General features: G+C 44.3%; 1 protein-coding gene across 1 annotated transcript; it reads right to left on the bottom strand.

The window, feature by feature from the left end:
* Positions 1–29,698: 29,698 nt before the first annotated feature.
* Positions 29,699–66,132, bottom strand: LOC115322454. The gene is made up of 9 exons (XM_029982808.3): positions 66,090–66,132; positions 63,744–63,811; positions 61,982–62,056; positions 59,802–59,921; positions 59,042–59,122; positions 58,355–58,442; positions 48,568–48,650; positions 32,879–32,956; positions 29,699–29,821 (listed from the first exon to the last, which is right to left on the bottom strand). Exons 1-9 carry the CDS (start codon positions 66,130–66,132, stop codon positions 29,699–29,701), a joined length of 759 nt encoding a protein of 252 aa, XP_029838668.3.
* Between the last annotated feature and the right edge of the window lie 5,957 nt (positions 66,133–72,089).

Below are 72,089 nucleotides of genomic sequence, written 5' to 3'. Positions count from 1 at the left end.
ACATAAGCGAGCCGTTGTAAAAACTTTAATTAGCCGATCAGAACATTTGCCTTCAAATTCAGATTTACGAGCATCGGAAGTTCAGACTGTTATCGGATCCCTTTTGAGGCGCGGGTATTCACAAGGTTTTAATGAAAACACACGTAAACAGATGCAGCAGGGAAGAACAAAAGCGACTAATAATTACAAAGCAGGCGTGGTGACTATCCCTTATATAAAAGGCGTCTCAGAATCTATTCGCCGGTCCCTCCTGCTACTAGGTATACGAACAACTTTCAAACCCCATATAAAATTACGTGACCTCATTTCGGAACCAAAAGACCCAACCCCTCCTGAATATCAAAGTGGTGTTGTATACAAAGTGAACTGTCAGGACTGGGACAAGTGCTACATCGGAGACACTGGCCGCAAACGGAGTACCCGCCTCAAAGAGCACAAAAGAGACGTGGAGAAGGCAACACATGCCACAAGATCAAAAACTGAACTGGTGGACCATTGTTGGACGACTGGTCACACTTTTGACCTTGCAAATGCTGCGACCCTGGCACGCGAACAACGGTGGGGCCCCAGAAGATTTCTGGAATCATGGTGTATTCGCAGTGACCCAATCTGCCTGCAATTCTAACCGCGGCCCCCTCCCCGACGTGTACACCGACATCCTGAAATAACTTGTCATTTAACTTCCCATCCAGGACGGCCGTAAAAAGAAGTTGAAGCGAGTGCAGACGATGATAATGTCTCCCGTATGCCATGGACGAAGAAGTCGGCAGAACCAGCGCTACGGATGAAGAGAAGGAAGAAGGGTTGGATTTCTGGTAGCTAGTGGGGTGTGCCCAGGCCGCACTGATGATGTCTCCCGTATAGGAGACGAAACGTCTGATAAATGTTGGTATTGTTATGCAAGTCGGAGCTATTTGTTTTAGAGCGCAGCTCTTAGGGGCCCGTTCCCGGCTTGAGCGGCGTCGGCGTCGGCGTCGCCGTCGGCGTCGGCGTAACCAAGGTCATCCCAAGGTCAAGTGACCCCAAGGTCACGTGACCCCTCCCAAGGTCATCTCAAGGTCACGTGACCCCACGTGACCCCCTTAAGGTCACGTGACCCCTAAGGTCACGTGACCTTGGGGGTCACGTGGGGTCATCTTGGGATCACGTGACCCCTCGAGGTCACGTGACCCCTTCCAAGGTCATCTCGAGGTCACGTGACCACAAGATGACCCCACGTGACCCTTTGAAGGTCACGTGACCCCCGAGGTCACGTGGTCTCCTCCCCAAGGTCACGTGACCCCGAAGGTCACGTGACTCCTTCCAAGGTCATCTCAAGGTCACGTGACCCCAAGGTGACCCCCACGTGACCCCCCAGGTCACGTGACCCCTCTGAGGTCCCGTGACCCCTCTGAGGTCACGTGACCCCTCCAGGTCACGTGACCCCCAAGGTCACGTGGTGGTCACCTTGGGGGTCACGTGACCTTGAGGTGACCCCCAGGTCACGCCTCCCCGAGGTCACGTGACCCCCTCCCCGAAGTCACGTGACACCCCCCCCCCCCCCCCGAGGTCACGTGACCCCCCCCCCCCGGAGCATATTAAAGAATGAGGGGAGGAGGAGGAGAAGGGGGAGGGGTCTACCCTCCCCTCAGTACCCTTCACTCCTCCTCAAGAGCTGCGCTCCAATTCGGCGTTACAGGGATTTGTAAACGGCTTTCACTTTTTTTTAAATTACGATACCTGTTGCACTAACAACATGTTAACAGCAGTCCCCGCGTAATTTTTTTAAAGAAATAAACACAACTCTAAACGAAAGGTCAATAGATCGAGGCAAACGGTGGGTTACCTGCGTTTTTTTTTTTACTTAAACATTGGAATTTTAAAGATGCATGGAATTCTATTTAGTATCAATAAAATTTGAAATACCTTTTATTGACTGCAAAAATAAGTTCATACTTTAGCATGTAATTAAACAAAGAATTCAATCGGCCTTTTGCATAAGCCAATTTTATATCTTTTCCACATATCGGCCTTCGTTTAGGACAACACAGCTTTTGGAGTGAGCTATAACAGTGTGAAAGATGACAGTATCTCTTTCAAGAGGGGCTTATGAAAGAAAATAGACAATGCGAAACCCTGGGTACGGTACTAATCGACGACGTGCTTTTCTGCTATAGTCTCACTTCTTTTGTGTTTTCTTTTTATTCCAATAAAAAGTTAAACATATTATGAAATGCAGCATTTTTAATATACTGGTAAAAAATCAGCGTCCGAAATTACTGCCATTATATCGTTGAAAATCAAGTAATCAACGTTACAAAAGATACTTAAGTAAAAGCTCATCCCTTCCCCTCGACAGGTTAATCCACGTTATGCCGAAGCAAACAAAAAGGTGGTCACTTGCGTTGCGTACAATTCCATTTCTTTCCTCCGACTTAACACTTAAGGTATTTGCCTATCTTGTTGTGCAAGTTGGGATATATTCATCAAATTAACAAATATGCACCATGTGCCACCGAGGTATTGCACCTCTTAATTTTCATTTAACTAACCTACTGCAAAAAAACATCTGTTGTGATAAATATCGCGACCACTTGTTTGTAGGTCTACGACAAAGTAAAAATAAAGCGCCCGCCTTAGAAACTGGTAGTTTGCCAGACCTAATACTAATTTAACTTCATTTCTCGTAGGTGACCGCACCCACGTATTTCCAGGAGATGAATGAAATGTGGGCTGTGTCGTTCGTCTAACCTTGGCGCTGTTTCGAGATGACCAATGTGTACTTGAGCGATGCGTCACAACCAATGAAACGAGGTTTTGGTTTCTTACGAGTATTTCAATAAACGATGGAAATCGTGTCACCTTTTTGAATAATGAAAACAAAACAATTTAAAATCAGCCTTTACAAGCGCGCTCAGCACAGACAATTCTACAGAGCAATAACTTGCTTCCCAAGGCGAGAGAATCGACTAATTTCAAAAGTCCGCGCAAACGCCTGGTCGCTATTGCTTGACCACATACATACTCTGAGCACGTATTGGACACGAGGGCTGCGTCAACGTTCGGCGTGAACTCAGGTCTAATCACGCGCTACCTGTCCAAGCCATGGCGATCACCAATGTTATTCGATGAACTTTTGAAAAAATGCCGATTGAAAACAGAAAGTTCTGAGAGATAGATAAGGTGTTTTATTTAACACACGTCGCACTATTGTTTATTTGAGCAGTGAAAGCTACACTAAAGCTGTCTGTCCTGGTGGGTTATGTCGCCATGGGCATATAGTGTACAGAAATATTCGAAACAATCAAACAAATAAATAAACAAAAATTGAAAAGTGTTCATTATTTCTTTTTTCAATTCTTCCAAGGTGTATCATTTGTTCCAAAAAATTTATGTTTAAGCAACCAATTTAAACTCTTTTTGAAGTGCCAACGTGCTTCAACATATTCATTGATCAGTTTTCGCAATTTTGTAAACTGGTTTCAAAACTGCACAAGAACGCGCGACTAAAGTCCCGCTTACAGTGCGGCTTCAAAGAGTGACGTAATCGTTTCAGTCCCGTCGTAACTGTCTGGGCACGGCGTCCTTGGTAGATCCGACTAATGGAAGCGGCGGAGATAACTACGAGTTCCAAACACAAGTCGGTTTTTCTGGTCGTAGGACGAAGAATTCTATACTACCATAAGCCTGAGTGCTACGTTGAACAAGACTTTTTTACTTTTATCTATCTTCAGCTGGCCTCCCGAACTCTCTTGGAAATCAACGCCTTGGTGCACGCACTAAGTGTAGAAATTCAACTGAACAACAACAAACATCACCTTGTACCCCGGGAATATTTTAGATGACAATCATAAAATATCAATAATCACTTAATTAAGTTATAGACGCCCATAGTTTCAAAGAGTGAAACGCTGTGTAACGTTACCCCAAATGCCAAAATTTTGTCCGCCCGTTCGTCCGTGCTTGGGCTCTAAATTTAGCTGGAAAAACCATATTGCTAGATCTTGACACGAATTCAGTTCCTCATTTAAATTTACCGACAATATTTATGCCACGTGACCTCATGTCACGGGATATACAGACCAATTCAGTTTACCCGCTAAATTTAGCGGAAACATTGATGTCGCGTAAACTATACACCAACTTAGTTTCCCCGCCAAATTTGGCGAGAAGGTGTCGTCACTGGACGTGACCTCACGTCACGTGACCTATATTCCCTTGGAAGATTGACGGCGCGTGCCCTAAACGCCAACTGATTTTCCCCGCTAAATTTAGAGGAAAATACACGTAAAACATCAAATCAGTTTCCCTGCTAAATATAATGGCAAATTGACGTCACTTGAGTTATACACCAAGTGAGTTACCCGCTATATTTAGCGGGAAAATTCACGTTTTTTGACCGACAGACCAATCCAGTTTCCCCACTAAATATAGCGAAGGAAATCGACGTCACATTACCTTTCGTCACATGACCTACACAACCATTCAGTTTCCCAGATAAATTTAGCGAGAAAATATACTACACGTGTGATACCAATTCTCCCACCATTTCCCTATAATGCATTTCATGCATTATAGGATTTAGAAGGTAAAGGTCGCGGCTAAGTTTTTAATCCACTGCTCTACACGTTTTATTATTTTTTTTTTGCATTTAAATTTATGGGTTACATTGACAAAATTTTGGATTTATGATTTTCTTGACAAAATATCGTCATGTTCCAATGGACAGTAATTGCCTGTGTATCATGGAAAGCACATCACTTGGAATTTTGATATTTCGTTTAATACTTTTATCCACGAATTGTCCCAGAAAGTAGAGTAACCTCCGGCCGGTGGCAGGATGTTCCTCTTCATATTTCTGACATTCATGAAGAGTACCATCGAGATTACCGCAAGCAGCGGTCACCCTCACTGTGCCCATGAGCAGCATTTTGGCAGCGTTCTGATGGAGAGTTTGTCGATGAGTTTGGATGTGTGAAAGGAACAAGATGGGGTCTTCTGTTTTAGACAGGGATGTTTTATTATCTCTAACTTGCCCTCCTATGTTTGGGCTTTGTTTGCTTTACCAGAATATAATTGGCTTTTGTTTATCTTTCGTTGGCTGCGCTTTGATTTGCGATATTGTTCCTCGCAAAAAAGGAGAAAAAAAACTGCGTGTTTTACGCGGTACTTAGGCCTACGGTAGTGTCTCTTTCTTCCTCCACCGATCAGAACTTCGTGTCAAAGGTGGAATCGATGCCGAAATCAACAACCGCTGACTGAATTGAAGGCTCATGAGAGGGCCGGAAAACTGAGACATTTAACATAGCCTTGAACACTGCAGGATATCCTCTGTTGCTACCCACCTCGGAAAACGACACAGCGTACTCCTCCAAAACCCGTAGATGATTTAACAACTGCGGAAGTTCGAACATTTAGGATCACCAGGTTAGCCACGCATTTGGCCCTTCCAATAAACAAGCCAATGACTTACGCGCTTTAAGCCATACACAGCCATATCTCCCCTCAAGAAAGTCGACATTTGTCGTTCATCGCCGAGTTTACCAGTGGCATCCGCCACGTCAAGGGCACCAACAACTCTACTGATGATGCTTTGTCTAGGGCACCGTGCTGCAACAGCATTCCCAACGCTGTGCATTTCGCCGCTCTAGCCACAACTCAACGAAGCGACCTTTGTCGCTGTTGACTGAGACTGAGATACGCATCTAGCAAACTTGATGTGAGCGAAGTGCCACTGCCATGTTGCGATGCAACCCTTATCTGTGAGATGTTCACTGGCTTACCCAGACCGGTGATACCTCCTACATTCCGGCGGCCGATTCCCAACTCACGTCACAGCCTTTCGCATTCCAGCATCCGAGCGACCGAGCACCTCATCGCTCAACGCTTTGTTTGGCAAGGGATGAACAAAGATGTGGGCGAGTGGGCCCGTTCGTGCCTTCATGCAGTGTTAGCGATCTAAAGTCCAACGACACTCCTTTGCATTTTTCTCTACAATGTACACCACCACCACTTGTTTTTTACAATATTCACGTGGATATTGTAGGCCCTGTAGTAACACCTCACTGAGCCATATATGTGCTTACGTACACTGAACGGTTCACGAATTGGCCTGACGCCTGAACTATCTCAGATATCAGCGCGACGACCATTGCGAAGACCCTCACCGACGGCTGGATATCGCGCTTCGGTGTCCCATCATTCATTTCTACCGACCGAGATGCACACATCGAGTCGAAGTCATTTAAAGAACTCGCGACACTCGACGGTACATCTCGCATTCCTACCACAACGTACCATCCCGCTTCCAACGGCGTGGAGGAAAGGTTCCATCGAAGATTGAAGGTAGCGCTAAAATCGCGGGACTCTAACAGGTGTAGCACACTACTTATCATCGTGCTACTACGCCGGTGCCGACGCAGCGCTCGTCTCCTCACTAATTGAACACAAACGCCAACCAAGTGCTGACGCAGAGGAGTTCTTCTCATTGAATGGACATGAGCGCAAGCCAAACGCTGAGGCAGAGGTAGTCTCCTTAATTATTGAACAGGAGGACCTGCTAAATGCTAACCCGGAATTCTCCTCACTTATTGTACACGACCGCCAGCCGAACGCTGACGCAGAGTTTTTCTACTCTCTGGCTACACAAGTGCCAGCTGAAGTGTGACGGGAGCAAGTGTTCTCACTTATTGGAGACGAGTTTCAATCAACCGCCTGACACTGAACTAGTCTCCTCACTCACTAAACACAGTTGCCATCCAAATGCAGACGCAGATTTCTTCTCCTCGCTGACTGGACACGAGTTCCAGCCAAACGCTGACGCTGAGCTATTCTCTTCACTTATTAGATACGCGTTCTAACCAAACGGCCTTGGAGGATTACGGAATATCAATGACATGGTGCACTTGGCCTCAAAACTGGAGGATACTTAATTTCCTCTTCAGAAAAAAACTCCATCACACTAATATACGGTAGAAAAAAATGCTTGGTTGCGTTCCATAGTCTTTTTCGTCAAAATCCTAAGTATTTACATTTAACTAAGGAATCTCATAAAGCTAACCCATACTGTTTGCGTACTCGGGTTGTGTAGAATACACCGAAAGTCGGAGCAACTCCTGTACTGAAAGAAATTCATACTTGCTGCCTGTTAGAATAAAGTTTGCATATACTGTACAAACGTCGATGCAAAAAAAAAATATATATATATATATTTATATATATATATATAGGGTGCTTTTTTTTTTAGCTGCACCAAATTTTCAAAGAAAAGGGAACGTGAGATAAAGTAATTTTGAGCCCTGGGGAAGTGTTAGTGGCCATGGCGGCCCCTAGAAAAAAAGGTGAAATTAGGTAATTAGTTAGCTAATTAACTAAAACGTTTTAATTAACTTTTTAAGTTTTCACTTGAGGGCACATAATGTATTTAGAGGATTGAAGATCCGACACAGTATGGTCTAGCCGTGTCGTCAAATATGTATAAAAAAATTCCTAGCAGGCGCTACGGGGTCGACGAATGTCACTTTGGTAAATGGTGTCAAACCGAAACTAAACAGGAAAGAGTGAGGGTAAAGTTATCGCTCCGTCCTTGCGGGCACGCGATTCGTCATTATCGCGGCCGGCTCGCCTAAGCAAGCGGAACCGGCAGTGATAATGACGAATTGTATGCCCCGAAGGGAGGAGCGATAACTATACCGACGCTCTTTCCTGTTTAGTTTGGGTTGGACGCCATTCACCAAAGTGACTTTTCTCGACCCCGTAGCGCGTACTAGGAATTTTTTTATCCATATTTGACGACACGGCTAGACCATAATGTGTCCGATCTTCAATCCTCTAAATGCATTATGTGCCCTCAAGTGAAAAATTAACAAGTTAATTAAAACATTTTAGTTAATTAGCTAACTAATTACATAATTTCACCTTCTTTCTAGGGGCCGCCATGGCCACTAACACTTCCCCAGGGCTCAAATTACTCTATCTCACGTTCCCTTTTCTTTGAAAATTTGGTGCAGCTAAAAAGAACACCCTATATATATATATATATATATATATATATATTGTATTACAGATAGTTATATGGTTCTAAAACACCTATAAAATAGTGTAATATGGTTTGGAAACAATAGAAATTCTTCGTTTTTCTGAAAGATATGTAAACAAATAGCAGCTGGGTCATTCCAAATCAAATGTCCCAGACGTTGCGCTAGACCATTTCCGATTTTTATTGGAAACTTTAGGGCTCTTTACCCCAAAGTCCTTAACATTTTCCTAAAATGCACTCGTCGATTTTTTTTATTTCTTTTTTTTTTTTTATGGCGTGAGCGTGGTTTGATTTTCTAAGATGGGCGTCAGAGTAGTCGTCAATCAATAATTTAGTAAAAATATGATTTCCTTCAAAACGTTTCATAATTTGTTTTATAAAATTTAGCGACTTTTATCTTGCTATGTTCCGATTATTATGCGATCTTTGTTGTTAAAATATGTTGTTCTGAATTCAACGAAATACCCAACAATTAACACTTAATTATTTTTTTAAGTTTTATTATTTCCACCGCTTTTCACCACCACGCTGCGTCTTCGCGTCGACAGTCTGTGCCGGGTTATGAAAAAAAAATAATTTACCCGCCTGGTCCACCCGGAAACCTCACTTCGCAGCGGCCGACCATTCCCTGAAGTGTCTTTCGATAAAAACTTTGCGTTCGCTAAAACGTCATTCACCCAACTGAGCTCCACCCCATGTCAGGTGGCGTGTTGTGCGGTGACGAGGGGCCAAGACACAATCCCAGGTTACAACGTGGAAGCTCAAATTCGATATTTTGGTTTCCAGATTTAGTCAAAAATTTGTTGAATTAAACTTCCAGAAATGAAACACAACAAAGTCCTCCTTTAAAGCCGCTATGTTTCGTATCTTTTCTTGGACCTCCTGAGGGTAGAATAATCGGCTTATCGGCAAAATGGCCTTTTTTTTTTTAAATTGACAATTTTTGTGTCAGAATTATTTTGTTCTGCCGCTTCAAACATTTCTCATTTGTAATACATCTACAGTGCTCCCAACAAGGAATTTTTACTTGCCAGTCGCAAAGCGATAATAAAATACCAATTTAAGAAATGTTCTAATTCCTGTGCATTTTTATTAAAAAAACAACCTGAACAATAAGAGTGGCATTATCATCCCAACATAGCAAGTGAAAAGTCGTTCGAATTTCACAAAAAGAAATCAAAATGCGGATCGAAGAAAATCAATTTTTTCTTTAATTAATAATCAATGCCTAGATTTACGCTCATTTTAAAAATTCAAACCACGCTCAAGTCATATAAAAAAATAAAACAAAATTGAGCGAAAGCTTAAAAATAAATAAATAAAAAGCCTTTTTGTTTTAATTTGTAAGTGGTCGAGCGCAACATCTGGGACGTTTGTGGTGAAATGATCCAGCACAGAACACCTAAAAAAACGGAAGCTGACTAAAAAAAAACACCAAAAAAAGAAGACATTTCATAAACCTATTTAGTAATAGCAACGATTTTTTTTCTTTAAAACGATTATACGATTTAACACAATTTAGTAGGCGATATTTTTCTAAATATATTATTTACATATAAACGTCCTGATTGCATATAAAAACTTAAATTCCTTGTGAAATATTGAATTTGCTATCTTCTACTGTTGTCGTTTTGGCACTTCTAGACAGATCCTTTCGTTATGCTTGCATTCAGTTCAAATCATTAAAAGTGGAAACAATAACGAAAACTTGCATTACATATTTAGATTATTTAAACACCGTAATTGAAGTTGATGCAAGAATATTTTTGCTGCTTATCTATATTAGACTGACAACAGACTCCATCGCAGTCTGTTGTACATATCTGTAAACAAACAATCGTACCCGCTACGCCGTTTTAGCATGCCACACATGATCCTACCAATAACGTCCGCATTCTACTTTCAGTCTGGCATATCTACAGGTGTGCTAGAATTTTCGCGCCGCAAGAAACATATGCCCAGAACGGAAAACAATTTATTATTTGTTTTGGCAATATTCTAAGACCGGTCGTCATATATTCGCCATTGTACTTCGTTTTACGTAGCATGAAACCACTTGTACATTCTTATATGAGAGTTGATCAACTGCCATTTGATGGAGCTAACCCATTGAAACAGCTCTTGAAACGTTCTGTTTATTCTTTGATCGAAACTTTCAACTTATACGCCTGTTTTGAGGATATCAAATAGGTTTGAAAAACTCTACGTGGATCGTGTGAGACAAGTTACTTGCACACGCAACGAAGTGTTCCGAATAAGTTTGATTTCACTCTTTTCCCACTACGAAAAGTATAAAATATATTTAAAAAAATGAACCAATGGTGTTAACATTTCGTTATCATTTACTTTTAAACACCTGTACAGTAAAATAGTCTGCCACAGATGATATAAAAACAATGATGCCTTGCTCAGTCATTTCTTAGCGGACTTGTACAGTTGGGGACAAAAGTCCCCAGGGCGTGCGAGCTGTGACTTAAACGCATTGCTCTGCCATCTGCGGGCGCGTCGCCTGGCTTCGAAATCACAGAAAAGCGCATGAGCGCCCTACCGTGCCTGCCAACATGTGCGCTTTCCCGCTCTTCTGTGGCGCGGCGCCTAACTCGGAATCGGGCGCGTGGTACCGCCTCGGAGATAGCGCTTACTGACATGGCACCTATAAAGCAAAAAGTCACGGCAGCTCACCTGAGCGATAAGCTGAACTGGTTATAAAGCAAGCTGCGCTGACACGGCGAAATGCGGCGCAACGCCGCAGGCGGTATCTCCAGCCTCGGAATGTGTAGCAGACGCTCATCAGCCGCCAGCGCTTTCTCTGGGGCGGTACCATGCGTCCAATTCCGAGTTAGGCGCTGTGCTGCAGAAGGGCGGGAAAATACAGATGTTTGCAGGCAGAGTAGGACGCGCAGGCGCTTTGTGTGATCTCGAAACCAGGCGACCCGCCGGCAGATGGCAGAGAAATGCGTTTCAGCCACAGCTTGCACGTCCTGGGGACTTTTGTCCCCGACTGTACATTCACTTAACAGTAGCAAGACTAAAACTGCATATCACTATTCAGTAAGACATCGTGTGATTATTTGCTTATTTGCTACGCTTTTTTTTGTGAGTTCCAAAGATATAAATAAGAACGCAAAAAAAACATGGTTATTGTGGTGAACTGGTATCACAACCTTGAGTGTATATTTACAGGGTGTACCTTTTTAAACTTTCAGATTTGTTAAAAACAAAACAAAAAAAAAACATGAAAGCTACACTAATGCACTTTCTGCTGCTGAGTTTAGGGCCAAGAGGACATACTTATAGGGAAATAATCGCAACTATTAGTTGGCTAATTATGTAAAATTTGATAATTCACTTTTTACTTTGTGCAAAAAACATTTAATTCCAATCAGAAACTTGCTGAGCATCATCGAAAACCACTAAATCAACTCTTTTTAGAAGTATAAATTGCCGGGGCAGCATTTTACGGCGTTCTGATAAAACGCACCACTTGGACGTGCTTCTAAATTTCGATTTCTTATCACAGCGCATCTTTGCGCCCGTGGTCCTGCTCCCCGGCGGTCGCGGCGCGAAGCCACCTGCTCGTCTCCCTCGTAGAATGGAGGGAAGTAGGGCGCACGTGTGTTGCACGTCTCAGCCACTGGGGAGCAGGACCGCAGAAGCGTAGGTGCGCTCCAATACGAAAGCGAAATCTAGAAACACGTTCAAATGGAGCGTTTTTACAGAACGCCGTAAAATGCTGCCCCGACACTTTATCCTTCTAAAGAGTTGATTTAGTGGTTTTCGATGATGCTCAGCAAGTTTCTAAATGAAACTCTATGTATATAATTATAACGTTAAGTAAAAATTTGACTTAATTAACCGGCTAATAGTTGCAACTATCTACCAATGTTATGTCCCTCTGGCCGTACAACTCACCTGCACAAACCGCATAAGTGCAGCTTTTGCGGCTTTTAGAGCGCAGCTCTTAGGGGCCCGTTTCCGGCTTGAGCGGCGTCGCCGTCGCCGTCGGCGTAACCGCGCGGTGCATTATGGGAAATGTCCCATAATGCACCGCGCGAGCCCCCCACCGTGGTCACGTGACTTCGGCACGTGACCACCCCCCCCCCGAGGTCACGTGACCCCGCCGATGTCGCGTGAGCCCCGATGACGTCATCGTCACTGATGACGTCACCGGCATACACATCGTCATCGTCATCATCACTGATGACGTCATCATCACTGATGACGTCATTAGTGACGTCACTGATGACGTCACCGGCATCCACATCGTCATCATCACTGATGACGTCACCGGCATCCGCATCGTCATCGTCATCATCACTGATGACGTTACCGACATCCGCATCGTCATCGTCATCATCACTGATGACGTCATCAGTGACGTCACTGATGTCGTCACCGGCATCCGCGTCGTCATCGTCATCATCACTGACGACGTCATCAGTGACGTCACAAATGACGACATCGGTATCCGCATCGTCATCGTCACTGATGACGTCATCAATGACGTCAGTGATGACATCTTCGGCATTGGGGGGACACGTGACCCCCCAAGGTCACGTGACCCCCTCTGGTTAGTTGAACCCCCCCAGTACCCTTCCCTCCTCCTCCTCAAGAGCTGCGCTCTTGAGCGGCTTTCACTTTTTTATTAAACAGATCTGAAAAAATAAAAAACACCACGCTAAATATGTGTGTGTGTGTGTGCGTGCGCTTGTGTGTGTGTGCGCTTGTGTGTGTGCGCGCGCGCGCGTGTGTGTGTGTGTGCGTGCGTGCGTCAGTGTGTGCGTGTGTGTGTGTGCGTGCGTCAGTGTGTGTGTGTGTTTGTGTGTTTTATAAAAAGTGGACGCCACTCGGAACGCCGTCCAATACATACATGAGTCAACTTTAAGCAATCCTATTCTGAGCTCACTAACGCGGCCGCAGGTACGCACAGTCATTTCCTTATCACCGATTGTCCATGTTCCTTCTCAGGGTGTAGTTAGATGCATGCAGTTTTCAAAATACACTGTTGTGCGTGTTTTCCCATTCATTTTATTAGTTCATTGGCTAAATGCTGCATGTCAACTCTAAGTGCAGCTGTTATAACAACTCTAAAGGCCTGTTCACTCATGCAGCGGAGCGCCGCAGGCACAGCGCTGACCTCGCGCTAAGCGCGTGCCGACAGAAGCGTTCACCAGCTTTGTATCGCACCGTGAAAACTGTTGCTCACGGCAGACGATAAGTAGCTGACGGCACGTGAGCAGCGCTACATCAGCGCTTCGCTGCATGTGAGAACCGGCCTTAAGACTGCCAGACTAGAATCATTCTAGCGCTGAAGACAGACATCAGGAAAAGCAACTTCACTTCTTCGGAGATTCTTTCTAGCCGTTATATAGATCACCGGCGTGACTATATTATACTTGCGGAATGTGAGATACTGTGCTAAAGAAGGCATGCAGTACCACCTTGTTTTTAATTAACATAGTTCTTTCGCACCCTCGAAGGTCGTGATAAGCTTTTCTAATAACTGAACGAACGTCAGCCATTTGGGACAGCCTGGATGTAGGCCAAAGTTTTTGTCGTTTACCTCTGACGGTAGTAAAAAAAAAACTGGTTTATCATTTGTCACTTTCGATTTCACCAGAGAGTTTTGGCGAGTTGTTTCGACACGAACGATTTGTCCTCAAACGCTCCGCCAACGCCACTGGGCATGCGCGCGTGAATAATTGGGTTCTTCGGAATGTGTTTCCCGTTCGTTTCTCCCACTCCGGACGCCCCAGTCGTCACTGCAATGCAGCCACTACCGTTGACGACTCGGGGAAAATTCAAGATAGCAGTCGGTACGGCGACTGACTCCACCGGCCCAGCCGAGCGCTAGGTGTAAGCCAGCAGGAGGCGACTTGCAATCCCGCTACAATATGCCTAATTTGAGAGGTCTCAGCAAATCATTCTGAGGACTGCTCACATTGGTGAGCAATGGTGAATGATGTGAACTACATAGTTGTGTAAAGCTTACTGATCCGGACTAACTAGTTGCTGTGGAGACCTTAAAAAGTTGAACTGATTTAGTCAGCCGGCAGAAACCGTAAACAAACGTTCAGGTTCAGGACGAAGACACATCGCCTATATTTACGTTCCTTCAGGTACTTATAATTCTAGCTATCTAGCATGGGAGCTCTCGAAATTTCGACGGGTAAAGGTTGCTCCGGCCGTCTTGTTTGACCAAGTTGTACGCTTCGAAACGCGAGAGACGAATTTGCACGCTGCAGGACGTTTTAGACATTCAATAGAATATAGCGCTGCCGGTCAAACGCAATCATCACCATTGCTTACATTGTTGCGTCAGTTTATGGCTCACAAAAACAAGTTAAGTTACACGTACGGTTTTACGGAACAGATCAGCTGCACCGTTCCAGATTTCGCAGCCACTTGGTCCAGATTTAGAGCGCTCAGAAAGCTCCCCTTACGGAGCGCGCATCTTCATTGGCAGATGCGGCTCAAGTTTGTCATCTTCCGTTCGCAGGTTTGTGGCAGCGCAAGCTCCGTGGAGCGCTTCCGACCGCACTGCCGCCACTCCGTCAAGTTCGGGGGTCTTCTCCGGAAGTCGACAAGAGCGTATCACTGCGGATGCGAATCCCGGACCCAGCATGTCCGGTCTCGTCCAGTCGGTCCGTTATTTACTTGGATGGTGACGGGCAGTGTGTGCGGTGCGTGCATTGCATCCCGTACGCGGTTGCCTCGCGTGGTTCAGGCGGTGCAGAGGCGAAACTAGAGCGTGGCCAATCGTAGCCGCTGTCATTCGCGATCCGGAGAGGAAGAACGAGAAAGAGCACGAACAGAAATTCCGAAAAAGAAAGCAGACGCAAGGTTTCGCGATATACCAGCGATCTGAGCTCCGCCGCTGGCAGTCACGGCGTTCACTTGCCGCACTCTAAGGAAAAAAGGAGGAGAAAGGTAGCAACAGCGACTCTTCCTCCTTGTTGCGGACAAGTTGCCCAGAGAAGGGAGGAACGGAAGTTCAGATGAAAGGAGGAGGCCGAGTTGCTCCTTGTTCAGTTGGCACAGGGGTAAAACATCGCGTTACTCACCAAGTGGTCAAAGGTTCGATCCCCAGAGGAGCAGGGTTTTTTTTTTCTTTTTTTTTCGTAAAGTTTTTTTTTTTTAATTTTTATTTACCAAAACACACATTAACAAACCCAGACCGATGAAAGAAAAATTAATGTCCTTATTATTCACCTAGACGTTTTCCTCCTTCTCCAGGTAGACGGGAGAAAGCTTTCGCCCTCCCGACTCATCTTTCGGTTTCGTTTTTCGAGCACATCGCGCACGTTGTTTAATAAATTAATGTCTAGTTGATTGAGCTTCAGAGGCAGCGAAGGCCACCTGTAATCCCGTCTTCTAGTTCAAACGTGCAAAACATTTCGGTTGCGTTGTCGTTTTTATCACTAATTTTATCAAACGAGCTAACGAAGCCGGCCGCTAGAAACAGTGAAGTTCCGGAGCAGTGCCAGCAGCGCTACATACATCGGATAAGACGGCCGTCTGCGATTTGCGGGACACACGCGGAACTACAGTAGCGAAACCAAGAGGAACTGTGTCGACGTTTTCGACGTTATGGAAATCGCAGGAACTGCGTCCAAGGCAGGCAGGTTTTCCTGCCGGCTGCCTGGGTGCCTTCCGTGCTGAGTTCGGTTCTGTTGTCCCGTGCCGAGTGCCAACCGGCGTTCAACGTGATTCTGTATTTCTGCGTGTCAGCAACATCGTCAACGTGGTTCTGTATTTCTGCGTGTCAGCGACATTGTAATGGCAGTGTTGTGGGTTGTGAACAGAAGACTGGAATTATCGCCGATGTGACTGTGTGTTCGCGTATCAGTGGTCTAACAACAAGATGAGATGACGTAAACTGTCGGGCATTGATACCGCCGGTCGGGCCGTGATCGGAGGGGGCAGGGTGTCGCAGGATCACATTCTGCTTTACATTAAAGAGTTTAAAACCACTTGAGGGATTAGGTGCAGTCGATCGACGTGGGGATGGTCATGTTGGAACGCTGGTCTGATCGGTAAGCTCCTATCGTACAGTGGCCAAAGTGGCTGTCGGTCTCCGAGAGCGATTGCGCTCTGGAGAAAAGACTGAACAGTACAAAATTATGACGGAAAGTGCGTATATTTACAATGGAAGTTTAGCATAAAAAAAAAATCGGGGAAAATCGAAAAAAAAAAAAACAACGCTATCCTTTTTTTTACTGTTTTAACATATTATGGTTCCTGTAGAAACTGCCCTCAAGTGGCGCGCTGGGATGAGCGCTAGTAGTTTTCGAGCTCGCAACGGCGTAGCTCCGTACACTTAACACCTGCCGCAAGTCGCGGCTTTGACTGCATTCAAGTTGATCGAAAAGCGATTTCTCTGCCCGTGAAGCATCACTTCCAGCTGGGTGAATATCCGCTCTACAAAGATTAATTCAAGACGGCAATTGCAGCCGTGCGCGAAAAGCACAAATAGAAAAACAAACACTACAATAGGAATACTGGCTACGAAGGGCCGTGCGGAAAAACAAACTCTTGGCTTGGAACCACATTGGAGCGGCTCGATTTGTTGATTTTCAAATAATTACGGCATGATCGAGCGTTTTCTTTTTAATAAGAGATTCATCCCCTGAGCCATTAAAAATAGTCTCAGATGTATGACATTGTTGGAAAAAAATGAACATGTTCGGAATATTTTTTATTGCTTAGGGAGTCATCGAAAAATTCCGTACGTTCAAAACGACCAGTATAAAAGACGGAAACGCAGGACTCGGGAGTAGTGATCGGGGTAGTGTGCTGTTGTATTAAAAAAAAAAAAAAAAAAAAAAAAAAAAAAGTGTGCTGTTGTATTAATGTTTGTATGTGCGATGCATGCGTATGCGCTCAATATATGTTCACCAGATGTTTGTAGTGTGCGTAACGTGTCTACATGTGTTAAAGGTTCCCGAAGATATGCAAACGCAATTGTGGCGTAAAAAAATAAAAATATATATATATATATTTTTTTTTTTTTGTAAAACATGAATTAGGCGGTACCTAGCGCCACCTAGCTAGCTATTTGCAATTACTCTGCTTGACCCTGCCATCTGGTGGCAAGCGATTTAACATCCTTTTACGGTACGCGGCTACGCCATAATTTCGTGTTACCGTGCTGAGGTAAGCCAAGAGGTTGCTTCGGATTTTCTTTTTCTTGAGAGCCGCTTTTGGTTTTGCGGGCGAATGATTTTCACTCCTCCGTGATGTGCGGTTGACCGAACGTTTAACGAAGGAATTGTGGCTCGAAGAATAGCAAAGGTAAGACGTAAAGTGCGCGAACTGGGCGCCGGTTGTCTCCGTTGACCTTCGCAGTGCTGACGATGAGACTGAGTGACTGCATGCTTTCGAAACGTAAGTTTCTTTACCTGCAGGGGTAATGAAACTTCGGAAATAAATACAGTTCACGGAAAGCTCGTGTTACGTTTTTATTTCCTGCTCCTCTCGCTTCGTGCAATAGACTTAGTGTTCTCGTTAAGCCTTACCGAGCTCGATTTGCTCGATTCGTGGCCGCCATAATGAGATGCAGTCTACGGAGGAACTTTTGCTCCCCTGCTTAAGGGACGAAAGTTTCCCCCTTTCTGAAGGAACATATGTGTCAAAAGCGTTTCTCCCTTTAGGGAGGGCTATCCTGACCCTTTTTTCTAAGAGTCCGTTCTGGGGCGGCGAACGCGTATCTATTCCTCTCTGTTTGTGACACGGGACCTGTGGTTCGGCGCTCGACCTGTGTCGGGCCTTTCTTCTGCTGCTGGACAGCAACAGTTTTCATTGGTCTTCGAAGATTTCATTCAGCTCATCAAGCTTGAGCTGAGGAAAGTTCAAGCAGTGGCAATTTTGAACGAGAGAACGTTTCCGGCGGATCGCTCCAGAGAAAGCCTCCCCATATTCCACTCGTCGATTTGGAGAAGGTGCCACGAACCGGTTTTTCGCCTCCCTCGCCACTTTAGGAAACAGATCCCGATCTCTTAGTGGAACTCACCATTAGTCTTCTATATCCCCGAGTACTCCACTTTCTTTGCTGCTCTCCTCGCCCTCGTCACTGATGCCCTCGAGTACGTCTTCCTTCCGTTCAGAGACGCCATCACCTTCGCTTTCGGAGGCTGTAACACTCTTTTCCGAAAATTCGCCATCGCTCCTAAAGGGTTGCTGAACCGAAATTCGGATTCCACAAAATAAGGCCGCAAAAGCATTGGACTGGACGCTACAAACTCTAAAACATCACTCATGTGATGTTTTAATGTGATGTTATGTCAATGTCATGTGATGTTATGTCATGTGATGTTATGTCAATATGTCAAACGTGTGACCGTATTGCTTAAAAAAAAAAAAAAAAAAAAAAAACGGCTGGATCAAGCGAGGAATTTGACATCACGATCCTCCTGGATCAATTGAGAATGAGGGAAGCAGACTTGTTTTTCATCTCGTTCGGTTCATCTGCTCGAGGCAAGCTCGAGGAGACAAAAGAAAGAGGAGAAGGAATGAGAATCGCGCCGTGACATGCGTCGTCGGCGTCATCGACCTTGTTCAATCGAGCACTTTTCCAAAAATATGGAGAAACGTTAGAGATATCGCCGAAGGAGTGATGTTTTGGGGTTTCGCTGAGTTCCACCTATCGCTCCAGCCTTGTTCTGTGGGCTCCCAAGTTTGGTTCAGCATCCCAATAATAGGATGTCGCAGTAATATTTTAACTTAGAATCAAGATATTTACAAATCTAGATGGCGCCACCGCTCTCGCTCGGCAAAATTCGCTTTGAAAGTCAATGCAATGTGACATGCCATTTTCCGCTTTCGCCGAGACGTTTTTTGGATGAAAGAACCTCAATTTAACTTACGCTTGGGTTTCTATTCTGATGATGTGTCGGCGCGCTGTGCTTGGAGAAAGCTTTGAATGGGAATTCAGAAGAAGTGAGGACGGTGTGTGCATTTTATGTTTCGGATTCCTCACGAGACACCAGCATCACTTCTTTACGAATGAAAGCTAACCTTGATCTGCTCTCATCTAGAAGAAAATTATCACGCCTGTCTCTTTTTCACAGGATTTACTATCACAACCATTGCATCAGAACTTCACTATTATATCCAGAAACTCGCATATTTCCTCGCATTCATAACGTCTGTTAAGTTCACCCAATTTTCGCCTCGTCAGTTTCGTTTCTTAACTCCACCTTGCCATTAACAATAACAGACTGGAGCAGTCTGCCTAACAGCATCGTGACCCAGACAGATCATAACATATTCATATCCCAACTGACCATGCATCTACAGTTGGACTAATAGCAAAGTCATTTCGTGTTTATAGAAATGTTTTATTTGTGCATTTTTCTTTTTAATCAGCTGTTTTTCCTTATAGATGTTTTGAGTGTTTATTTTTTGTGCGTCCTTGTTGTTTTATATAACAATTTTCTCCAGCATGTAACCGACTTTTTGTTTGTTTCTTTATATAATGTTTTCTTTTTTCAGCGAGTACCCCCCCCCCCCATTATTTAATGCCCGTAAAGGCCCTCAAGGTTTAATAAATGATGATGATGATGACCTTAATAGGCTCTCAAGGTGGATGTGCACTCGGCGGCAATAGACCGATCTCACCAGCCAGTTTGACTACGCCACCGCTGCCGCAATGCATCGAAAGAACTTCAGTCTTTTTGCACCTGCGACAACGTCGCTGGGGCTCTGCGCGTGTGGAGCATGAGGCGGCACGAGCCGTCTTGTGCACTGCTGCCTGCCTCCTGCGAACTAAAGTTATGGCGGCGTCACGCATGCACTGGACGTTTGGTGAGATCGGTCTATAGCTTGCTTCCTTGTAACAGAAAGCTATCTCCGAGCTGATCCCCGTTCAGTAAAGATCGTCAGGGTCGCAAAATCCGATCCACACAAAGATTCTCTCTGTTATCACATTGCCGCAAAGCTTCTTTTTCTCACAAACCCGCAGATACTTTTATCTTCGTGGCGTTTTTCATTCAAGCGGCGAGAAATCCCTGCGGTTCCCCAGGCGCCGAACAAGAGCAGCACGAGAGAGCGCGCTGAGACGACCGTGGTTCATACGTGTGATGTCACAAGAAAGATTATCAGCTGCGACCAACATTTCTGATGGTCCCTAAAAAGCACGGCGAGGGCTTGAATAATTGCATTCTAAGATCAACACGGTCAAAGTTCACACTCTGATATCGTTCTTATATTCGCCAATGATGCAGAATTTACAGAAAATCTTCCCTGCCGTTCCTTTCATCTCTCACGGCCATCAACGTGTAGCTCGACGTGGCTATGCCAGAACCGGCTTAGAAGCATTGTCCGCTTTTGGGCAAATTTCGCCCCTCGGTAGTAATCCCCTTATCGGCGAAATAACATCATTTTATTGCTTTTTTATGTAGTGATTATAATGCCAGGTAGGCTACCATAGGCGTCGGTGTGGTTGGCTTTCACAGATTAGCCGAACTGCGATTAATTGCGTTTTTATTAACGGAAATAAGAGTAATGTCCGGTTGTGAATATCGACTGTGATGTTTTAAGAACGCGATGATTCCAAGCTTCGATCATACACAATCAAAGTGGCCACCGTCGATTCGAACACGCACCATCGAATTTGTCGTTCACAAGTGATATTCCTGACCCTGACATCAAGGGTAGAAACTAAAAAAGCACGTGGCCGAACGCGCCTCCAAACAACGAGCCCTGGCACGAGCCTCTCGCTTGAAAGCCGTTGAAGCAGGGGGGAGGCGATCACCCATGCTCCAGACCATAGCCTCATAACATAGTGCACATTTCAGAAAGGTATAGTAAAAAAATTCCATGGAAGCGATATTCTTTTTCTTTACTATTATCAGCCCTCCCCCCTCCCCTGTCTCACGAACATTTTCTAATCAGTGTGTATGTCTGCGCCTCTGTTAGTCGTACCCCTTTTTAATATAATAATAAAATCAATAAACACATTGTTCCACCAGCGCTCCGCTTAGTAAAATCAGTGCTTTGGTAACGCGCTTAGCATAATTTTGCAGTTCTATGTGTGCGTTTTGATAATACCAGCTTTATGCTGCTTTTTCCGGCAACACAATGTATCTCTCAAGAGCCAATTTTTACGTTTAGTAATTGGAGGAACGGAATGGGGAATGGAACGATTTAGCCATTCTAAAAGTGGGAATGGTCCCCGAGTCCCCATTCCTAGGATTTGAAAGGAATGGAAATATCGGAGTCTCTAATTCCTCGGAATGGAGTTGGGATGGAGTGGAGGATGCCCATTCGGCAACACTGATACCCGATAACCATTCCAACCAGAGCGTGACGTTCTGACGTCCGAGGGCTCTCGTCTCCTTCTCTCCCTCAGTTTCTCGTCGCATCCCATCAAATAGAATACGCGATGCGGCCGGTGCACTGTTGAGGCAGAAGTGGGTGGTGCGAGGCGCCTGACGTAGATCACGACAGGTGTCGACACCTGCGCATGTACTTTAGTGTTTTTCGAGTGCGCAGTGAAATGCGTGAGAATCCAAACTGTTTCCGTGCCGCTTGGTAGCTCGGGTTGTGAACTTTTGAAGAATGAAGCGGTGCTCCAAAAGGGCAGCTCACAGTGAGAGCTTGTTTCTTCAGGGCGTTTGTCTTGTCATTTCAAACTCCTATGACAGATATCTCTCCTAATTTTGCCTCGTAAAACGCCGAAACTAGACGCTGACTTCTAACCCTTCATTCCCGTGTAGTCTATTCGGCAGCCAGACGCGTAGCAGCTGCTTGGCATCGGCCTCCCGGACGCCATGTTGACGTTACAATTTCACAGCCATCATTTGCATCATCCTATAGCATCAAAAATAAAAAAATATTAAACTCAATACGCAGTACAATTCAGCACACGGAGCTCGCAAATTTTTGCCTGTTCGCAGACGCAACCGACGTGCAAGCTAAACGGAACAAAAATAACAGTGTTGCGAACGGTTGCGAACATCTAACGTAATCTCGACTCTTAACCAAACCTGGTCAACTCCAGCAACTTGCGACATTTATAACGGCTGCAGTGCCGTGCGCGCTGTCTACACGCGAATGGTCTCGTGCGTTCGCATCCTGAGCGGCGCCCGTGAGAACGCTACTTCGTGTTCCATAGACTGTAGCGGAACGACGAGTTCCAGCCACCTAATGGCGACCGCGTCACGTGATTGCAACATGGCAGCCTTCATGCGACGGAGAGTGAAACGGTGTATATGTTGATGCAGGAGAAAGGTATAAGACGCGGAGAGTTCTAAAACTAATTTATTTTTAATATAATTCCTATAGTCTGTTGCATATTACGAAAATCCGTACAAGCTCCTCCCGCAAAGGATTCCACTCTTTTCACATCAGCGGAGCGAACAATGGAGAGGGAGCTAGTAGAGTTGCGTCCTCTCGAGTATTTGGAGTGCAAAAGTTTAAAGAGTGGAGGACCTTCTTATATTTATTTGCCTCGCTCTTTATTATCTACAAGAGACCGTAATGTTATAGATCAAATAGAAAGGCATAAATTCAGACAAAACTAAGCAGTTTATAGAAATATATTTGGGTGGTTTCATCTCCAATTGGGCAGGCTAAAAGTGTATAATTTTTAATTTTGACGAAAAAATATATGTTTTGGGGGCATTTCTCAGATGAAGAAGAGCGCAAACCGCATGCTCCCCAGATTTTTTGTTCTTGAGTCACGAAGCGTAAAAGCCGCACTGGCAGAAACTAGTATTTTTACTTGCCGTCGCAAGTCGCGTTTTTGACACCCTCTGCTGGCGCTACTGTTTTTCTTCCACCATCCTAACTTTTCCCCCTCATTTAATAAGCACCATAAAATACCTCAATGCATTGAAATATTTTTAGGAATTTTATTGTTTACAGAAAGAAATGTCAAGCTCGTTTTTTAGGTCAATTTTCGGTCAAATTTGACAGGTCCTTACTTTGTCTGTACTTAAGGTAAATGTTCTTCCTTTAGCTCTACAGAAAGCCCAAAGCAAGATGATTATAGATAAGGCGGTAAGTTGGGCTAGTTGGTTTAACATCGTCAAACGTGAAAACAGCGTAATTATAAGATGATTATAGATATTATAATTAAACCATCAGATACGTTCGTCGTAGCTGATAATCTTTATCGTGACCTTACACGTATGAACCACGGTCTTCTCCGCGCGCTCTCTCGTGCTGCTCTTGTTCGGCGCCTGGGCAACCGTAGGGATTTCTCGCCGGTTGAATGAAAAACGTCACGAAGATAAACAGATCTCCGGATTTGTGAGAAAACGAATACTAATTTTGCGACCCTGACGCTCTTTACTGAACGGGGCTCAGCTTGGAGGCAGCTTTCTTTTACTACGAAGCAAGCTATTGCAACCGAGTGCACTTCCAACTCGAGCGCCGACTGAGGCCAAGCATAGCGCGCCGACACACCACGAAAATAGAAACCGAAGCGCAGGTTAAATTCGGGTTATTTCATCCAAAGGAGGTCCTGGCGAAAGCGCAAAATGGCATGCCACATTGCATTGGCTGTTAAAGCGAATTTCGCCGAGCGAGAGCGGTGGGCCATCTAGATTCGTAAATACCTTGGTTCTAAGTTAAAGTATTACTGTGATATCCTCTTGTAGAGCTGCTGAACCAAATTTGAGAGCCCACGCAACAAGGCTGGAGCGATAGGTGGAACTCAGCAAAACCCCAAAACATCACTCCTCCGGCGATATCTCTAACGGTTGTCCATATTTTTGGAAAAGTGCTCGATCGAACAAGGTCGATGACGCCGACGAGGCCTGTCACCGCGCGATTCTCATTCCTTCTCCTCTTTCTTTTGTCTCCTCGAGCTTGCCTCGAGCATGTGAACCGAAGCGAGGAGAAAAACAAGGCTGCTTCCCCTCATTCTCAATTGATGCAGGAGGACCGTGATGTCAAATTCCTCGCCTGATCGCGCCTTTAATTTTTATTTTTCAAACAATACGGCCACACGTCTGACACATGAGTGATGAGTGATGTTGTAGTGTTTGTGGCGTCCCGTTCAACGCTTGTGCCACCTAATTTTGCGAAATACAAATTTCGCTTCAGCATCCCTTTAATCAGCAACCGCGAATCTTGGGAAAGCAGCTTTGCAGCCTCCGAAAGTGAGGATAATGATCTGTCTGAAAGCAAGGACAACTTATTCGCGGTACCGGTGACGGGTGGGAGGAGAACAGCAAAGAAAGTGGAGTACTTGAAGAAATAGAAGTTCCATTGAGAGATCCTAATAGGTTTCCAGAATCCTCGAAGGAGGCGAAAGACCAACCACTGGCACCCGCTCCAAATCGCCGAGTGCACGATGGGGCAGTTTTTCTGCAGCGATACGCCGCAGATGGTTCTCATTCCAAATGGTCACTGGTTGAACTTTCCTGAGCTCAAAGTTGACAAGCTGAATGAAATCTCAGACGACCAATCAATACTGTTGCTGTCCACCAGCAGAATAAATTCCCGACCAAGCTCGAGCACCGAACCACGGATCTCATGTAACAAACAGAGTGGAAAAGATACGCGTTCCCCGCCCCAGAACGGCGGGTGCGCTCAGTGATTGTGAGCGGCGGAGCTCAGATCGCTGGTAAGACATTAAAAAAAAAACATGCATATGTAGCAAACCATCACTTTCACAATCGTTTCCTAGCCAGATCTTGCTTGGCTAAGCAAGAAGACACCGGTGGCACGCAGTGCACAGAGGTGAATAATTAGTTACTGGGAAATGAACACGCCAAACCTTGCGTCTGCTTTCTTCTCCAGATATTCTGTTCGTACTCTTTCTCGTTCTTCCTGTGGGGATCGCGTATGTAAGCGCTTACGATTGGCTACGCTCCAGTCCCGCCTTGGCACCTCCTGAAGCATGCGAGGTAACAGCGTACGGAACGCAATGCACGCACAGCATACACTGCCCGTCACCACCCGCATAAACAACCGACCGACTGGACCAGTTCGGACATGCTCCGCCCGCGACGCGCATGCGCAGTGAGATGCTGCTGTCGACTTCCGGGGAGACCTTCTGAAGTTGGCGGAGCGGTTGCAGTGTGATCGGAAGCGCTTCACGGTGCTTGCGCTAACGACCTGCGAACGGAAGATGAACAACTTGAGCCTGATCTGCCAGTGGAGGATGCGCGTTCCAAAAGGAGAGCTTTTGGAGCGCTCCAAATCTAAAGCACATGGTTCCAAAATGGTTAATGGTGCAGCTGCTCTGTCTCGTAAAACTCCACGTGTAACTTAACTTGTTTTATTGAACCATAAAATGGCGTAACAATGTAAACGATGATGATGATCGCGTTTGACCAGCAGCGATATCGTCTATTGAAAATCTGAAACGTCCTGCAGCGTGCAAATTCGTTTCTCGCGCTTCGCATCGTACAACTGATGTAAAAAAAACGGCCAAAGGAATCTCCCGGCCAAAATTTCGAGAGCTCCTAAGCTAGATAGAATTAAGAGTGTCTGAAGGACCGTAAATATAGATGAATTGTCTCCGTCTTGAACCTGAACGATCGTTTACGTTGTGCGTCGTTAAGCCAAATCAGTTCGTCATTTTACGGTCACCATAACAATTAGTTAGTCCGAATCACTAATATTTACACAGCATTCACGACTGCTTACCAATGTGAGCAGTCGTCGAAGCGAAATGGTTAGACCTCTCAAATGAAGAAAATTGTAGCAGGATGGCAAGTCGCCTCCTGCTGTCCTACCTAGCGCTCGGCTGGGTCGGCGGTGTCAGTCGCCCAACCGACTGCTATCTTCCATTTTCCCCGAGTCGTCAACGGTATTGGCTGCATTGGGGTGATGACTCGGGCGCCCCGATTTGGAGAAATGAACTAGAAGCACATTCGGAAGAACCCAATTATTCGCACGCGCATGCGAGGTTACGTTGGTGGAGCGTTGGGGACAAACCGTTTGTGTCGAAACGACTCGCTAAAACTTTCTCGTAATATCGAAAGTGACGAATGACGAAACTTTTCTTTTCACTACCGTCAGAGCTAAAATAGAAAAGCTTCGACCTATATCTATACTGTCCCAAATGTCAGACGTTCGGGCAATTAAAAGAAAAGCTGAGCACGTCCTTCGATCGTGCGCCAGAACAAAGTTGATTTAAAACAAGGTGGTACTGCATGTCTTTTTTTAGCAAAGTATCTCACATTGCGCAATTATTAGAAGTAACCCCAGTGATAAATATCACAGCTAGAAAGAAAGTCTAGAGAAGTGATGTCGATCCTTCTGATGTCTGGAAAGAATCTAGGCTGGCACTCTTAGGACCTGTTGCACCAACGCCGCTTAGCGCAAAGCGGAGCTTAGCCGGGAACCTAAGCTAAGTTTCGAGCAGTGTGCTTTTTTTTACAGATAATTATCGACCCACTCCTCCGGGTGGAAGTACGTAGCCCACGTCTCCGTGGCCCCCCTATTCCCGGAAGTGGCTTTCTGAGCCTGTTAGCATACGCAGATGACGGGAATCGTCTCCTTCGTGACGAAGACTAAATTCTGGAAGTACTTTGCGTGTTTTAAGAGTGCTTAGCCGTATCCTGTGCGCAGTGTAAACTACAAAACTCAAAGGTGCTTCTCCCTGGCTCCTTCCAACTTAGCCCCTTCTTGGGAATTGTCAGCGTCTTAGAGCTGAAGATTCCCGGTGTATTCTTTGCCGTTGAGTGTACAGTGTCTCGGAACTGGGACTTAGTAACAAGCATGGCGCATGACAGGGTGAAGTATTCAGCATCATTCGCTTGGTCGTTCCGCGAGAAAGCGTATCTGGTCAAGCAGTGGCATAGCAACTTGTTTTTTTTTTTTTTTTTTGGGGGGGGGGGCAAACCAGATTCCCCTCCCCCCCCCCCCCCAAACGGGCCGGGAGGCGGTGCCCTTGGCATCCCTCGGGCGCCACCAGTCAGTGTTCGCCCTGCCCAGTGGCGGCTGTCTCGGGGAAGGGGGGGGGGGGGGGGGAAGGAAACACATGCCTTGCCTCCCCCCCCCCCCCTCTGAGAACTGGAAGGGGGGCAAGCGCCCCCCCACTTGCCCCTCGGTTGGTTACGCCCATGTGGTCAAGACTGTTCGGTGTGCTAAATCGTGGCACCTTGCACACATCTTTTTGCGAACGCTACTGCAAGTGAGAACGTTGCATAGAGTAATTTTTTTGTTTCTTCTCGAACAAGATGGAGCGCTTTCAGCGGGTTGTGCTGCAGCAATCCGTGAACCATGACAGATGCGAAATTTTCAACGTTACTCTTATTACTCTAAGCCTTGCTCTACGTACAACACTCGGTGTCCTGGCCGACCGGGAACGTCCGACAGGGGTTCTTGCGCTCCACTGGCTCGAACCACTCCGTCTTCACCTTTTTGAATGCACCAACTTCAATGCAGTCATAAAAGCAGACACCTAGACGACATTATGCTGCGGTTGTTGCACATTACCACTACATTCGAGGTTAGCTTGGTGTGGATGACGTGTTGCCGCTCCCAGGGGCACATATTTCGGAGCTGCAGGCACCACTCGGGCCGAGATTGTCTTCAAGAGCCCAACGAAGATGCTGGAGCTCGTGATCCCCTTGGTTACTCGGACCTGAAAGTGACCTTCAAAATGTCGGGCAGAAATTAAGATCTTGAATACAAGACAAGTTTTAAGCCGTTGGGGCGTTTCAAGATCTAGCTCGTGTACCTACTCCTTGTCGGTAAAAACAAGGATACACGTTCTGAGATAGTGTCCCGTCGCGATTCATTTTGGCCGAGAGGTGCACGCACCCTCCGCCTACAAATTCTGATTCAGTTTGATGAAGAAAATTTGTCACTGCAAGCACCAGCGATTGAGCTACGAATACTGACAAGTCATCAATAGGTGTTCAGCGACTCTTTAGAACAGCTCGTTTGCCCCGGTCAATAGCACGGTTTGAAACCTCGTTACGCCTTTGAAAATATTCGTAAACGAGGAACTCTGTATTTATGGGGAATCAAACTTCAACTCATTGTGAGTCTGCAGTGATGTGCGCATTCAAAATGGTGCTCTTAAACTCTCTGGATACAATTGCAGAGACTTTTGCTAAGTATTACAACATGGCGCAGGAGCAAATGTAAATGACGACTTAAGATATGTTTATAATGGTACTTCTTGATTGTTAGCTTGGCGGCAATGTAACCTTTTGTAAATCTTTATGTCAATAGATATTTCGGAAGCACTGATTAGCCAATCGCCTTGTGAGGTTTTGGTCGTCTTCACACTTTACTCATCTAGGTCCTGCAGCGCGATCAGGTATTATAGCGCAGGGCAAAGAAACCTGAAAAAGAAAATCTGAATTTGTGGCACACGCAATCTCGATGGACAAGATTGTTAAAAAAAACAACTTTTTGCCCATTTCAGTTCTAGTACTGTATTCGCTTATTTAATAAATGGGATCTTTTTTGGAGATATAATTGTGAGGTACAGCGAGATGATCTAATAATGCCAGTTATATGGTTATATATATTGTATAAAAACCTCAGGCGCAAATACCTTCGTCTTAATGCCAATCTGCGTGACCCCATTTTTCTATCATATCGATAACTTTCACAAAACTGTCATACTGGACCAGAACAAAAATTGCAGCACGACTCAGAATTTTTTCTAGTGCAACAATTTGGTTTTGCTGAAAACGATCCTAGACGGTGTAGTCGTACTCTACAACTAATTTTACATACGAGAGAAAGGCGAGAATTCTCATAGCGCTAGTTGATTTCTTAAAATTTTGGTTTATATACCCAAGCGCTCTTCCGGCCCTCGCAGCAACGTCGTCAGTATGGGCACTACAAGTGCAGTCTCTTGATAGCCTGAGACCTAGATATTTAACTATTACATTTATTGGTATGGTCTCTACATTCAGGTGATAGAACGTTCCAACTTTCGTTTTCGTTTTACATGTAAAATTAATATGGACACTTTTTTACGTTGAGTTCAATCCTCCATCTTTTACACCCTTGTGCTCTTCGGTTTAGGTAACCTTGCAGCCGTCTAAAAATCTCCTCATCTGTAATGTCCATCTAAACAACATAATTACCTGCGAACGAACGTACTCGTGAATTTCCACCGTCATTACTGTCATTAACAAATATTAAGAACAAATAATAAAAATAACTGTGTGTTAGTATTTGTTCGTGTTTGGCTAGCAGGCAGGGAAGGCAATGGCGCTACTTGTCAAGGGTACAGTGACTTTAAGCTAGCCTTCTCGGCCACCGAACCCCCATCGTTTATAAAGAGACAGAACCACCGGCTGCAGAAACAAGACATCGTTTAACAACTGATTCGATCGCTTTCACTCACGCTTTCTTCTACATCTACTTCTATGTTTCAACTATGATCCTGTGGAACCGCAGTTTGGCAAGAAATATTAAAGTGTTTTCTGAACTAATGAGATTTTAATTGCTATTTACAGCGACGGTAACCTTTGGGCCGCTGTTCTGTATTGCATAGGTTCAGTCAACCGAAGGAAAGTTTAGCCGAAGGAAAGCAATAGTGGTGTGGAAATGCACTTCAAGAGACTCTCAGTGAGTTATCCATTTTTATTACACCTGTACTATTACTGGTCCTTTCAGTAAAAGTAAGCATGTTTCCCAGACTTGAAATATGGCCCTGAAACCGCGGGCGCGCGTCGAGATAGCTTCGGCGATGTGTAAGATATATGGTAAAACGATCTTCGGGAGCGGCAGTAATGGTTATTATGTCTCCTAAAAACGTCTTCTCGTTCTAAGATAAAACGTTGAGGATCGTGTACACGTGCCCTTCGAGTACCTTCCAATGAAGAACAGGTGCACTAACCATGGACCATTTTGCCAAGTTCTTGACCAAATCTGGAAACGAAAAGAGCAATGATTACGCCTAAAGCGATTTCTGTGTGAAGTGCGCAAAATAGTCAGAATGTAAAAAAAAAAAGGCAAGCTACTCAAGGCTAATAAGGTTGCTTTACTTGCGTCAACACATAAAATACATTTTTATAGGCATAAAGCGAAACAAATTGATCAAGACTGTCATAAATTAAGTCACAATTTTAACACGGAGGTTACTGCTAGTAACCTGGTGTTTAACAGAGCTATAAAAAACAAGGTTCGCAAATCAACGATTATTATTGCCAAAAAGCTGGATCACTTTCCAAGTTTCAATAATTAAGCCGTTCGCAAACCAACGATTACTATTGCCAAGAAGATTGATAACTCTTGGTGTTTCAATAATTAAGGCGGACGACATTATCCGATAGCGTGAAAGTCTGCAAGCTCTCACTTTATCCTACACGGTAGAGTTACCCAGGGGCTTAGAATAGACAACCCGCCCGCTGCGACACCGGTTCCATCTGGTGCGCTACATTTGAAGTTTCACACACTCAAGTAAATTAAGTCTCTACCTGATAGACAGTCTTAGGTAGTAACGCGTTACTAGTAACGAGTTACTGTAACTTCGTTACTTTTTTGGTAACTTGTAACTGTAACGAGTTACTTTTTAAAAATTTAACTTGTAACTGTAGTTCTATTACTTTTTTTCTTAGGTAACTATGAAAGTAACGACGTTACTTTTGTCTTTACTTTTCAGTTCTTTGTGAATGATATATCATTGAACGAGCACAATCTAGCTATTCCTTGCACTTTCCAAACTGCCTGTTCCATCGTTTTGAGTGTTAAGTTGGCCTTGCACAAACTTGTAAATGCGTTCTTTCTCGCGATTCATGAACCGAAAATAGCCACGTGTAGATGTGATGAAAAAAAACTTAGTTATATTTATGCACGCGCTTGTACTTTGTGACTGAACACTTACATCTTAGTATCTTGAAACACTATGTTGCGGCTGTTCTTTTTTTTTTCTTTTTTTTGGCGCAAACACTTTTAATCGGGTGAGTCAACCGTGAAATAGCAACGCACACAGAGGGCATTGCGAATGAGTCGTATTTTGATTATCGCCACTAATCCGCACTGCTCATGTATTTTGTTTTGATTTGCACCACACTCCTTCGTGTTGTTAATAGTCGAGGCAAAATTTACTGCTGTTTGCGCGGGGTTTGCTCGTTGCTCTTGTTGCGCGGGCTTCGTTCAGCAAGGGCAGGGACGTGTTCGCCATCAAACGAGGGAAACTTTCAGTCACTAATTTCGAGAAGCAACTGCTGCTATGATACAATATGAAGTAAAGAAACGAATTCTTAATTTTATGCAAAAAACTTGGTGAGCGGCGTTTTCTAGTTTTTCTAAATTTTCCTGTTATAAAAAAGTAACTGAGAAGTAACGTCGTTACTTTTTAAAAGTAACTGTAACTGTAAGGAGTTACTCGTTTGTTAGGATAACTGTAACGGTAACTTCGCTACTTTTTTCTGAAAGTAACTGTAACTGTAATGAATTACTTTTTAAAAGTAACTTACCCAAAACTGCTGATAGATGATTTTTCTCTCCGATAGATTTTTATTTTATCCCTAGGTACTAGCTGATAAACGCTGTGACACATTAGTACCCTCTATTGAAATAGTCAAAACTTTTTTCAATTTCAGATACTTAGTTAAACTTCTTGAGATGCTTAAAAATAAGTTTCTCATACTGTGATGTTTTTGAGCCTCTTTTTAAGTAAGCTATGCATTTATCTCCTTCACACCGTTCTACTTCACGAAAGTGATGCCTCTTTAAAGTGACGCCTTCGAAATCAACCTGCGCTGATTTCAAAGCAGAAGGGTGAGCAATTTAATAAGTTTAATTTTTATTCTGCTCTAGTGGATACAAAATGTGCCTCAGAAATAAAATCACTGCATTTGGGTATTTGTATTAAATCTGCAAATCTGCTTCAAGACTATTAAAGGCAAGAATATTTTCATTAATTCTTTGCCACAAACCTTGTTGAATTGTAAAGCAACACTGCGGGGTGAAAATGCTTTCACTCAGTGATAATGAAGGATATACATTATTCTGGGCTACTATGCAGCGCTCTTGCGTAAAAACAAAATCCAAGGTAGCTTTGAAAAAAAAAACGCTATAACGAAAACGAAAAAAAAAAATATTTCAGCCTTTTTACTCTGGTGAAGAAGGAAGAGCAGCGGAGCTGTAGCTTCTGTTCTCGGCGGTGGCTGTCCAGGCGAGCGATGTGCTCTTCTTTTGCAAGGGAATCTGAAGCGCTCGACGCAGTGGAACTTTCGGCGATAGCGGCCTCGCGGCGGTTGCCGAACCATTCGCGCTGCTGTGCACATCGCCACCCCTCGTGCAGCCCCCGCTTTTTCTTCCTCTGAAGAAAGGTTGCCGCCATCTATGAGCGACGGCGGCAAAAGGTTGTTTGGTTGCCGCCGTCACTCATAGATGGCGGTAGCTGTCTAGAGTTTGGTGACATCATTTTTTTTGCTGGTGGACACAATCCTGGGAAACCTAGCCCTTAACAGCTCAGCTGTAAAAGCTAGCCAAATTATTTAATTAGGTAACATCGCTGACTCTGCTCTATATTCGCTATTATGTCGTTTAGGTTTGCTCCTTCTAGAGGTGAACGTAGTTTCCCAGGTTACTTATTTAAGACTCCGGATACCTTTGCAAAAGACAGCACAAATATGATGGAACACGCAGTAAAGATTGTGTTTCGTAATTTACTTGATGTATTCATCTTCCGAGTGCTTATCATTCAGGCAAAAGAGCCAAATAACTACACTTCGATTCATGCTGCGTCTATTTTTCTCTGCAGGAGAGCTACTGTACAATTCAGAATACGTTGCACAACCAATTAGAGAAAGGCGTCACTCTGCCAGCGCGCAGAACGCGATAATTGCAACGATTTATACAAGCAGATCAAAATTCTTGCCAGAGACCGATGCCATCTGTTATTTCATGCTAGTGAATTGTGAGAAGTTGTACTACTCGAAGTACAGCTTCTCTTCCGAAATGTATAGAAATACTTACAACACACTCAGTTCCGAAAGGACGATATTCGTTGATTCCTGGTGGACAACTATTATTGCACGTTGTTGCAATCGGTATCTAGAACAGTTCAGTAAAGCCGATGAACTTTGATGTTTAACAAACATTAATTTCAACGTGTTTTATAACGTGCATATCTGATGGCATCAATTGCAATTATAATGCACGATGTGATATGACAGCTCTGTTGAGCTAAAATGAGAAAATCCACTCACATATTTTGTCTAACGATATAATACATTTTGAAATAAATAAATACAGGCAAGTTGTGGGACTCAGAACGTCATTCATACTTGAACTGTATTGTAATTGTCTGTGATAAAAAGAATATTTTCACCCTTTGCTTTTGAGCGTTTACATTTCAGCCTTTGCTTTTGAGCGTCCTTTGAGCGTTTACATTAAATATTTGTTCCTTAGCGACCGCTACGATTAATATAAAACAAAGCTAATACAACGTGCAAGTGATAAGGAACAGGTAGAATATCGTAATTTTTACAAAATACGTCTTATTTCCGTAAAGTTCATGACGGGTTTGCGCTGATTCCCATGACTGCCAAAGTAGTCACTTATGAACGCTTATACAAAAATTTACAAGGCACCCAATCCTAAACTAAATTCACTTTAGGCCATTAAAATTAAAATAACTATGATATAAGCCTAAATTGCAAGCAACTAGTTTAGAGTCTAATAAAATTGTAAGCTGTTATATTTTTCTTAGTGAAGTTATTTTATTTAAAGATTTATTGTTAGTAAGCAGCAGCGTTTTAATAGACTGAAAACATTCCGGAACTCTAATAGTATTCCTGACCTGCCGGAAAAGCGAATTTCCCATGCACTTGAAATGGGACTAAGGATCTATGCTGTCTGAACCAATTAAAGAGCATTGCATCGACCTTTATCTTCAAAGTTTTATGATTCATAAAATCCAGTATTTAAAGGGGACTTGAAACGATATCGGGTGTGAATGTTCATGACTTTGCAGAGGCGTACTGGTCCTAGTCTGGCTCAGGCGTACTCGCACGGACCGCCTCTAATTCAAAAGCTTCTTTGTCGCGGTGAAATCGCGAGGATAAAGGGGTACTGTTTATTTCAGTCTTGCCTTCGCAAAGCTCGACGACATAATTGTGGGATCAAAACCACCCGCCCGGCGACTGTCGAGCGCGGCCCATGGATTGGACACGATAACTGCGTGAGCACTCGATTTCGGCTCGTAACATTGAATGAGTCGGCGGGCGCTCGGGTAATGTCTCGTGTCCAACTGCACTGCGGTGATGAGAATAGGGAGTATTCACTGGCGGCCATAGTTGTGTGCGCGAATGCTGAGCGCGTGCTGATGGCCAGCTCCCACAGTTGTTTTGCAACGTGCATTCTGCACCATCAAAAGTGCCGGTCTTAGCAGCTATTGATGTGAGCTCGCTCTGAGCATGCGCTGTAAACTGCACCCACAAATATGGCGTGTTGTGAATACTCCCTATAGTACGCTTGGAGCTCAGCACGCGTTTTCTACTTTGCCAACCCCAGCGCGTAGCTGTGATTAACGTTGACGGCATAGAATAGGCGCCGGGCCGCGTGGCCCGGCGCCTATTCTACGTTATTTTGCTGCATCCCTTTCTTTCATTTGCTGCATCCCTTTCGGAGCAAAGTTGAAAGCCATAGTAAGTTTCCAAAACTTTCTTGAATTAATTTCTAAGCTGTATATATTTTTTAGAAGGCTGTAGTTTTTTAGTGAAAAGCTACAGAAACAGCATCTTGGAGAAGGCAAAAAATCGGTTGACTTTTTTATTACAAAGTGGGCCAATATTTAAAAGAAAGTCAATAGAAAAGCCAGAGAAAGGCAGATGAAAAGCTATTGATATTATATATCATCTGATATTTTTTTCAAAGGCGTTTCAACAGAATAAGAACATGTTTTTTTTTTGTAAAGGATGAACGAGGCTCATATTTATCGAATTTGTTTGGCTACCGCTAAGCCTAGAAGTAAAAACTATGGCAAGTTTGTTCCGTTAGTAGCGTTAGAGACTGATACTAAGAAGTATGTAGCGAAAGTAGAAACATAGTTTCAAGAACCCTTTAAGGTGCCATCGTTTAAAATTATTTAAATAAGAATAAACCGTCACTTTAGAGAGTGAAGAACCATTATTTGTTTTTAAATTCCCTCTTATATTAACCTGGTAAAATAAATTGCTGTCCAGGTTTTGTTACGTCCGGTCACTTGATATCACATTTCCCGTTAACTTGAGCGAGAAACTGAATTGTTCTATAGCTCACGTAATGTCAGGTCACGTTGCATAAAATTTAACTCTGAATAATTCGGGAAAATTGAATTGGTGTATAGGTAATGTTACATTAATTTTTTCCGCTGTATATATAGTGAGAAAAATGAGTGCATTTATTTATTTATTTCAATACCGTCAGGGCCCACGGCATTACAGAGAAGAGTGGGTGGTAGTAAACAAAAAAAAAATACAATGACTAACCTAAACGCAAAGCACATATTAGTTATGAACAATAGAAATTAGTCACTGCAGTTTTAAACAAATCATCTGCCTGGATTATGGCGATGGAGGTGGAAAGGTGGTTGCAATCCAAAAAACTTTGGGAATGAAAGATTGTTGAAATATGTTCGTGCAACATAGCTCGTACACTTACTTTATGAGGGTGGTCAAGACGGGATGAAACATAGAATGATCGTGCGAGGAGACGTTGACTAAGGAATGAGGTAGTGTGAATTGTTTTATGGAAGAGGCACAAACGGGCTATCTTTCGGTATGAGCAACACTAGGCAAAGATAAGTTAGATTTCATAAAGGTGACATTTGCAGTGAGTTGCTAATTACTGAGGATAAAACTAGCGGAAAGATTTTGAACATCTCCTTGGGGGCTAACCAAATTTAAAAGGCTCAAGTCCCAGATAGACGAGGCGTATTCAAGCTTTGACCGCACACGTGTTTTGTAAAGAGTTAATTTTAAAGAGGAGAGGGCTAAAGAAAAATTGCTTTATTTATTTATTTATTTCATAATACCTCGAAGGCCCCATTACAGGGCATTACACAAAGGATGGGAAAATAAAAGTTTCAATATAAAAAAAGTAATTCAAATTCGTAAGCTACGACAGAAGGAATAGGGAACTAAACATATGAATATATAAACGTAGTAATACAAACCCGTGAGCAGCGATAACAAAATAATAAATAAATACAAAAAAAAAAAAATTAAGGACACGTTATTAACAAGCTAAGACTCAGCATCGTTTACACAGTGATCTAAATGTTCACTATAGTAGCTTTTTAAATACGTCCGCATTGTTAGTTGTTGTGGAGAAAAGAACGACAGAATGCTTTGGGGGTCTGGCACGGACTGGCCGCGCGTTTAAAACCCTCGCGCGTGATCCGCGACTGACCCGCGGGTCGGAGCTCGCTGCTCGAGCTCCGTATTGCGGCCTTTGTTGGGGGCTGCTGCGGTTGTAACTATGTTATCAGGTAAAGCCTTTCATTCTAATATTGTTAAAGGGAGAAGGGAATTGGCGCAGGAGGTGGTGGAGGCAAATATGGGCTCTATTTTACAGCTGTTGTCTAGTTTTGGGAAAAACGAGATGGGACGTGGAAGTAAAACTTTTCTAAGCGTAGCTTTCAGGTGGTAGTGCTTGTAGAACTGAGTAGATCGAGATATCTTCCACCTTAAAGCGAGCTAAGGAATATTCGCTCGCTCTCGCAGACCAGTGACACTAGTGTAAAAAGAATAATCAGAAAAGATAAATCTTAGACCTCTGTTTTGCACACTTTCTAGTTCTCGTTTAAGGTAGTTTTGCCACGGGGACCTAACGGATGCAGCGTACTCTAGCGTTGGGCGGACTAAATTTCGGTACGCGATCTGTTTCCCTTTAGGGGGGGGGGGGGGGGGGGGAGGGGGGGGGGCGAGTCTTAAGTTCCTTTGTAGAAAACCCAGTGTGCTATTTGCCTTACGATTACGTGATTAATATGAGTGACCCATATTAAATCGCTTGTTATATGAAGACCAAGATATTTGTCAGGTAAAGCACTACTGAGTACTGTGTCGTTAATATTGTAGGTGTAGGAGGATAGTGATAAAATACAAGAAAAGGCTAGCACCTCCCATACATCTAAGTACAGGGACATCTTCCACTTCTCACAACAATGAGCAAAGGATGATAAGTCGGTTTGCAGGGATGAATGATCGTCAGTACTCGTGATTGTGTGATAAATTACGTAGTCCTCTACGAAAAAGCGGATGGTGGAAGAGACACAGAGAGGGAGATCATTAATCCAGACTAGAAAAAGAAGTGGTCTGAGTACGCTACCTTGAGGGACGCCCGATGTTACGTTAGATCGAGATGTCTCTGAGTTATTTGCGACGGTGTCTTGGAAGGGACTAGAGAGAAAATTCGATATCCCTGAGATGATAAGAGGATCAATTTTAAAATTTTGAAGTTTGGTTAAAATCGATTATGAGGTGCCCTATTGAAGGCTTTAGCAAAGTCAAGAAAGATGGCATCGACTTGCTTTTTATGTTCAAGGTTAGAGTGAATGTTACGTACAAATTCTAGGAGTACCGTTTCACATGATAGTCCTTTCCTAAATCCATATTGATTAACGTTGAGATGATTACTGGACTCGATATATTTTATGACATTTGAAAATATAATGTGTTCAATCATTTTCTACTAAATTACAAATAGCGCTAAGACAAGGACAGACGAAAAAGTGGGCAGGACAGGTGCTAACTCACAACTGACGGTTTTATATACAACGATAAAGAAGAAGGTGAAGGAAGTGTCTGGTGTTGAAAAAAGAAGAAATAAGTCGATTTCTAGCCGGGGCGCTCTAAGAAGATTGTTAGACTAAAAAGACTAAAGCAGAGTAGAACGCAACAAAAATAATAAAAATGAAACAAAGGTAAAAAGTTTGAACTATATACAATAATATTTTGAAGGGTTAGAAAATCGAAGAAGGGTTAGAAGAAAAATAAAAATTTTTCGTCTGTCCTTGTCTTAGCGCTATTCGTAATTTAGTATGTAGAACCAACTAGCCCGCCAGAATATTTCAATGATTTTGGATAGTATACTAATGAACGGTATGGGACGATAATTTAGAGGTGAATTACTGTCTCCGGACTTATGTATAGGGATGACAAGGGAGATTTTCTAGTCAAGGAGAATGTAACCAGAAGCAAGGGATTCACGGAAAATGTCAGACAGGAAGAGGGACGATATGTGTTTAGTGTTGAAGAGAATATTGGAATCGATGAGGCCATCCCCTGTACTTGAGGTAATTTTCTGATTTTCGATGGTTTTTAAACACCGAACGGGTTGATAGTAATCGGTGCCATTTGTGGCTGATTAGGAATATAAAGCTCCGGAACAGTATTAAAGTTATTGTTAGTAAATACAGAAAAAAATAATTATTTAGGCAATCAGCACACTATTTGTCGGTTAAAGCCAGTCCTTCGGTGTTATTGAAGCGAGAGGGGTTAGAGCTTTAGGATTGATCATATTCTAGAACTGTTTCGAATTACCGGGCAATACTTTTAATAGGTCGTTTTCATAAAAATCTGATTTAGCTTTTGCTATTTCTTGTCTGTATAATTTTTCACATTCTTCATATTTATTTTGTGCCTCCTTATTGGCGGGTGATAGCTTAACTCTTTTAAATAACCTCTTCTATTTGTTGCCTATTCTCTTAATTGGTTTAGTAAACCATGGGTTGTGTCCTTCGGTTTTCATATTAACCAGAGGTACATATTTCCGGGCTAAAAATTATAACTTGTTCTTAAATTGGATCCAGTTTTGCTTTGCTGTGCGCAAGCGAAATGTTCCACGAAATAGTTTATAAAATATTTCCAAATCTGTGTTACTTGAATCGTAGTCAGCGGTATTGTATACTGATCTATAATTTGTTCCTGATGAAGGCATTTGAGTTTAATAAGAAAGGAACAATTAAAATGTGCTATGAGGTGACCCCCGAGGCCAGGAAGTAATGAAAAGTTATTAATAATACTAGGATCTGTAGAAAGACAAAGGTCCAGTATATTACCGCTCTGAGCAGTAATTCTTGTTTCTTGAATAATGAGCTGGTTGAGGTTGAAATCTAAACACATACCCATAAATGGTTTGTTAAGGTAGTAGCAGGGAGAAACTAAATGATTACGAGACACTCTCATTACTTTGCAGTTAGTTGTGTTAAGCTCGCTATTGCCACGCGCGTCGACGCGCGAGCCAGTGCGTGGCCGAGTGGTTACCGCTCTTGACTTCCGTGCGCTGGCCCAGGGTTCGATTCCTGGGAGCACCGCGTCTTCTATTTCTCGTAATTTCTATAACCGTGTTGCTTGTTCTAAGTTAGGATGTTCTACGCGACGAATCTTCTAGGCCGATTGTTCCAAAAGTCCACGCGTGTACAAAAAGGAACCCGCGTGGCGAGCCGGAGTCAGTCTCGCCCCAGCGCTCCATCCTGCGGTTCGCCGACACCGACGCCCGAATCTTCTGTTCCCTTTTTGTTTTGGGCACAAGTTCACACCATTAAACGTTTAGTATCTTCAGTTATCATCGCCTCATCAATTGTCATTCGTGACATTTTGGTGGAGGTGCGGGGTATTGCATTCTATGCCCGTTGAACGTACCCCTTCGAAAACATACCGGCCAAGCGACGTGCTCAGCCCCCGAAGGCTACCCTTCGCCGAAGAAGCCGAAGTCCGAACAAGCCGTCGTATCAGAGGTCAGTTCCCCGAATTGGGTCTCGTGCCCGAGAACCGGAGGAAGAAGATACCGACAATGACCACCCTACCCGTCGCTGCGCGTACGCCCGGGTCCTTCCATGGTGAGCCCTATGAAGATGTCGAGGGCTGGCTACAACACTATGAGTGAGTGGCCCAGCACGACGGACGGACAGACAAACAGCGCCTTCAGAGTCTTTACTTCGCGCTCGAAGGAACGGCCAGGCACTGGTTTGAGAATCACGAGACTTCATTTACCTCATCAACCGCCTGCAAGGATGCGCTGAGAGGGATGTTTACCAACCAATATTGACGGGAGAGGGCCGAGTACCTTCTTTGAATGAGGACCCAGGGTGCAAACGAGACCATAACCAGTTTCGTCGAGGATGCCCTGCACCTGGTCGCTCGCGCCGACGCTAAAGCCAACCGACGGAAAGAAGCTTCGGATCCTAATGCGAGGTGTTAGTGATGACATCTTCGGAGGCCTCGTCCGCAACCCGCCGACCACTGTCGAAGCCTTCGTCCCGGAGGCAACCAACATCGAGCGCGCCCTCCAAGCACACGCTTCCCACTACCAGCGACATCCAGGCGTCGCTGCACCCACGCTGCTCAAAGCGGAAATACTCCGGGTACTCCGGACATCCGGGAAATTATTCGGGAGGTCGTCCGGGAGGAACTGCAAATGTTGCTGCCAACCGCCAGTCGTCCACCAACCCTTTCCATCGCCGAGGCTGTCGGAGAAGGAGTGCATCGGGCGCTCTAAACCGGAGGTTCCCGTCACCACGGTGGCACCGGAGGAACCGACGCTGAGCTACGCCGCCATGGGCCGACGACCGCCGCAAGCTCGTCGAGAAGCCACGACGTCACCCCGAAGAGACGCCCTAACGCTGCAGTACTCCCGACGACAGGAAGATCAGGCGCACGTTCACCCAGAGCAACCTGCGCCGAGGAAGACAAACGTCTGGAGGACGGCCGACCGACGCCCGCTGTGTTACCACTGCGGAGAAGCTGACCATGTGTACTGCCGATGCCCATACCGACGACTCGGGCTGTCCGGGTTCCACCCAAATGACCCGCGCCCCCGCTATGGTGAACGCCCTCGGGAGGTCGACGAGTACCTGCGACGACCTCAGTCCCCCGAGCCTCCGTCACGCCGAGAGTTCCGGCCGCTTTCGCCACGACGTCCAGCTTCGCCGATGCACCGACCCCGACGTGAAAGCCTGTCGCCCCTCGCTCATCGCCGGAGAAACCAGGCGCGGCAACCCCTGGAGGTAGAGTTGCCGAAATCGACCGACGCCAAGATCCTCCACGAACGTCAGGAGGCCCCCAATTGAACGCTACCAGAGACCGAAACGACGCTCCTGCAACGGTGTCTAACAACCTAAACATCGTCATCGACGGTCACGACGCATCAGCACTCGTGGATACCGAAGCAGACTACTCAGTCTTGAGTAGGAGGCTCTCCCGCCGCCTTCGAAAAGTCACGACGCCGTGGGATGGACCTGAAATACGAACCGCCAGAGGGCACCTCATCACACCAGTCGGGAGATGCACTGCTCGCGTCGAAATCCACGGTAAGACGTGCCCTGTCAAGTTCATCATTCTGCAAGACTGTTCGAGGGACGCTATCCTCGCAATGGACTTTCTCTGCAAGTATGGCGCCGTCATCAACCTCAGAGCAAACCAGCTGATGTTGCGAAAGCCTGTTTTGCCGCCGGTGGAGACGAACACGACGTCAACCCCGATCCGAGTTATCGCCCACTATGTGAACCTACCGACGGGGTCGAGTGTTTTCGTCACCGTCATAACCGACGCAGTCATGCACGGTGAAGCTCTTCTGGAACGAAGCGTCCAACTGCTTCTTGAGAAAGAAATTGGCGTCGCACGAGGCGTAACGGATCTCTAAGGAGGACGTAAAACTGTTCTTGTGACAAACTTCGGGGAGGAGCCGCAGCACCTAAAAAAGGGTACCACCGTGGGCCACATTGAGGAGCTTCAGCCGCCAGCCGTGGTCCCCGCCATCTCCGTAGAAATTTCGTCGTAACAGCAGAACAGCAAGTCGCCACCGCCGCTCGACATCGACCCTGAGCTCCCAGCTCCTAAGTGCCGGCAACTGGTTGATCTCCTCGCCGAATACAGTGACTGGTTTGCACGTCGTCGAAAGTTCGCCAAACACCAATTGCAAAATATCGCATTATTACCGACGACGACGTGCTCCCTGTCCACCAGCCATCGTATCAAGTCTCCTTAAAGGAAAGGAAGGCGATTCAAGATCAAGTCCAGGAAATGATCAACGACGACATCATTGAACCCTCAAAAAGTCCATGGGTTTCCGCAGTTGTCCTTGTAAAGAAGAAGGTCGGAACCCTGCGGTTCTGCGAGTACTATCTTCGACTGAATGATGTGACGAAGAAGGACGTCTATCCGATCTCTTTTATCGACGATACGTTAGACTGTTTGCGCGTCTCCCGATATTTTTCGTCGATGGACCTGAAGAGTGGTTACTGGCATATTGAAGTTGACGAACGCGACCGGGAGAAAACTGCCTTCGTCACTCCCGACGGACTGTACGAATTCAAAGTGATGCCGTTCGGACTTTGTACAGCACCAACCACCTTCCAGCGCTTCATGGACACCGTGCTGGCAGGTCTGAAATGGCAGAGCTGCCTGTGAATCCCGGGAAAATACCTCGACGATGTCGTGGTATTTTCACGGGATTTTGACGAACACCTGAGACGAATTCAAGCCGTGCTTAAAGCCATCAAGACCGCCGGCCCGTGACTCAAGCCAACAAAGTATCGAACCGCCTATGGTGAACTCACGTTCCTTGGCCACGTCGTGAACAACAAAAGCGTTCTCCCTGATCCCGAGAAGACTAGCGCCGTAGCTGCATTTATGCCGCCGTCTGACAAGAAGGCCATGAGAAGATTCCTCGGACTCTGTGCCTACTACCGACGATTTGTTCGGGAGTTCGCAAAGCTATCCGCACCGCTGACGCACCTCACGAAAGACGCCGTAAAGTTCGTATGGAGAGAAGAACACCAGCGGTCATTCGATGAGCTGAAACAGAGACTCCAGACGCTCCCGATTCTTGGCCATTTTGACCAGTTCGCTGAAACAGAGATCTACACGGACACCAGTAGCACCGGACTTGGCGCGGTGCTAGTTTAAAGGCGGGACGGGGCAAAGCGAGTCATCGCATACGCGAGTCGGACGCTGTGTAAGGTGAAGAGAAACTACACAAAAACTGAAAAGGAGTGCCTTGCTGTCGTCTGGGCAATAAAAAAGTTTCGCCCATATGGAAGTCCTTTCCGTGTGGTCACGGACCACCACTCGCTCTGCTGGCTCGCGAATCTGAAAGACCCCTCCGGACGCCTCGCCCGGTGGAGCCTACGACTGTAGGAGTTCGTCCGGCCGGCCGGAAGCACAATGACGCCGACTGCCTGTCAAGAGCTCCTGTCGTGGCCGGTCCTGCCTGTATGGAAGACGACGATAATGAGTGTTTCCTCGGCTCTTCGGACGTCAGCGACATGGCAGCACCCCAACTAGGCGGCCCTGAACTGCGAGCGCTCATCGAGCACTTAGAGGGACAAGCGAGTACGGTTCCCCGTGCTTTCTTAAAGGGGCCCTGCAATCATATTTAAGCATCTACCTTCTTTGCGGTTTCCACGTCTCTTGTGGTTCGGGCAAGCCAGCGGGCACGGAGAGAGTAATTAAATATCAGTGCGTCATGTTTTAACCGAATAACGCGGAAACCTCCTCCCCTGACGGGGGCGACCCGCGGTACCGAAAGCGCGCGATATGGGACGTCCTTGGTCGTGGGCTTACTACTGGTTAGAGCCGCTAACAGCTTGTTTTTAGTCGAAATACAAAATATAAGTGGCGCGAACCGTTTCAGTTATGTATAAAAGTAGTTTTTGTTCAGTATTTTAGATCACAAAAGAAACAAATGCAGTTTATAAAGTAAGGAAACAAGAAATGACCCGTCGACATACCTACCACCAAGCGGTAAAAAAGGCGGCGGATACTAGAAAGGAGTAGTAGGATCAGGCGCCAACACGGAAAGGTACCAGATGTACGCGGCGGCGCTGCGGTTGTAGGGAATGGAGGATCCAACCGGCTCCGAGCGTTCCGAAGGCCTTCGGCGAGCAGCTTTGTCTGGCGGTTTGGCCGTTTCGCGGTATGGCAGCGCGAAGTGGCTCCCATTCTGAACTGACCTTTACCCCGCGTTTGCTGTCGTTTGTGGCCAGTGAAGTGTCATGCCGAATAAGTGTTTAATCGCGCAGCAAATGCGCAAGGTGAGCCGCCCTGGCTGCCCGCTGCATGCAGCCTATCCAAACATGCTTTAGTGGCGCCCTCTCGCGCCGTCGACACGGAGTACGCAGCCGTGAGCGCTTGCGTAGCTCACTACCCCTCCTCTAGTTCACGGCCACTCAAGCAACGAGGGCGTCATGAAGGAGGTTATTTTTTGCTTGTTTTTGTAATTTTAATTTTCCTATAACTTTTAAAATAAAGCGAAATTCGAGAAAAGGAAAGTTTCATTAAGTTACTACGACGGAAGTCGTCCACGTCGGGCGCCTCAAGCCGTACTACGCGCGATAAGACTGTGAACTGTGATCTTGTGCAACGCTTGATAGGATTGTGTTCTGCCAGCTTCCGTATTTTCCCATTCTTTTGTTTGTCTTGCTCTGTTCTGTTGCCTTTCATGTGGCATCGAGACGATGCCTTTTTAAAGGGGGGGGGAGAGTAATGCCACGCGCGTCGACAAGCGAGCGCGTGCGTGGCCGACACACGTGGCAGGCGATTTAAGAGAACAAGCAGAAAGGTGGTGCAATGGTGATATGTGAATGTTTAGCAGAACCACAGTCTGTAATGTGTTTTGCTCGCGAAGCTGTGGTATGTACTTCAAGTATCACATTGCGCTCCAACCAGTATTCAAAAAATGCACAGGGTCTTCGCAGTGTTTATCTGGAAAAGTGTGGCGGTACCAATGCGTCGAGACGATCTTTTTCGACGAGTCTCACAAGGTCGACCAAGGCGGGCGCACATTTTTATTGGACAGATTGCCTCACGTTTCCTTTGTTTGAGGGACCAGAAAAACCCATTTCTTCAGGTCAGGTTACAGACAAGACTGGCGGCGCGTTTGCCAACCTTCATTGTCTCTTCACGAATTGGTCCACCTGCAAAAATGGCTGGCTTTGTGTGAGCGCTTTTGAATTTTTGACGGTGCGGTACTCGCTCTAGTACCTGTCTACAGTAACCCGCCAAAAACTGTCGCGTGATCTCCTTGAGAGTCTTTTTCCTGTACCGCTGTACTGGACAGTGTATGCGGATGGGCAAGCTCAGGATGTCCTAGTCCGCGTTAAAAAGATGATCATACCCCTTGCTTCTGAATCTTTCTTTTTTCGACTGCACAGCGCCACATTCCCTGTTCAAGTGTGGATGGGAGAAAGGGGTATAACGGTGCCATGGGGTGTTAATTGCCTGCTATGCAAACAACGAGAAACAACTGAGCATGTGTTCATTGATTGTTGGGATGCGGTCTTTATGTGGGTTAAGGCACTCAACGCACTTTGAAGAAAGAATTGTGTATAACTGCGCAGTCCATTCGTGTCTGCCTGTGGACGCGAATCACGGCGTACCCTATTATATGGTAATGGTTTTGGCCCTGTTAGGTCTTTGGAAATCACGAATGATGGTACACCGTGCTATGCCCAACCCGGAAACTGCACCCATGTGTTTCACTGATCTCGTGACCCAAGTGAAGACTCTATACGATATGAATGGGAATGATGCGCCAGAATGGGCACCTGTATTAGAAAAAAAACAGTCCCACATTAAATATTTTTAATCGACGGCTGCCCAAAGGACCCGGGTAATCTGTTTTTATGTACAAAATAAAAAAAAAAAAGCGCGTGCGTGACCGTTAGGTTACCGCACTTGACTCTCGTGCGGTAGCCCAGGGTTCAATTCCTGGGAGTGCCGCGCCTTTTATTTTCTCTCAATTTAGATTTCTCGTAATTTCGAGAACCGTGTTGCTTGTTCTAGGTAAGAATCTTCTACGCGACGAATCTTCTAGGCCGATTGTTCCAGAAGTCCGCGCGTATACAAAAGAGACTCCGCGTGGCGAGTCGGAGTCAGTCTCTCCCCAGGGCTCGATCCTGCAGTTTCGCCGACATCGACGCCCGCGACGCTCTGCTATTTTCTTCTGTTTCCTTTTTGATTTGGGCACAAGTTCGCCCCATTAAACGTCTAGTTTATTCAGTTATTATCGCCTCATCAATGGTCATTCGTGATAATATGCCAAGTTTCACACCAATCAGGAATCACGTTTATGTCTCTCAGGAGCTTGATAACATCAGAATCATAATGAATTTAATGATGAATGGCACAATCATTGGCAAAAAGGTTAATTGAGAGAGAAATATTATTCGGCAGGTCATTACTGAAGATTAAAAACAGAAGTGAACCTAGTACAAATCCCTGAGGCAAGCCGGAGGTCACTGACGCGAGCGGAGATGTATGGTTATTTGCGGTAACGAAAACGAGTAAGAAAGCACTTGATCCAAGTCATAACATTAGCATCAATTTTAAGGTTCTGTAGTTTCAACAAAAGCAACTCGGTGTGAGACTGTACCGAACACCTTCGAGAAGTCCAAAAAATACGCAGTCTATCTGGAACTTTTTATCAGGAACGGATTGCGATTCGTCAGTAAATATCTGAAGCTGGGTTTCGCAGGAAAATGAATTTCAGAATCCATGTTGAGCCCCTTTGAAAAACATGTTACACTTCAAAAATAACAAGCTGAGAATAAATGACATGTTCAAGTATTTAGATGGTATGTTAGAGGGTGAAATTGGTTTATAGTTGTTTGGGGAATGTCTATCACCTCATTTGTGCAACCGAACCACCTTCCTAACTTTCCAACCGTCTGGGAGGATACGGAGATCTAGCAGTTGTGTGAATATTTTTGACAGTATAATGGAAAATATACACTTTTTTTGTTTTAAACTTGGAGTTAATATTATTGACACCAGGACTGGATGATATATAAAGGTAATCGATTATTCAAACAATGCCAATGGGATGAGTTTCGAAATGTTTCATGGGCATGAAGTTGTGCTGAGGTGATGAACAAGCTGACATGTTTCTTACACTGCAAAAATATTTAACAAAAACCTCGTTTACATTTCTAGCACAGTTTTCATTAAATATAACACCATCATTCACCTTGATTAAAATTTCGTTTGAATTGTTCTTACCGATAATGTTCCAAAACTGTTTAGGATTAGTAGACAACACATTCCGCAAAGTCGGATTAAAACACACAAGCTTCACATCCTGAAAAGCAGATTAGTAAGCATAATATGCGTTCCGATAAGCCTCCCAACGTTCGAGTAGCCTGTGGCATTTGCAGAGCGAAAAAATATGTTTTTGTGTTTTTTGTTAGAAAGCCGTTTTAATGTCACATTAAACCATGGTGAATGAGTGTGTGATCTGATCGGACGGAGGGGAATGAATTTGTCCGTGAGCAGCGCCACTTGGCTCTTAAATAACGTCCAGTTTATTAAGGGTGCGTCTCGAAAAGGTAATTATAAAGTCACATAGAGAAATGGCTAAGTGGTTATTAATAGCTTCAAAGTTCGCTTTGCTACAGTCGCGAACGTGTTTAGTCAATTTAATGAGTTGTGCTAAGGAACAGTTAGAGATATGTGTAAAGAACTCGGATCACTGAGGCCTGGTAGATGAGATACTAAAGAAACAAGATCCGGTGCATTACTTTTAGCGACATCAAGGAAAATGGCTGACGAAGCTGTGACTCGTGTGGGTTCAGTGACGAGTTGTAAACTATTGAAATCGGCGCACAAGCTTAAGAAATTGAAACACTCAAAGGAATGACAACTGAGAGAAGGTCACGTATCGGACCAATCAATATTCGGACATTTGAAATCGCTTAACAAAATATTTGGGAATCCAGGAATCTTGCAGTAACCCTGTTTAGTGCATCATCTAAGTCATTGAGAAAGCCAGTGGAATAGTTAGATGGTCTATAACAAGCACAGAGAACAATTGTATATTCCCCGCTTGGAAGCAAACACAGATAAACTCAAACACAGTAACAATATTTACATAAAATGATTCAATATTCTCGTTAATTCCAATCAATACTCCTCCTCGTGATCTATACTCCCTGTCGTATTGGTAAAAATTAAACCTTTTTTCGCAAGCAAATATTTAATTGTCACGGATTCGAGACGAAATTCAAGTTCCAGTTAGTACTACGATATCAGACGAAGAATAGTCAATAGTCGCACACAGTTCATCACGCTTGTTCATGACAGTTCTTACATTGGCGAAAAAACAATGAAACGTTATGAAATGATTGACTAAGATTTCTTTGACTTTAACTATTTATGGGTTCCTATGGTGAGCGAGCAGAAGGCACTTATTCAGCAGCCGCGCTATTATCAGCATTTGCTGATAAATGCGCAGTAGAGATCACATAATGCCAAGTCACGTGGCATCATTTTCTCCGCCGACTTTTGAGGGGAAACTTAATTAGTCCATAGATAACGGGACGTCAGGTTACTTGACATCAATAGACATAAGTTACCTAACCAGCAAATTAGTTTCTCCGACAAATTTAGCAGGAAATTGCCCGGACTCACGTGCAGACGGCCAAAAGTTTGTGCTTGGGGTAGATAAAAAAAATTTAATTCTTTAATACACAAACTTAAAAGCTCTAAAATGTCTTCGGCTTTTAATGCGCACCCTGTAAAAATTAGTCAATTTACAAACTCAAATATAAACATGGAGAATCTTATCCTCGGTGTCTGAAGGTATGTGATGACTTTCTCTGTTTCATATTCGACAAATGACAGCAGGTGTCTCCGTTTTAAATCACAGCATATTTCAAAGCACAGTATATCTACATCAATACTCACGTTTTCACTGATATATACATCCTGTTTGTGGCATCTTGAAATAGACGGGGTCGTTGGAGTCAGGCGCGGTGGAATCGGGGGACCTGTCAAAGTGGAAAATGTTTCAAGAAACGCGCTCTACATTCAAAAGTATGAAAAGGATTGCGCAACAAGGACATTTTTCGCGGCCTCTTTTCATACAGCTACTCAGTGTTTTTCTTTAACAGTGCCAGTGTCATTTCGTTAAGCACGGGTTACCTGGAACTACTTGAGTAATGCGGATTCTTGGGCGAGTTGGTACTGAAACTTGGAGAACATAATAGCGCTTCACGACAGGGACGAAGGGTAGGAACAAGACAACACAATGCGCTAACTTCAACTGGTTTAATCGTCAGAAAATCAAAGGTATAAATACTCTGCATCATCGCGCCATTCAACCAATCCCAAGCCACGCCACTGATCGCAAAACTGTATCTCTTTGTCTGCCAAATCGATCGACGCCACGCTGACACATCGATCCCCGTAGTTTCTTATCAGGTCCGCCTCTATAATTTCCCTTACCGTCTTATCTCTATGTTTTCTAATGACAGTGCACAAATTAAATTCAGGTTTGCACCCACAGTCATGGCAGTGCATGGACAAATGACCGTCACGCTGTCCGCTCACTTTTAGGTTGTGCTCGCGCAATCTGTCATTCAGACATCTTCCCGTCTGTCCAACGTACTTTTTACCGCACGTCAGCGGGATCTCATAAACGACGCCTTCTGCGCAATCTACAAACGGGCTGCGATGCTTCTTCACGCAGCCAACCGGTGGTTTGCGGTAAGGGTCCGTCATTTTGCACAACTTGGCAAGTTTTTCGGGTGCAGAAAAAACCACCCGAGCGTTTAGGCGGTTTGCTATCCTTTTGAGATTGTGTGCCGTTTTGTGCATGTAAGGCACAACCGCCACTCTTTGTTTCTTTTGGGCCACATCCTGGTCTGGACTCGCTACTACTCGTAGCTTCTTTAAAACCTTTTCTGCAACCGACACCAGGAGCGTTCCCGGGAAACCGGCAGCCACCAAGCGTTCTGACTGCTCCTTCAGACCTGAAGGCATCGCATGATGACACGACCTTCTGATGGCGTTCACAAAGCACAAATTTACAATTCCTCTCCTGACAAGTTTTGAATGGGATGAATTAAAAGGCAACAGGGGCTTATTTGCTCTTGGTTGGTATTTCCAACACACATGTTGCTCCGAAAGTGTGAGCCTGATATCTAAAAACTGTATGACGTTGTCCACAGGTACCTCGTGCGTAAGCTTGAGAGGATCTAGGACGGTACTAAAAACTGTTAAAAGGCTGTTCACCACCAAGGGAAAGTGAGAAACGTCATGGGGAAGAAAAACTAAATAATCGTCGACGAATCTAAAAACCTTACTACCATTAAAGTCATTCAGGCGTTCCGAGAGAACTCTGTCATGATGGGCTAAAAATATATCGCTTAAAACTGGAGCTAAACACGAGCCAATACACACCCCTCGCTTCTGAATATACACTCCGCTGTTCCACTCAACAAAGGTCGAGTTTAGATAAAATGTAAGCAATTCGAGAAAGTCATCTACAGTCATTCCTGCTGCGTTCTGAAAGGCCACCACCCCGTGTTTATCGATGCTTTCCTCTACGCAGGTCAGTAGTTTGTCGTGCGGTAGGGAATAGTATAAATCCTTTATGTCAAGTGAGCAGGCTAGAAAGCCTTTGTCCGCGTTTGTCTTTAAAAAATCTACGACTTCATCCGAGCTTTTGACTAAAAACGGGTCGTCAATACAAATGGCTCCCAGTTTATCTTGCAGAAAGAGTGCTATCGATTTCTGCCATGTGCCTCTTTCCGAAACTATCACTCTTAACGGACAATCAACTTTGTGCGTCTTAGCGCTGAACATCATCTGTAGGCACTCGCTTTTGGTTTTGTCAATACTCTGTGACAACCTGTCTAATTTTAACCTCTGGCACAATTTTTTCCCCTCCGCCTTTAGCTTAGTTAAAGACACCTTTTGACGCTGCTTGAACACTGACGAAATAGCCTCAAGGGCCTTACTCCCGAATTCGGCTTCTGTTAAGACCACAAACCCTCCTTCCTTGTCGGCGGGAATGATAGACAATCGACGCTCTTTCAATAGCGACACCACACGCTTAACCGGAATATGGGGCTTCGCGGGTTTGTTATTGTTCCTAGACAACACGTCCACTCCCTCCGAGATACAACGTTCAACTTCGCCGTCTGGTGCGCACCTGGCGACTTGGCGGACCAGGCCCAAGAGTTCCGGAGCGTTCATGTTCGGCTCAACCGCAAACTTTGGTCCTAGAGCAAGAACTCGTCGTACATTTTCTGGAAGCTGCACGTCACTCACTGATCTGATGTCACACTTGGCCACTGGACGTCGCTTGGGTAGGGTGGCACGTAGACGATGCAATGATTGCTGCCAGAGGAACTCTGTGGTCCTATCCACGATGCCAAAGAAGTCCCTGATACGTCTGTTGTCCTGCAGGGGCTTGCTGGTGTCTCGAAGAACTGCACACAATAGGCTTCTGTACAGACGTGCTTGTTGCTGCCATTCCGTTCGTAGGATCTTCAGTATTCTTGTGCCGTGTCCTGCTGACGGCTCGAAGTTTCCAAAAAGCTGTTTTACTCCTGCCGGCAAGTGTCTGCAGCGGATGCAGAACGATAACGTGCGAGCCTGGCAGGTGGCATTGGTGATGAGCGAAGCGATGACGCAAGGATCCAATGAAGAACATATAAAAGGGCCCGATGTACTAGAAATGAAGTTGAGTAATGCGGATTCTTGGGCGAGTTGGTACTGAAACTTGGAGAACATAATAGCGCTTCACGACAGGGACGAAGGGTAGGAACAAGACAACACAATGCGCTAACTTCAACTGGTTTAATCGTCAGAAAATCAAAGGTATAAATACTCTGCATCATCGCGCCATTCAACCAATCCCAAGCCACGCCACTGATCGCAAGAACTGTATCTCTTTGTCTGCCAAATCGATCGACGCCACGCTGACACATCGATCCCCGTAGTTTCTTATCAGGTCCGCCTCTATAATTTCCCTTACCGTCTTATCTCTATGTTTTCTAATGACAGTGCACAAATTAAATTCAGGTTTGCACCCACAGTCATGGCAGTGCATGGACAAATGACCCTCGGTGGTGAACAGCCTTTTAACAGTTTTTAGTACCGTCCTAGATCCTCTCAAGCTTACGCACGAGGTACCTGTGGACAACGTCATACAGTTTTTAGATATCAGGCTCACACTTTCGGAGCAACATGTGTGTTGGAAATACCAACCAAGAGCAAATAAGCCCCTGTTGCCTTTTAATTCATCCCATTCAAAACTTGTCAAGAGAGGAATTGTAAATTTGTGCTTTGTGAACGCCATCAGAAGGTCGTGTCATCATGCGATGCCTTCAGGTCTGAAGGAGCAGTCAGAACGCTTGGTGGCTGCCGGTTTCCCGGGAACGCTCCTGGTGTCGGTTGCAGAAAAGGTTTTAAAGAAGCTACGAGTAGTAGCGAGTCCAGACCAGGATGTGGCCCAAAAGAAACAAAGAGTGGCGGTTGTGCCTTACATGCACAAAATGGCACACAATCTCAAAAGGATAGCAAACCGCCTAAACGCTCGGGTGGTTTTTTCTGCACCCGAAAAACTTGCCAAGTTGTGCAAAATGACGGACCCTTACCGCAAACCACCGGTTGGCTGCGTGAAGAAGCATCGCAGCCCGTTTGTAGATTGCGCAGAAGGCGTCGTTTATGAGATCCCGCTGACGTGCGGTAAAAAGTACGTTGGACAGACGGGAAGATGTCTGAATGACAGATTGCGCGAGCACAACCTAAAAGTGAGCGGACAGCGTGACGGTCATTTGTCCATGCACTGCCATGACTGTGGGTGCAAACCTGAATTTAATTTGTGCACTGTCATTAGAAAACATAGAGATAAGACGGTAAGGGAAATTATAGAGGCGGACCTGATAAGAAACTACGGGGATCGATGTGTCAGCGTGGCGTCGATCGATTTGGCAGACAAAGAGATACAGTTCTTGCGATCAGTGGCGTGGCTTGGGATTGGTTGAATGGCGCGATGATGCAGAGTATTTATACCTTTGATTTTCTGACGATTAAACCAGTTGAAGTTAGCGCATTGTGTTGTCTTGTTCCTACCCTTCGTCCCTGTCGTGAAGCGCTATTATGTTCTCCAAGTTTCAGTACCAACTCGCCCAAGAATCCGCATTACTCAACTTCATTTCTAGTACATCGGGCCCTTTTATATGTTCTTCATTGGATCCTTGCGTCATCGCTTCGCTCATCACCAATGCCACCTGCCAGGCTCGCACGTTATCGTTCTGCATCCGCTGGAGACACTTGCCGGCAGAAGTAAAACAGCTTTTTGGAAACTTCGAGCCGTCAGCAGGACACGGCACAAGAATACTGAAGATCCTACGAACGGAATGGCAGCGACAAGCACGTCTGTACAGAAGCCTATTGTGTGCAGTTCTTCGAGACACCAGCAAGCCCCTGCAGGACAACAGACGTATCAGGGACTTCTTTGGCATCGTGGATAGGACCACAGAGTTCCTCTGGCAGCAATCATTGCATCGTCTACGTGCCACCCTACCCAAGCGACGTCCAGTGGCCAAGTGTGACATCAGATCAGTGAGTGACGTGCAGCTTCCAGAAAATGTACGACAAGTTCTTGCTCTAGGACCAAAGTTTGCGGTTGAGCCGAACATGAACGCTCCGGAACTCTTGGGCCTGGTCCGCCAAGTCGCCAGGTGCGCACCAGACGGCGAAGTTGAACGTTGTATCTCGGAGGGAGTGGACGTGTTGTCTAGGAACAATAACAAACCCGCGAAGCCCCATATTCCGGTTAAGCGTGTGGTGTCGCTATTGAAAGAGCGTCGATTGTCTATCATTCCCGCCGACAAGGAAGGAGGGTTTGTGGTCTTAACAGAAGCCGAATTCGGGAGTAAGGCCCTTGAGGCTATTTCGTCAGTGTTCAAGCAGCGTCAAAAGGTGTCTTTAACTAAGCTAAAGGCGGAGGGGAAAAAATTGTGCCAGAGGTTAAAATTAGACAGGTTGTCACAGAGTATTGACAAAACCAAAAGCGAGTGCCTACAGATGATGTTCAGCGCTAAGACGCACAAAGTTGATTGTCCGTTAAGAGTGATAGTTTCGGTAAGAGGCACATGGCAGAAATCGATAGCACTCTTTCTGCAAGATAAACTGGGAGCCATTTGTATTGACGACCCGTTTTTAGTCAAAAGCTCGGATGAAGTCGTAGATTTTTTAAAGACAAACGCGGACAAAGGCTTTCTAGCCTGCTCACTTGACATAAAGGATTTATACTATTCCCTACCGCACGACAAACTACTGACCTGCGTAGAGGAAAGCATCGATAAACACGGGGTGGTGGCCTTTCAGAACGCAGCAGGAATGACTGTAGATGACTTTCTCGAATTGCTTACATTTTATCTAAACTCGACCTTTGTTGAGTGGAACAGCGGAGTGTATACTCAGAAGCGAGGGGTGTGTATTGGCTCGTGTTTAGCTCCAGTTTTAAGCGATATATTTTTAGCCCATCACGACAGAGTTCTCTCGGAACGCCTGAATGACTTTAATGGTAGTAAGGTTTTTAGATTCGTCGACGATTATTTAGTTTTTCTTCCCCATGACGTTTCTCACTTTCCCTCGGTGGTGAACAGCCTTTTAACAGTTTTTAGTACCGTCCTAGATCCTCTCAAGCTTACGCACGAGGTACCTGTGGACAACGTCATACAGTTTTTAGATATCAGGCTCACACTTTCGGAGCAACATGTGTGTTGGAAATACCAACCAAGAGCAAATAAGCCCCTGTTGCCTTTTAATTCATCCCATTCAAAACTTGTCAAGAGAGGAATTGTAAATTTGTGCTTTGTGAACGCCATCAGAAGGTCGTGTCATCATGCGATGCCTTCAGGTCTGAAGGAGCAGTCAGAACGCTTGGTGGCTGCCGGTTTCCCGGGAACGCTCCTGGTGTCGGTTGCAGAAAAGGTTTTAAAGAAGCTACGAGTAGTAGCGAGTCCAGACCAGGATGTGGCCCAAAAGAAACAAAGAGTGGCGGTTGTGCCTTACATGGACAAAACGGCACACAATCTCAAAAGGATAGCAAACCGCCTAAACGCTCGGGTGGTTTTTTCTGCACCCGAAAAACTTGCCAAGTTGTGCAAAATGACGGACCCTTACCGCAAACCACCGGTTGGCTGCGTGAAGAAGCATCGCAGCCCGTTTGTAGATTGCGCAGAAGGCGTCGTTTATGAGATCCCGCTGACGTGCGGTAAAAAGTACGTTGGACAGACGGGAAGATGTCTGAATGACAGATTGCGCGAGCACAACCTAAAAGTGAGCGGACAGCGTGACGGTCATTTGTCCATGCACTGCCATGACTGTGGGTGCAAACCTGAATTTAATTTGTGCACTGTCATTAGAAAACATAGAGATAAGACGGTAAGGGAAATTATAGAGGCGGACCTGATAAGAAACTACGGGGATCGATGTGTCAGCGTGGCGTCGATCGATTTGGCAGACAAAGAGATACAGTTCTTGCGATCAGTGGCGTGGCTTGGGATTGGTTGAATGGCGCGATGATGCAGAGTATTTATACCTTTGATTTTCTGACGATTAAACCAGTTGAAGTTAGCGCATTGTGTTGTCTTGTTCCTACCCTTCGTCCCTGTCGTGAAGCGCTATTATGTTCTCCAAGTTTCAGTACCAACTCGCCCAAGAATCCGCATTACTCAACTTCATTTCTAGTACATCGGGCCCTTTTATATGTTCTTCATTGGATCCTTGCGTCATCGCTTCGCTCATCACCAATGCCACCTGCCAGGCTCGCACGTTATCGTTCTGCATCCGCTGCAGACACTTGCCGGCAGAAGTAAAACAGCTTTTTGGAAACTTCGAGCCGTCAGCAGGACACGGCACAAGAATACTGAAGATCCTACGAACGGAATGGCAGCGACAAGCACGTCTGTACAGAAGCCTATTGTGTGCAGTTCTTCGAGACACCAGCAAGCCCCTGCAGGACAACAGACGTATCAGGGACTTCTTTGGCATCGTGGATAGGACCACAGAGTTCCTCTGGCAGCAATCATTGCATCGTCTACGTGCCACCCTACCCAAGCGACGTCCAGTGGCCAAGTGTGACATCAGATCAGTGAGTGACGTGGAGCTTCCAGAAAATGTACGACGAGTTCTTGCTCTAGGACCAAAGTTTGCGGTTGAGCCGAACATGAACGCTCCGGAACTCTTGGGCCTGGTCCGCCAAGTCGCCAGGTGCGCACCAGACGGCGAAGTTGAACGTTGTATCTCGGAGGGAGTGGACGTGTTGTCTAGGAACAATAACAAACCCGCGAAGCCCCATATTCCGGTTAAGCGTGTGGTGTCGCTATTGAAAGAGCGTCGATTGTCTATCATTCCCGCCGACAAGGAAGGAGGGTTTGTGGTCTTAACAGAAGCCGAATTCGGGAGTAAGGCCCTTGAGGCTATTTCGTCAGTGTTCAAGCAGCGTCAAAAGGTGTCTTTAACTAAGCTAAAGGCGGAGGGGAAAAAATTGTGCCAGAGGTTAAAATTAGACAGGTTGTCACAGAGTATTGACAAAACCAAAAGCGAGTGCCTACAGATGATGTTCAGCGCTAAGACGCACAAAGTTGATTGTCCGTTAAGAGTGATAGTTTCGGTAAGAGGCACATGGCAGAAATCGATAGCACTCTTTCTGCAAGATAAACTGGGAGCCATTTGTATTGACGACCCGTTTTTAGTCAAAAGCTCGGATGAAGTCGTAGATTTTTTAAAGACAAACGCGGACAAAGGCTTTCTAGCCTGCTCACTTGACATAAAGGATTTATACTATTCCCTACCGCACGACAAACTACTGACCTGCGTAGAGGAAAGCATCGATAAACACGGGGTGGTGGCCTTTCAGAACGCAGCAGGAATGACTGTAGATGACTTTCTCGAATTGCTTACATTTTATCTAAACTCGACCTTTGTTGAGTGGAACAGCGGAGTGTATACTCAGAAGCGAGGGGTGTGTATTGGCTCGTGTTTAGCTCCAGTTTTAAGCGATATATTTTTAGCCCATCACGACAGAGTTCTCTCGGAACGCCTGAATGACTTTAATGGTAGTAAGGTTTTTAGATTCGTCGACGATTATTTAGTTTTTCTTCCCCATGACGTTTCTCACTTTCCCTCGGTGGTGAACAGCCTTTTAACAGTTTTTAGTACCGTCCTAGATCCTCTCAAGCTTACGCACGAGGTACCTGTGGACAACGTCATACAGTTTTTAGATATCAGGCTCACACTTTCGGAGCAACATGTGTGTTGGAAATACCAACCAAGAGCAAATAAGCCCCTGTTGCCTTTTAATTCATCCCATTCAAAACTTGTCAAGAGAGGAATTGTAAATTTGTGCTTTGTGAACGCCATCAGAAGGTCGTGTCATCATGCGATGCCTTCAGGTCTGAAGGAGCAGTCAGAACGCTTGGTGGCTGCCGGTTTCCCGGGAACGCTCCTGGTGTCGGTTGCAGAAAAGGTTTTAAAGAAGCTACGAGTAGTAGCGAGTCCAGACCAGGATGTGGCCCAAAAGAAACAAAGAGTGGCGGTTGTGCCTTACATGGACAAAACGGCACACAATCTCAAAAGGATAGCAAACCGCCTAAACGCTCGGGTGGTTTTTTCTGCACCCGAAAAACTTGCCAAGTTGTGCAAAATGACGGACCCTTACCGCAAACCACCGGTTGGCTGCGTGAAGAAGCATCGCAGCCCGTTTGTAGATTGCGCAGAAGGCGTCGTTTATGAGATCCCGCTGACGTGCGGTAAAAAGTACGTTGGACAGACGGGAAGATGTCTGAATGACAGATTGCGCGAGCACAACCTAAAAGTGAGCGGACAGCGTGACGGTCATTTGTCCATGCACTGCCATGACTGTGGGTGCAAACCTGAATTTAATTTGTGCACTGTCATTAGAAAACATAGAGATAAGACGGTAAGGGAAATTATAGAGGCGGACCTGATAAGAAACTACGGGGATCGATGTGTCAGCGTGGCGTCGATCGATTTGGCAGACAAAGAGATACAGTTCTTGCGATCAGTGGCGTGGCTTGGGATTGGTTGAATGGCGCGATGATGCAGAGTATTTATACCTTTGATTTTCTGACGATTAAACCAGTTGAAGTTAGCGCATTGTGTTGTCTTGTTCCTACCCTTCGTCCCTGTCGTGAAGCGCTATTATGTTCTCCAAATGGAACTACTTGTTTTCAAAAGTGCTTGGGTTATGCCCTCGAGGCTTCGCAAACGGTGTTCTTCGAAGTGCTCGCTACTTCTGAAATTACCGTTTCTTTGTTGTTTGCTCATTTTAACCGTCAAGTTTTAAATAATTCAATTTTTCTCCTCACTTCTCTAAATTTTAGCCTACAATCATTTTGTTCAACTGACCCTATGGTTACGCCCTCTCCCTCCCTCTGTAATCATTGCGGGCGAGAGATAACCGACTGACGCTAGGAACTGACGCTAGGAACTGTAGCTAGAAGGGATCTCAAAAGAAGGTCGGCCTTACACTGTTTAAACAATCAGCATCTGATTTGCTCTTCTTTCTTAGGCAACGTGTCCAATTAACCATTGGACTACCATACTCGCCACACGAGACATTAAGCCTAGCTCTTCCCAGATATCGTTATGCCCCACATCAATAGAAATCCGCGCTTTACATAAAAATATTCAATTTTATTCTTACGTGAACGAGCGCAAGTGCCATTGTGACAGTATCCAACTTCAGCGATCCTTGTATTGTTAATAAAAGTCATATTTCGGTTGAATCGGACCTAAAAAGACGGAAATTATAATAGTGATACAGGTTCGTAGCTATACGCAGGGAACATTCAATTTTAAGGTCTCCTAAAATGTTTATACTATGGTGCACGCAAGAGAGAAAGAGCGCATATTTATCACAGGGCGTGATTCAATGTTGTGGCGTCTAAAGCCTGCCGGGCAGCACTTTGTAATGAATATAAACAATCCGGCTGAAAAATAAATCGGAGCGCTTCCTATATATTCTTCAAGAAGTTTGACTGGAGTAGGAAAAAGTTTCAGAAAAAGGAGAACGCGACAGTAGGAGAGCCACGGCGTATCAGGCCATGTAGATCCAAGGTCGGCGTGGCTGGTATTTCTCGTTTTTAGGAGGGAAGATGGCTCTAACATCGAGGGAGACCAGCTTTGGCCAAACATTATATGTACGCAACACTGTATGAACTCTTATCACCTAAATGAGTTCTGTACGCCGTGGTTGCAACATAACGTAGTATTAATCCTTAATTCCGACTGTCAACGTGTTGTCCCGCAATATATATATATATTTTTAGAACTTTCGAAATATTGTTGAGGAAACAGCATTTTCAACACATCTTATAAATTAAATACTCACAACGCAAGGTTCGCCATCGGGTCGATGGGGTCTCCTTCCACTTAAGCAAATCGATTTGCACTCGCCAATGACACCCTCGAGCTGAAGAGATTTCGTAAAAACGTTTTATTATTATTACTGTTCAATGAATTAAACTAAGTAATGATTGTGCGCGTCTATCTGCTTGTTTATAAGCTCATAAATTATCAAATGTTGACGTTAACTTTTTGTTATCACAACTAGTGTTAACTGTAGGCAGCTTCGGAATTACGTAGGTTCATAAAGCTTAACGATGAATGCCACCTTTCAAGCTTCACCGGGATAGTATGTCCAAGATACTGCCTGTACATTTATTTAAGAAAGTCCCATAAAATATTTCTTGTATGTAATTAGCGGTGCTTGTTTGGAACCGTTGACCGTTGACATTTGTGCCGACATTCTCTAATGTACTTTCTGCAAATGTTTCTCTTGTGCATTTTTGTAGTTAATTTTTTCAGGTGCACCATCAGTAAAATAACTCTTCCTAACCAAAAGCACAGAAATAGAAAAAGGGTATTATACTGAATATTACGTGGGACTTAAAGAAATTGTTTATGATACCCCGTTTCAGGGGTCGTCAGCAAAAACATACTATCAATGGCGCACCAGAAAATAAAACTCACTGTTAACAAATTTAGAGGGTCTGACAAAACGCATTCGTGGCGGTGTTTTCCCCTACGAGACCTCAAGCTATATCGTATAAACGTTTACGAGGATATAGAAAGGAAGAATTTATGCTTACGGAGCTATTGAAATAATAATATGATCCAAGAATGCATTCATCTGTTTGGTTTTCCGGAATGAAGCCACAGACTCCTTCCTCACACCTCCCATAGCCCAGGGGCTTTGTTCCATTTCGCACCTGTTCCAAAAAAAAAAAAATTGCACAGTTATCTGATTCAATATAAGTATTGCATATTGCCGCGCGGAGGGCCGAGCAAGCAACTTTGAGTCACAGACTTCTGGGGATGCAGGTTTTTTCTTACTCGGGACGTAACTTTTATCATATCGTTCTACTTCCTTGTTCTCGAAAGTGCGTGTTCATTTTCATCCCCAACGCTGGACGCTCGAAACTTCTGCCACGAATTTTTGAGATTCTGATGCTCACTAGAAAAGGAGCTTCGCGGGGCCTTTCCGAGCCTGTCTCGTTCTCGCTTGCTGTTACGCCCGCTTTTATGCTGTCTCGACGGTCGTTCTTTCTTTTGTTTGGCACAAGTTCGTCCTTTAATAAACTTTCAGTTTGAAACAGGATTTTCGCCGCTTCTTCTCCTGTCCTTCGTGACAATATAACGCACGAGGGAAGTTTATAAACGAATACTTTTGAGAGCCTCAACGCGACCCAAAGATAATTTTACTGGGCGATTTAGCTTTCTAAGCTCTGAAAAACACTTGTCTTTTAACAGACTTCGTCACTTTCAGACTTAAGCTGCATTTCTTTAATTTGAGTAAATACGACTAAAGCGTTTATTTATTTAATTTGAGTAAGTATGACTAGAGCGTGTCATTTAGTCATACCATTAGACACACGCTTTGCTACTTATACCGGTGGCATCCTCAGTTTACGTTGACAAAGATGAATCCAGTACCCAGCGAGTGAAGGGCTGGCCTCTCGCCTTACTTATACTGGTGTATGCTGAGAGAAATAACTATTTGAGGCATTCTGAGTGTGCTAGTTTCCTTTGTGTTATGTCAAGAAAAATGAACGCCATAATTTAGACTTTTCTTTGTTTTGTTTACATTCAACAAGTGCGTTTAAATGGTTCTCTCGCTGGACCAACATTCTAGGTGGGCAAAGAATAACTACGAGCTTTATAAAATTTCTATTGCACTCGTCGGTTAAAAGCTTACTAAGATATTGGTTAATCATGAATATTTATAAGTTTTTGCTCGCACTCATTCATGAGGTTGTTCTTTTAGGTAAATTTTCAACGTTTCTCAATCAGCGGTCTAACTTTTTTTTGCATTCTCATGTTACTAGCACATCCATTGAGACGCCACACTTTCATGTCTCCTTCTGAGGAACTGAGCGAAATTGAAAGTGTACTATTTCTTATTCAGCAATGATATTTTTATTATCTTTAAGCAATTGCGCCTGATATATCCTAAAGTTTTATATCCGGGCTGTATAAAAGTTATCACATTAAACTGGCCACGTAAACAGATGACAATTACAGTAAACACATCAGCAGAAACCCAGCTCAGTTTAGCAATAATTTTTAAAATGTAGGAATTGCAACTTTTTTTTAATTCAAAACTACGAAAACAATTGTTCCTATCTTACCTTCAAACGCTAAATATATTTAGTAAGTCCAAAATCAAGGACACAAGCAGTGGGTGATCCCACGCAAATGAGCAAGGCTTACAGATAACAGCTCATATTATTCGTTCGGCTTTCCAGTGCTCAGCAAATATTTTAAGTGGCCTAAACCTATTTATCCGGAGAGTAACGATTCATGAAATCGCCTGTCCACAATCGATTCACCACATATTTGCGTGTTCTACACAGCACTCCGCTACCTGCATAGAAAAGCTTTTTTTGTATTTTATTTAGCTTTTCATTTGTATTTTATGGTACATCAGTTTAACATACACCTAAGCGCAGAACTGTTTTGGAAGACCTCCGCCTCCTTCTCCGCAGCCAGCTGCGGGCCTATAGAAGTGCGCTTCCCACAGATAGCAAAGCACTGCGCTAGAGCGCTAAGCCAAATATGCAAAAAAGTCGTTTGATGGCCCAGGTATTTTATTTGTGGTACAATACGAAATTTCAGAATATAAAAGTTTCGCCAAATGACGGCCGATAAAGTTGTTTTCGTCCAGTGTAGCGTAAAACCCAGCCTCGATTCTGCATATCTCGATGACGCAATGCTGCACTCCCGCGATTTACACAATTATTGCGAGAAAATGGTAATGTATTTTACTTACCAAACACATTCCTCCATCTCTCTGAGTAGTCGCTCCATTACGGCATGTATGCTTGCATTTTAGAAGAACAATATCCTGAGTATAAAATAATATTTAACATATAATATTGCCAGGAATGACTAGTGACGAGCCAGGCATAACTGGCTGAACTAAAGTCTTAATGTGGCGAACTTGCGCCAAAACAAAAATGCACAACTTTTTTGCTGCACAAAAATGTACAAGAGAGAGACGGTTGTCAATGTTGACGAAACCGCAGGATCTACACTGCTAGGAAACGTACTTTTAGTACGGGACATATCTCTGCTAACCTTGTTGCCACAAGATGTTCCATATCACTAAATTACGGAACATGCACCATAATTCCTTATTGCGGGATTCTGTTATGGCAACAAGGTTATCATGCATGTGTCCCGTACACCTCTATTATGGTACAAGTGATGTTTGATGCTAGCTACAGGAAGTGTGCCATCATGATAAAAAAACAGGACTTTGTGTTGGAGGCAATATCAGCACATGTTCCGTTTTTACATAGTATGACTGCACACTCACCAGTTTGTACAATGTGTCTCCCCAGAAAAGTTGCGATTTTTGGCGGCAAAAATAAACTATGCATATCTGAACACTCTTTGTGTACCCAAACTCAACGCAAGCAGTCAGTACCAAATGACCAATTTTAGAGAATGTCGTTATTTCATTAAAACGGTATTAGTGATTTTTTAAACATTTTATATAGGAAACTATTTGTCCAGGAATACACGGTGATAAATTACACAAGTTTACAGGAAAGGGCCTTACGTTCCTTCCGAACTTTTCCAAAAAACACTGATAACTTTCGAATAAGACGGCAATTTTCTAAATATCGCCATCTGGTACGAACTGCTAGGGCTTCATTTGATTGGAGACTGAGAGTTTGGCTAGGCATGGTTTATTTTTGGGATAAAAAAGCATTTTACATGCTTTTAGGGGACACTCTGTATCATCGGACAGGTTTTGTAAGTCCAGCCTTGCAAGATGTAACATTTCTTGAAGGTCTCTGTATGCGCCGGTTGTGTCACACATGCATGGACAAATAGCTTGTGAAGCCGAAGTTTTTCATGATGTGTATGCCGCAGGAGAACCGGACGGTAGTAACCCCACAGAACGTAGCTGGGGAGATTTTTCGTAATAATTGTTCTGGCAAAAAGAAATATTTTTCGTCTTCGTACTTTAAGCAGAATTACAGTTTAAAAGCAACCTGCATAACCACTAAGTAACGTTTGTCGTTTAATAATGCTATAAACTTTTTTCTGTAACGGGTTTAAATTAACTTCGCTTGTGATGTACATTGAGATAATTTATTCTGAACAAAAAGTAAGGGCGCAAACGAGCTGGTGTATATCGCACATGGTGGAAAAAACCCCGAGACTGCGGGTAAACGACACAACAGTAAAAAGTCTCTATTTTTTGTTAGACACTTTTTACTGTTGTGTCGTTTACATGCAGTCTCGGGTTTTATTCTATTCGATTAGAATAAAAAATAAATAAGAAAATGAATATTTAAACGCTTAAATGTATTCTGTGTGAATGCCCTTCTTGGTCTTGGGTTTTTCTTTTGTTATATTGGTCTGGCAAATTCATGGTGTGTAAATTTTTTCACGAGCTCCAGATTGAGTTGTCATTTAGAATTCTTGACGGCTATGCCATTGTTTGCGCTAGAGCTAATAGGTCACATTCAAGATCTGTATTGCCGAATTCTAATATTAGGGCAGAAGAGTATACTTACACCAGTGTAAGTTGTAAAGCTTGGTAGGGTACACCTCCCGGCTTCCAAGTCCGCAGCAAAAACAAAACCTGAAGTTGAAGCACTTATGATTTGTTATATTCCGCTTAATTAGTGAGTTTGTTGGCAAGTCATAACCATATGACTTGTGGTTTAAGTTTACTAAAAACAACCATTTACCCTATAGACAGGTTAGTACAATTCAGACTGTTCTAGAGCGCTCTGACAGTTTCAGGTTTGCCTAGAAGAGCTTTTGAACATTATGTGGAAATGTTGGCGATGGTGGCTGTTCTTGCCTACTTCAGACCTTAAGGAAATCCTGAGTAATTAAAAGCAGTTACGCTTTAGTAATGCGTAACAATTTATGGAAACGTTTACAAGAATCTTTCTGCAAACAAACCGGAATTTTGTTCAGTGAACTCATTGTAATGTGACTTCCCACCGCTAAAGCACACAATGGCCGACAATCGTCTATTATGAAAATGTTTTCGAGAATTAGTTTTTTCTTTATTTGTTATAAAAAATATATATTTTCGGTTTCGTCTCTAACTCGAACTTGTGAATAAAAAGCGAATATTTTAGGTATGTGATATTTTAAAAACCTACATATGCGTTATTAAAGATAATACGAGCCTGTGAATGTGACAAAAAAGGACGTAGAAAGGAAAAAATGCATGGGTCCGAGTCTGTCGGACCTTTTTTGTAATCTTTCTCAGTGTGCGCGGCGATAATATCGTGGGGCCTAAATCCCAAGGCTTGCCCTAAAATTGTCCTGAATTATCGGCACTTGCACGTATCGACCTGAAATCCTCATCAAACGTGCACTCTATCAGTATGTTTTATCGTGTGAAACTTCTAAGCAATTAGACCTACATACTTTTAAGGAAAAATGGCGTTCATTGACATAGATGGCCAAGTTAGCGACGGTTGATCTTCTGGTAGTCACGTTCGATTAAGTGCACTGTGTGATCGCTCCGCCTATTGAGATATGGCACCAGAAGTATGCACCCGTTGCTAACTTGTGCGTCGACGCCCGGCGTCGACACCCGGCGTCGTCCCTCGAAGATTCCTTAATATTGCTAAAATTTCACAAGAATCATTTAACACGAAAAATAGCCCTTTGTATTGCTACTTGCAGGTACTGACGTTTCCGGCCATTTCTAGAGCCCGTTCAGAGACTCACGCCACGCTATATATATAAAAACAACTAATAATATAGAAGCTTATAAAAATACTGCATGTGGTACTATTTAAGATCGTTTTAATATTTTATTTAAGAGTATGATGGCCTATACAAAAATGCCTACATACGGTGATCTCAGAACATATATTTTCAAATAATTGTCACATATTTCACCTGGACGTTAGCAATATCGCGACTGCGCCTCCAGCAAGTACGGTGTCCGATTATAAAATGATAATTGTGTTCTACATGTATGCTGCGTAGTGTATAGATATCCAGAATTTCTAGATTGACCAAACGCCGGCCGTCTATAACGCTGTTGCTGAAGTCATAAGGTTTGGGTTTACAAATGACCTGCTTGACTGTCGAATATATTATAATGAAAGCAGTTCGGCACAATGTAGAGTAGAACGTGTGAAGAGAATTACCAGACCAAGCAACTAGCAAAAATTGGTAAGTGCTGTTTTCAGAGAAAAAAAAAATCTTTAATAGCAGTCATTTGGCACCAAAAAGTCAGCGTTGAATTATCTACACTGTCGTTGAGGAAATCAAATTTATGCACCACAAATTGCACTATTTTTAATGTTAATGTGTGAGACGTTCAAAGAGAAGAAAGGCGGAGGGAGGGGGGGTTACATTGCGATTTTTTTTATAGACGCCTTGGCGAGCGACATATGATAGAAGTTAGAAAAAGGAACGGTAAACACCAACCGGTTCACCGCAAAATAAAGCTGAAGTGATTGTGCCCCATGAACTAACCGAAAGACTTGCACAGAAATGCAAATGAACCAGGCATCTTTTTTTATCGGCGTACATTTTAGGTATTTGAGTATGAAAAATTTAAGCTGGGCTGAGCTAAATTTAAGAGATGGCGATGCTTTCTGGATTGGTTTCACTTAAGCCTAACAATAAATTCTGAAGGATGAAGAGAACAAGTTGAAAAAGTTGCCGCTTCGCCTTTTATTTAAATTAAGTTACCGGAATATAGATATGGACCTTTTACAGAACACCCTTCACGCCACGCGGCCCTCGAGCAGGCAGTTGGGGCATTTGAACAATTGGGAGTTCGACACTGTTTGGGTAAGTTCTTTCATTTTTTTTAAAGGAAAGTTTTAGAAACTTGAATTAGAGCTAATCCACCCAAGAGTTGACCCCAACAACTTTACCTGGAATCCGCAAGAAGACGACGAACAATATTGGATTCAGCATTCGCTTAGTGATTCTTCAAATACAATGTACCTAGGCGGTTTACAATCGTTTTAAAGATGCGCTTACACCCGTTCCTGCGCAGTAGTGCCAAAATATCAAAAGTGCTAGAGAAAGGAGGCGGGGAGACATTTCATGGCCACGGGGCTGTTGTTGTGGTGATTGAAAGCAAAGAACGCCCAGTCGCCATTGTTTGTTTGTACAAAGTGACTTCTCTTGTTTCAATTGCTGCGAGTGCAACCGACCCAAAGTTACGATGGACAAAAGCTAGCCACCTTTGCGCATTGTGTTACGGTTGTGTCACATATAGCCTACGTTTTCTTTCTTTTAGAATATGCAGTCCACTGAACACACTTGAGGGAGCCTCGTTTGGGGGTGTCACTTTTATTTACTGATGCCCTAGAAAATCTTAGTTGTACAACCTCGCTTTTCAAATACTCTGTAGCATCTATTTTCTAAAAAAAGATGCAATATTGTCCTTTAACTAATGTAGCACCATGATGTTTAATAAAAAACGAAAATAGACATTGGCAAAAAGTACAGTCGTTAAAAAAAAAAAAAAACATGAACGCAGCTTGCAGGACATATTGCTCTTCTAGCCAGCGATGTCAAAACTATGCGCATGCAAGTTCTGGCGTTGTGTCAAAGACACCCATGCGATGAACAAAGTATCTTAATGTTTTAATTATCTATAGCAAAAGCGGGTGAAAGCTCAGAAACCGCAAGGTATACTTCGCATCACCTTAAGTTCAGGCCAAGCTTCATGTACGTGCTTTAAAAATCATACACACAGTTGAGTACGAGAGCGCTGAGTGCGCTGTACTGCGTTTCGATTGCAAGTAATTGTGCTTTGTATGCCACATGAAAGGCTACTCCCTGAATTCGTTGCCTCGCCTCATGCGAAGTACTCATGATCCGATGCTTTCTCGACTCAGTGCAATCAAACGTAATCAAACGCAACGGCGTGTATGGGCCTTTGGTGAAAGAGTTTATGCTTTTATGTCCCCCTATATATGGCACCCTCATTGGAAATGCACATCTGAAGGTCACCTAAACGAAGCTATTACAGCTCCCTGGAACGCTCTTTTCAAACAGTGTGCAAATATATCTTCGTTACACGGGCATATTTAACCGCAGTTAAGTGCTACTGATGTCAAACTTAGCTACGCCGTGTAACTAATGTGTATTTGTTAGAGGTGCGGTAACTGCTAACAGTATTAAAACCTAACTATGGTATAGTATGCCCTTCGGGCACATTTAAGCGGACTTAAGTCTAACCTTAGTCAAGCTTAATAGCGGTCAAATCTGCCTGTTTAACTAGGGTATAAAACCACGACAGAGGAAAACGGTTTATACTAGAAATATAAGCTGCTTTTGCTCACATCAGGACACTTCCTGATCTAAAAATAACTCGCTGCACCAGATCTTTGACTGGTCGTCAACAAGTCATAATGCGCAAAAGCTAGTTGAAGCGCTTCAAACATATGCGGAGTTCTTAAAGCGCGCACTCCTCTTCCGCCAGGCACCTTTTAAAGAAACACAGGTGCTGCGTTTTAACCTCTTCAGAACGCATTGTTTAGTATGAATTGTTGTCAAGCGTGCATTCAAAACGCAAGATGGTCGAAATTCAGATAACATGTTTTGTACTTTGTTTTCGCTATTTGCGTGCTCGAGGAGGTACGGTGACTTTACTCAAGAAGGTCATGTCCGTACTAAATGTTGTAATTTTCGTGCACTTGCTTGCGAGTCTCCAAACAGGTGCTACGTTTTCTATTTGTATTTTTAGAGCCCAGCTCTTAGGCGCCGGTTTCCGACTTAAGCGGCGTCGCCCTCGCCGTCGGCGTCGGCGAGGCTTTGGCCGTCGGCGTAACCCCGCGTTGCATCATGGGAAGTTTCCCATAATGACGTCACATGTGACGTCACGTGTGACGTCACGTGTCACGTCACGAGGGAACAATTTTTCCGCTAGATTTGGCGGGAAATATTTCAGCAAAATTTAGCAGGAAAATGTTTCCTCCAAGTTGAGCGGATTTAGCTGGAAAAATTCCCAGCTAAATTTGCGGGAAAATTTGACTCTCGTGACATCATACGTGACGTCACGTGTGACGTCAGACGTGAGGTCACATGACGTCACACGTGACCCTCCCCTTCGTACCCTCGCCTCGTGCTCCTCAAGAGCTGCGTTCCAGTTCGGCTTTACAAGGAATTGTTAATGTCAAGTTTTTTTTTTCTAATATGAAGTTCTACTCATATCAAGGCACGATATTTATATTGCAGTTACCGCGAACAGCGCGTATTAAACGCATTGATACCGCCTACTGTATTTCGCTACCGTAAAGTGATTGGCTTGAAGTTATGCTTTGAAGTACGCTCTATTTTGTCTCGGCTTTTGTTTTAAGTTCCAACGCTTTACGAGTTTAAGAATCGAAACCTCCTTATATTTTGCGTCAAACGTCTGTTGCTTCCGGTGTTCGCATCCCCGAAAACATCACCGTGTCCGGATAAAGCTTGGCGTTTTATACTTGCTCTCGACCTTCACATAAACTAACCGAAAAGACCGCAGGAGCAATCTCGTTTCGTTTTATCATGCCTCGGCGGCATGAACTCTCGTGCAGCCGAAGCACAGACAAAGCTAGACCCGCGCATGCATGAAGAATTTGGGGTTAGCCCTCGTCCTGGTGAGGGTGGAAATGCACGTAAATTACACTAACTGTTAATTTCTTTCTGGGCTAGATAAAACCCTAATAAAAGTCATACCCGGGGAGAAGACGATATGCGGACATGGCATTTCAATTCGGACGACAGAACTCTGAAGGCTTGACTGTCTTATGTTCCTTACTCAGTATAACAATAAACATACCGGCAAATTTCCTTTCTTTGAAGTTTACAAGGCAGAGATTGGATGCAGCAATAGCTGTTCATAAATTTTCAAGGTGGAAGCGGTTGTCCCTATTCGTTTTTTTCTTCTGGAGCGCCTACGTAAGGGCTAATTGAAGAGTTAAATTTAGTATTTCCAATGCAAAAGTGAATTGGACGTTAGATAACTAGACATTGTTGCCTTTTTCAGCCTTCTTGATGTATTGCAACTGTGTTACGTGTTGTAGATGAGAACCTCAGCCCGTGTATAACGACTGCTAGCCTGCGGTATCTATCATTCATCACGCAGTAGTGAAACACTCTAAGAAAAAAGGGAGTGCGACCTAGTCTCTCCGTTAACAAATGCGCTGCCGCCGTTATTAGTCCCCTTGGAGACAAAGGGAGCGGAGCAAGTTTTGCGACCCTCCCGTTAGTCCCTCTAAGCTGAACCCCCAATACTAAGCTTTGCCCCTTTGCATTTAGGCCACTGGATATAAATCTTGCGCCATCAACTAACTGTGCCCTTACAGACCCAGGTGGCGCCAGTCAACGTCAAATTAAACTGGTCAGAAAGATTATTATCGCTAAGATAGGTTTTTGCGACGCTCTTTGCATTAACATTTGAACAGCGCTTATTTCACATTTTCACACACATGCCCTTAACGTAGACAAAGAATTAGGACATAGATGACACGCACTAACAACAAGCGCCCGACGACACGCTAATCCAGTCGCCACCCCTATAGGCTACATTTGCATTTGTTATACTGATGATTTGATAGAAGTCGTTTGGTCAGTGACCACCTCGTCTGTGAAAGATGTTAGAAATACGGTGCTGCGCCTTTGCACCAATATCGTCCTCCAAGATTGTTGCTAAACATTTCAAGGAATGTATCGCTTATTAAAAAGTAACAGTAAAGCACAGTAATTATTGGCGACAGCCTATAGACCTCTTTACCTTCCCTTCGCATCGGTGCGGCCATCTTGCAATCACATCATGCGGCCGCCACTAGGTTGCTTCAGCCCATTGCTCCTCTCTCCCCTCTGCACTTCAGCAAATACGTTGTATCTGTGTGTTTCGTCGCGTCTCGCCACGTTTTCTTGCCTTACTTGGTAAAATGTGGTCTGATACTTATACATATTTCCTAATTGTATGAGATCATTATGTGCGCAACTTCTGCCATCAATTCTTTAGCACGTCTGGAACATTTTCACCGTCGGGGTACTGAATATGCGTGTGAAGACGAGGCACAAGAATCGGGGTTAGCAGCTGAGGCACATTGATCATGTGGATTACTAAGATACCACGGGAGATCAAATGACGACTCAGATTTGCTTACTATTGCCGGCGGAACATTCGTAATGAGAAGCGCGTATATTTATGATTGAGTACTTATGAAGGTGACAAAAATAGCCAGCGAAAGGAAATGTGTTTCTACCGAAAGCATCTTTCTTTTTATTCGTAACAGACCGAAAACAGTTGCTTTGAATCAATGGGGAGCTCGTGGAGAAGATAGGCGAAAAACGTTTACTTTTCATTTGATCTAACTTTAGGAATAATCGTTTACCCACATCAGTTGATTCGCGTGTTCATAATGTCACACTTATATCTGTTGGCGTTCTCATTTTTTTATGCGATATAACCCTTTGCTTGATCGGCTTATTTTTCCGGGGATTTTTAAGAAACTGTATACCGTGCATGTTTCTATATCTGCAGTCTTTCAAATAATTTAATGATTTTTTAAAGATAGTCAGTACAATTTAATTATCTTTTTCCGACGAAACGGTTAGAGCTTCCCGCAAAAGAAACTGACACAAACAACATAAGTGTGTCTGGGGTCCCTAATAAATGTTGCTGAAAAAAATCCGCCTGCATTAAAATCACCCGAGTGCAGCGTTACCGATGGCTAATAGAGATCTTTTATCGCGGCTGGCGACGCCCGTATTCTGCATTGCTCCTCTGTTCAAAGAAAGAAAGATCTGTGTGCACAGGCCCATGAAGTGGCGCCTGGCGTGACACGGCAGCCAAATTTGCCAAAGTCATTTCCTTTAAGCCTTTCAATTTTATTTTGCAAATTTACGGAAGTCAAATGCGGGCCTAATTTGACAGGCCAGTCACCTATCTCAAATTTTGAGTGCGCCGTAAGCAAATGTTCTCATAACCAATATTGTGTTTCAGTAGTTTAGTAGGGCCGATGATTGAAGAAATTTATAAGGGCGAAAGCCTTATTTGTCTAACCGTTCAGTCGACCTTCAAAGTTCAAGAACAAAAACACGTCGACGACACGGAAGGCACCAAAACGTTTACGTGACCACTCAGTGGATGACTACGTGAATGACAATGATGACTCAGCATATTGAGAAGGATGACTCAGCACATTGAAAAGGATGACTCAGCACATTAAGAAGGAAAACTCAAGACATTAAGAGGGATGACTGAGTGAGTAAATCGTGTGTCTGCCTTTAATGCATCGGCGCTTGTGTTTTCGCATTCAAGTAGTCTTAAGATAACAAAAGAGACCCTGTTCTCGTTCTAGGTCTGAAGGTCTACTTATCTCACGATCGTGAGATAAGTAGACCGTCAGACCTAGAATTTAGTTTTACTAAAAAAAAAAAAACACAGAATGTCACTTCTGCGTCACTACAAGAAACGTTTCCAGTTTGCAAAGTTCACAAAATTTAGGGTCCACGAAAACCAAATACTGAATAGTAATATTGCGGGTTCATTTGTTCTTCGCAATACAGCGCATTGTTAATCAAGTTGTCGACCTGCTTTTTCGCTTTACGTTTATATATTAGTCTCTTTATTAGAATATTTTTCTGGCACCTAGTGTAATCGGGTATGGCCCGTAGACGATGGTAATCCTCCCTGCGCATTCAGGGGTTTCGTTGCCGTCTATGGAAAAACTTATCGAGGAACGTTATCAAATGCCACAAAAAATATTCGAAAAAAAAAGACCGAAGTTTATGCTCGAAACCACTTTGTGGTTCTCAAAGCGGCTTAGCACCACTGTTTTATTGGTTAGGTGCTACAAGGCCCAAATTTGTAAAATTAAATCTCGCAAAAACGACATAACACCGCAACACAATACCGTGCAGGTTGA

The sequence above is a fragment of the Ixodes scapularis genome, unplaced genomic scaffold, assembly GCF_016920785.2.
Source record: "Ixodes scapularis isolate PalLabHiFi unplaced genomic scaffold, ASM1692078v2 PGA_scaffold1__304_contigs__length_218370807, whole genome shotgun sequence".
NCBI lineage: Eukaryota > Metazoa > Arthropoda > Arachnida > Ixodida > Ixodidae > Ixodes > Ixodes scapularis.
Note: the sequence above shows the minus strand (reverse complement) of the source record. Positions and strands in the feature narration are given on the sequence as shown.

Coding starts and splice junctions, on each gene's coding strand:
- LOC115322454 (XM_029982808.3), bottom strand. CDS start 66,132: ATGCTGAATCCAATATTGTTCGTCGTCTTCTTGCGGATTCCAG. Junction 63,812..66,089: donor CGTCTTCTTGCGGATTCCAG/GTAAAGTTGTTG, acceptor CTTCAACTTCAG/GTTTTGTTTTTGCTGCGGAC. Junction 58,443..59,041: donor CCGATGGCGAACCTTGCGTT/GTGAGTATTTAA, acceptor CCGTCTTTTTAG/GTCCGATTCAACCGAAATAT.